Source organism: Leptodactylus fuscus, chromosome 9, assembly GCF_031893055.1.
Source record: "Leptodactylus fuscus isolate aLepFus1 chromosome 9, aLepFus1.hap2, whole genome shotgun sequence".
NCBI classification, from domain to species: Eukaryota; Metazoa; Chordata; class Amphibia; order Anura; family Leptodactylidae; genus Leptodactylus; species Leptodactylus fuscus.
The window spans coordinates 83,427,499-83,486,720 of record NC_134273.1 but is presented as its reverse complement, the minus strand read 5'-3'; the positions used below and the strand labels follow the sequence as shown (position 1 = coordinate 83,486,720).

At 45.0% G+C, this 59,222-nt stretch overlaps 1 protein-coding gene across 1 annotated transcript; it reads right to left on the bottom strand.

The window, feature by feature from the left end:
• Positions 1-21,367: 21,367 nt before the first annotated feature.
• LOC142218016 (serine/threonine-protein kinase pim-1-like) lies at positions 21,368-29,801 on the bottom strand. Its single transcript, XM_075286400.1, has 6 exons — positions 29,541-29,801; positions 24,830-24,930; positions 24,517-24,567; positions 24,062-24,422; positions 23,773-23,949; positions 21,368-23,513 (listed from the first exon to the last, which is right to left on the bottom strand). Exons 1-6 carry the CDS (start codon positions 29,623-29,625, stop codon positions 23,338-23,340), a joined length of 951 nt encoding a protein of 316 aa, XP_075142501.1. The 5' UTR covers positions 29,626-29,801; the 3' UTR covers positions 21,368-23,337.
• Positions 29,802-59,222: the final 29,421 nt, after the last annotated feature.

Here is a 59,222-nt window from a genome sequence, read left to right as displayed (position 1 = left end):
TGGGTTTATAATTACTGCTCAGGTTATAATTGTGTGTCTTATGGTTGTATAATCGAGGCCAGTTATGGTATTATACTTAAAGGGATTCTACCACTAAAACACATTTTTTTCTAGTTACCACGTCGGAATAGCCTTTAAAAAGGCTATTCGTCTCTTACCTGTGGAAGTGCTCTCCGCCGCGCCGTTCGTTCAAAATACCGGTTTGTACCGGTATGCTAATTAGTTCTCTCGCAGCGATGGGGGCGTCCCCATTGCAGCTCGAAAACCGACCGCAGCGCCGCCTCTCTGGTCTTCTGTATCCTCCCCTTGCTTCTTCAGCGTACTGTCGGACGCCTGCGCAGTACGCTCTGTTCGGCGAAGATTGCCGAACGTACTGCGCATGCGCGAAATTGCGGTCCCAGCCATAGTGCGGGCACCGCACTTTCGCACATGCGCAGTACGTTCGGCAAGCTTCGCCGAACAGAGAGCATACTGCGCAGGCGTCCGACAGACGCTGAAGAGGCAAGGGGAGGATACAGAAGACCAGAGAGGCGGCGCTGCGGTCGGTTTTCGAGCTGCAATGGGGACGCCCCCATCGCTGCGAGAGAACTAATTAGCATACCGGTACAAACCGGTATTTTGAACTAATGGCGTGGCGGAGAGCACTTCCACAGGTAAGAGACGAATAGCCTTTTTAAAGGCTATTCCGACGTGGTAACTAGAAAAAAAAAGTGTTTTAGTGGTAGAATCCCTTTAAGCCGGGTTTACATGATGCTTCTTTATTTAAGAGTCGCATGCAGTTTTTAATTGCAGTAATAAGGATCACAGTTGCGCTTGGGTTTCCGTTCTTTGGGTCCTGAAAAATGGGAACCCAATCCGTTTACATAGATTATAATGGGGTCAGACAGGTTTTCGGAGAGAAAAGTCCTGTGTGTGGATTCGAGGATGGAATCCCCTAATGGAATCCAAGCGCTGGTGTGAATTCAGCCTTACTATGAATTCTGCACATTAAAGAGGCTCTATCAGCAAAATCATGGTGATAGAGCCCCACATATGCGTGAATAGCCTTTAAAAAGGCTATTCAGGCACCGTAAATGTTATATTAAACTCATCTATACCAAAAACCTGGCATGCATTGGTTGATAAATTCCCCCACAGTGTGAGCGCGCTCTCCTGCAAACTGCAGCGGCAAAAAAAAACACCTGAGATCAAATAGTTTTGCTGCAGCCTAAACAGCAGGAATTGCTTCAGGCCTCGCACAGCTTTCCACCATGGCAGTGGAATTCATTGATATTCAGCAGCGTGTCCGTACTGTGCCGCCCCAAGCTAAGGGCATGTCCATAATGAAATTTCTCATGCTCATTTTGAGGCGAAAAACACATAAGAATCAGTGTTGAAAATACTTAAAATTCTTTAAATCTCCAGTTGACTTTAATGTGAGTCAGCATTGGACTCTTGTACTTTCAGGGTTCTGAAAATAGTAGCACCCTGCCCTACGGCAAGGAGCCGGCGCTGAAACGGCGATGGGTGGCCACGCACTTATTTATTAAATTGCTGTGTGTTTTTTGCTGTGTGAACATGCCCTAGAGCCTCTTTCACAGAACTGCAAAATATTGTGGAATCCCACAAGACCAGAAGAAGAAGAGGGAGCAGAGATAACCGATTAGAAGATCAGTCCCATAAACAGAGTGAGGCCTAAGGCCTTCTTCACACCTGAGACAAAACTAAGTGTGAGTCACAAACCGAACAAATGCCGACAACTGTTGAAAGTGTATAACCTTTAAGGTCCTAATTCACATTGGGGAAAAGTCATCTGAACACCCCCAATTTAAAGATTCCTTCTACCAACTATTTTCATCCTTTAATAGTTGCCCCTCCACTGATTCTGGCATAGTTGGAATTTTTTCTCTAGCCCCCACCATTCATGAGCAATCAGTTCTATTAGTTTTGGTTAGACACTCTAATGTCAAGTGAGTGGTGTATGAGCACTCCAGACTGAGAGGTCCAATAAACACAACATCAGAGCTCAGAATCCCACCCCTTACCTGCTCCTGCCTGACCTCACCTACCTGACTTTAGAGAGTTTGCTTAGGATATCAGTCACTAAAACTAACTGCACCCTTCACTCAGGAACGGCGTGGGCTAGAGAAAAGACGCGTCCAGCATCAGGACGTAATATGTGGTGACCCCCTGAAAGCCTAAGGAGGGGAGGGTTACATGAGTACTTACTGCATGGGGGGCCTGTAACAAGGGCACTTACTGTATGGGGGCTTGTATTTGTATGGGAGCCTGCAACACAACAATTACTGTATGGGGGCATATAGCAGGGAGCAGCTATTGTATGGGGGCCTGTAATGGGGACACTTATCATATGGGTGTCTGTAACATGAGCACTTACTGTATGGGGGCCTGTAATGGAGGCATTTACTGTATGGGGACCTGGAACAGGGATAGTATTCTGTATGAGGGCCTGTATTGGAGACAGTATATTGGGACCTATAAAGGGACACTATACCATATGGGGGGATCAGTAAAGGGGGTGTTATACCATGTAGGGATCAATAAAGAGGCAATATACTGTATGGAAGGGATCCGTAAAGAGGTTGTTATACCTTGTGGGAAGAGGGGCCCAGTCAAAAGCTTGCTATGGGCTCAGTTTTAGGCTAGGTTTACATCTGGGGGTTACCCGTGGACCCCATAAGTTATAATGGTGTCTGCTTGGTTTCTGTTTGGTCTCTGCCCAAAAAGGGGTGAAAAATGCAAAGAGAGAAGACCTACTTGCAGCACTTTTCTCTCTGCATTTTTCAAGCTGAGAGAGGAATGGAATCCCCGTATGGAGAGCCAACGCTGGTGTGAACACAGCCTTACCCAGATAGGCCCCTGCACACTGGAGTGTCAGCTTATCTGATCCTATAACAGAAAAATGGAAATCCCAACGGAGATCACATGATCAAAGCCTTTCCAATACGTTGGATATATTTATCTGACCGTCCAATAGTCCTGAATTTGCCGCTCTCAGGCTGTTTAGGGAATTTTACAGGATTCAGGACAGTGACGTTGGTTTAGCAGATGTCACGTGGAGCAATACATCTTTGCGCTGACATGTCTCTGGACATATTGAAGAATGCTCACCTGTGGGTATTGTGGTGTGAGAATCAATTGTCGCAATTTATCACAATGACAGACGACGACCAAATCGTATAATCAGATTAGCGCTTAATGGAAATCTATTATAGGAGCGCCGCTATCGTGTCGTAGAACATGAGAGGACGTATGGCGCTGTCCTGCACATCGCCTGCCGGGGATAGTAATTCTAGATGGTATATTGACCCGCGGCCATTGCTGTATCCTCATTCACATGATTGACTGGGGTCCCAAGTGGTCAGACCCCCATCAGTAAGCAGGTTACCCGCTATCCTGTGGACAGAGCATAACATGTCATCGGAACACCTGGAAACTTTAGAATGCAGCTCTGGATGTGACTGGAGTATAACATGAGCACGAGCTAAATGAAGCAATCTATTTGTAAAATGATTCAGTGTTATGTTGGTTGCGTTCTCATTCTCCCTGCCGCACGGAGGTTACGTTTAACCTGCCGTCCCGTAAGTTCAATGATCTGTAAAGTGTTGACAATTTAACTTGCTTGGAAAAATCCAACAGATGTGACCGTCTCCCTATAAAAGTTATGTCATTTATACAGAGGGGTAATGTGTAACACGGGTTTATGGGAGTTTGGCTACTGTTGTTCTTTAGTTTTTTTCCGGACCCTGACTAAAGTAGCCACGCCCCTCAATGGAGGAGTCAATAGGCCACGCCTCTATTACAGTTGAGCACAATTATTTACATGCTGGTCGTGCGTGTGTTAAATGTAAACCCTTTTACGTTTGTGCCCTTTAATTTCATAATATATGTTTGTGCCACGTTCACGTCACTGCCAGGACGTCCTTCTCATCCTTGGACGGAAAAAGGGACAATAATGGAGCCCAAAGAACCTCATTGACTATAGTGGGGTCTATCAGGTGTCCATTGCATGTTCTTTCCTTTTAAGTGAAATCGTTGGATGAAAAAAATTGAGATTTCTGACAGATCTGTGCCAAATATGAAGGTGGCTTTATAGTTTCTGAAACAGAGCTGCAAATCCTCTGCCTGGACATCCTATTAATATTATAAATGTGAAAGTTTGTGGGTTTGTGAGTTTGGATGTTCGGATGTTTGTTCCTCAATCACGGAAAAAACGCTCGACCAATTTGGCTGAAATTTTCCACAAACATAGTTAATACACCCGATTGCGCAATAGGCTACTTTTCGTCACAATAGCGCACATACGTTTGTGCCAGGACCCCCACAAAACCCAAACTCACATCACCATCTTTGCAATCTCACACACTTTGGACCATAGCAAGCCACAAAATTCATATTGCCCTCTTCAGCCTCGCCCCTAACCCCACACAATCACATATACATATACTTTACCACTTTGCCCCTCACCTTAACGATACTCCAGGAGGCGCTCTATAACGCTCCGGAGCAGCCATGTTTGCCGGCCCCCACCGCTCTGACAATCCACGACACCGCCCACCCATGTCAATACCCCTAGGCGGTCTAATAAATGCAAAAAAAAAAGTTTACAAAAAGTAAAAAAAAATATAAAAAAAATAAATAAAAAGGATTAAAAATTCAAATCACCCCCCTTTCCCTAGAACACATATAAAAGTAGTTAAATACTGTGAAACACATACACGTTAGGTATCTCCACGTCCGAAATCGCCCGCTCTACAAAGATATATAAATATTTTTCCTGTTTGGTAAACGCCGTAGCGGGAAAAATGGTCAAAAGTGCCAAACCGCCATTTTTTCACTGTTTTGATTCTGATAAAAAATTGAATAAAAAGTGATCAAAGCAATAACATTTCCCGAAAATGGTAGAACTACAAAGTACACCCGGTCCCGCAAAAAAAGATGCCCTATACATCCCCGTACACGCACGTATAAAAAAGTTACGGCTGTCAGAATATGGCGACTTTTCTAAAAATAATTTTTTAACACAGTTTGGGTTTTTTTAAGGGGTCAAAATGTGAATAAAACCATATAAATTTGGCATCCCCGGAGTCGTAACGAAACACAGAATACAGGGGACATGTCATTTTGGTTGCACAGTGAACGCCGTAAAACCAAAGCCCGTAAGAAAGTCGCAGAACTGCATTTTTTCTTCAAATCCACCCCATTCTGAATTTTTTCCCTGCTTCCCAGTACATTATATAGAATAAATAATGGTGGCATCATGAAGAAAAACTTGTCCCAGGAAAAATTAAGACCTCATATGACTCTGGGAGCGGAGAAATAAAAAAGTTATGGGGTTTAGACGGAGGGGAGTCAAAAACGAAAATCGAAAAATGCCATCGGCGGGAAAGGGTTAACTTCAAATACTTCTGTCCCAAAGTCACTATGTAAAGTTTCTCACAACACCGTATATATAGCAGCTCAAATACAAAGTAACTGCAACACAAAAGTCTCACGTATTCTCTGAATTACAGCAAAAACAAGATACAAACTTACATTTCATATCCCATCCCTTATACACAGTAGGAAAACCTTACCTGCGCCTGTATATACCCACTGCTACAATCACCGCAGACCAAGTCGTGGGTAACAGCTAGTAGAATATAATGATATAATTCCCTCTGCCTCTAGTCACCACTAGGGGGAGCTCATCTCATATTGTTTTATGAGTTCAATGTATAAACCGAATGCACTAAGCTCATAAGCTCCCTCTAGTGGTGTCTTCAGGAAGCAGAATTGTATGATTGGTATCTACACAGGGGCTTTGGAAATGGATCTCCTGCTAGTAAAACATATTAGGAAATTAATCAGGAGCTATTTCTGTATATGGTAATTATACGGTGCTCAGGGCTGGGCCTTGGTTGTACAAAACAAAGATATTGCTTGGAAAGTTAGTGGGAAAAAAGAACGAGCGGTAGATATAAATAGCCGGCAAGCAATACCAAAACAAGCCACAAGAAAGGCCGTGGAGCTTTGTGTTTTCCATAATTTCCCGGGCAGGATGTGTGGAATCATCACCTTTTATATCAATAATTAACCAGCAAACAACAGTTCTGAGAACACGAGCGCAAGAACAGCATCTCCTGGACATATGCATCAGTGCTCCGACATCAACAAGCTGGAAAATAACCGCGCGTGAGGCTCGCCGAGGGGATCACCATCTGTAGGATTATCACTGGATGGCATGTAGCGGAGACGACCTGGAAGTGATACCGCACCTTCATATCCCTTCCAGTTCTGTAACATCTTAAAGGAACACTCCAGGCAAAGCTGAGGCCTAAAGCAGGAGAGAGTGGAGCTTTACGTGGGGAGTTAAAGGGATTTTCTAGGAGTATAATATTGATGACTTGCAGCGTTGAAGTCCTGGGTTCGAATCCAGGCAAGAACATCTGTATAGAGTTTGTATGTTCTTCCCATTTTTTTTTTTTTATTTTTTTTTTTTGGAGGGGGGGGAGAATACGGGAAGTGAGAAGAAGACACTGCAGACAAAGGCAATGGGAAAACCCCTTTAATTTGTGGTATAGGGGAACATCCAGCTTTCCAGAGACCTGATATCTCAAACTGTGTTATTACAGAATAAAACTGACCAACAGAGTCTATAGAAAACTTGGTGACAACCCTTATAGACAGATTTATATAGGAGACCAAGCTAGATAAAGAGATTACTCAAGATAAAATACTCAATTTCATCACATCATTCCTATTTATATTTAGAAAACCCATCCAGGCCTAGAACTGCTGAGGGTTTGCTACAATATCATTTAGTGTATAGAATGGTCATTAGATAATTAAAGGGGTTCTCCAGGATCTCAAGGTCATTTATACTTAGGACCTATCTATGGTCATAGGGGCAGTGCTGCTCGTGGCCATATACTTGCATATACTGCCAATTTCGAGCGGAAACCCTGGCGGACCCCAATGAGCACCTAGTGTCAATCCATTGTAATTCTGACAACACGCAGAGAAAGGTGAGAGCATGTAAACCTCAATCTGCACCTGTATGTTCCAAAAAAACCCACTTTTTTGCATTAAACAACTCACCTGAAGACCCTGACCTGACCTCTCCTGCCATAGCCTTAAGGACCAGACACACTTCAAGAAACCAAAGAGATAATACTAGAATAGTGTAAACAGGGATGGCAATCTGAGTTTCTGGTAATTGGTTGCTAATGAATGACCTGCAGTAAATCTAAGGCCAAAATAAGAGTCATAAACACAGAGACAAAGATCTAGTGATGTCATCAGTGACATCAGAGGCCCTGAGCCAAGATAAGGGGCAGAAAAATCAAATATTGCTTGGGTGGGCAATAGGGTTGTGAGGTGTTGGGAGTCATGCTGGTCCACAAAATAAAGCCTTATTACTAGGTTCACACTAATAATAATAATAATAATAATACATTTTATTTCTATAGCGCCAACATATTCCGCAGCGCTGTACAATTTGTAGGGTTCAAATACAGACAGATACATAACAAGGAACGTCATTTCACACAATGGGACTGAGGGCCCTGCTCACAAGAGCTTACAATCTATGAGGTAGCAGGGGCGGCATTGCTTATTCAGGGGTCAGACAATTTTGTAATAGAGGTGACTGTCATTACACAAACATAAAACTTTATGAGCCGTCACCAGTCGTGTCCTGTAACATGTGGATGATGCTTGGAACTATAAAGTTAGCCTGAAATGGCCTCATATCATGTGGGGTAATGTGGGAGCGGGGACAGAGGAGGGTTAAATTTTGGGGATTCTGATTATAGCACGGAAGGGTTTACATTAGGAATTGTGATAGGCCTGTCTGATAAGATGTGTCTTTAGTTTGCGTTTGAAGCTGTAGAAATTAGGAGTTAATCTGATTGTCTGGGGTAGAGCATTCCAGAGAAGTGGTGCAGCTCGGGAGAAGTCTTGTATACGAGCGTGGGAGGTTCTGATTATAGAGGATCATTTCTCCATTGTTTGGATTCATTGGGGAAGAAGCGGACCACTGAAACAGAAGTTACATATAGATTTACAAAACCACCGCAGTTTTAGAAATTGCAGCATGTTATTTCTACCTACAGAAACGCCGGCAGTTTCACCTTAGGTATAATGGAAGCAGAAAGTCTACAGAGGAAAACTCTTCTGTGAAAAGCACTATGGGTATAAACCACGATGCTTTGCTGCCACAGTTCCAGCAGTGCATTTTTGGTATAGATTTTTTTTTTCTTGTTGTGGTGGCCCTTGATATAGGAAAGCACAGTCTATTGTCATATAGCAGAGGCTCTGTCAGGTGAATAGAGACCTATAGATACAGTTCTGTATATGCCGTATACATAGTGAACAGCTGTGTGCACTTCTCCCAGGTCCCGGCCGTGTCTATGGTCAGCACAAAGACTTTCTCAGGAGAGCCATTAGATAACTTTTCCACTGCGGCCTCATGTTGTTGCTTTTGGCAGACTTCACCAGTGTTATGTAACTGGCGGCCTATCGGTCAGCACAATAACAGGAGTGACATTGTACGGGGATCTAATAATAATATAATGGCTGCTCGGGTCACTATAGTGTCTGCCAAGATATGTGCCCAAGATATCAGGACACGATCGGCCTGTTCATTCTCCAAATAAAGAGTCAGAGGACGTATTACTATAGAATTTGCTATACAATGGAAAGAATATAGGCGGCCGTGTTGTATGAAATATTGGAATATGTCCGCCATGTGGGAGGAGCCACAGCGTCATCTTTAGCATGCTGTTTAGAATAGGACAACTGATCCAGTTCTTAAAGGGACGGTCTAGTTTAGAAAATGAATTATCATACTGCCTGATAATAGTGGGGGGTCCTTGGCCAGAGTGAAGAGAACTCACTGGAGGACCCGTCCTGTATTACACAGAAAGCCCATTGATGTGAATGGACACTATGTAATAATTCTTTTCTCCTGTGGTGGCGCTGCAGGGAAATTGTTCAGTTGCAATACCGAATATAGCCTGCGGAGGCTTTTCCTATCTCTGGACAGCCCATAGAAGGGACTCCCCTAACTAGGACCCCTCTGTTACAGCTTCTTCACACGACAGGGTTTGATGGCCATGTGCTAACCATTTTATTAACAGCCAGCACAACCCCTTTCTAAATATAGGATCTATTCACATGACCGTCTTGTGACTGATCCCTTGGTGAAAGGTAATTTTGCTAAACCATAAATATAGGTACATATCATGGGTTTATGCTTTAGATGGTCCTATTTCATTGTCCAGCCTGAGCCACTTGTTTTATGAATATAATGCCAGAACGCCGGTGGAAACTGACACAGAGACTGAAAGGAACATCTAGGATAATACTTAATGGAGGATAATAGTCCGGCATTGGATCTTCCATCTACAAACAATTTCTAAATATAATTACGGCACAAATAAAGTGTTGCGTATTCACCCCCGATACCCTCAATGACATCCCAGGTCAGAAACCTATTGACGTGGCCCCTCCTAACCTCCAATTGTGGTGGAGGTCTTACAAGGAGACAGATGGCTTGTGAAGGGGGACAGACATGAAAAGGAAATATCAGCAAGACAAAGGATCCATTAGGATCAATAATGTATCTTCAGACTCCATTTCCTGTGAGCCCCAGCTGGAGACGTCCCCCGGGAGGCAGAGACATAAAAATAAGCCCTGCGTAGAAAACAAATCTGACTATAAGGATGCTGAGAGCACGTGCATGGAGGATGGGCCCAGGGCACGTCAAAGACCCATAGCACCAATGCATATAGCAACCTTTAGGCAGAGCTTTGCATAAGGCTGGGTTCACACAGCAAGGGCGGCACGTTCGCATTCTTATATAGATGTATGATTTTTTTTTCTTAGAAACAGCGCCACACATGTTTACTGGCTGTGACTGGTATTGCAGCATAGCCTCATTGCAATTTATAGGGCTACGCTGCCATACCAGACACAACTTGTGGGGGGCATAGACAGTAAACGGAGCAATAACGTAGGGGAATAAGTGGCTTTTAGGCACCTCTTTGCTTTGGGGCATAGAAAAGGATCATATGGGATTTACATATGTTAGATTGAAGGTGGATCCCGCTTTAAGGAGAATGCTAGGACGATGACTGTCCTGGTTCCAGGTTATAGGAATGTTACCGTCTGTGTATATTCCAGGTGATACTATGATCTGGGAGATCAGGCGGCTACCGTGATTTTCCGGTTCGGTGACTCTCGTGAGTAGAACATGTAGACAACACCTGAATTGTTAGACCAGCCCCTACTCTTATATTAAAGAACATCAAAGTGTCCGACGTCAGGGAGATTCGTCATACATAGTAATGAAAATATGAAGAATATATGGGGAAAAAAGCAGGAAAACCACAGTGACTCAATAACCCTTCTCCCGGCTTTGGGATATAGAGGTTTATAGGATTGGGATCAGGATTTCTGGGTAAAAAGCAGAGTAAATCCTGACAGAACTCCTAGGAGAGACAGTAAGAGTCCTCGTGATTCCCGCCCATACAGTGATTGAGAGTCAGAATCCTGGTATCCAGCACACAGTCATAGATAGCCTTCTGTGTGCGCAGACTGATACAGGGAGAGCTGTCAATCATCCTGTGTGGGCGGAGTAAGCAGGACTCTCACTGTCTCTCCAAGGAGTCTTGGCAGTCTTGTTACTCTGCTTTTTACCCAGAAATCCTTCTCCTAATCATATAAACCTATACATCACAGAGCTCAGCTTCTCTCCGCTATCATATAATCTATATATCACAGAGCTCAGCTTCTCTCCTCTATCATATAATCTATATATCACAGAGCTCAGCTCCTCTCCTCTATCATATAATCTATATATCACAGAGCTCAGCTCCTCTCCTCTATCATATAATCTATATATCACAGAGCTCAGCTTCTCTCCTCTATCCTATAACCCTATATATCACAGAGCTCAGCTTCTCTCCTCTATCCTATAACCCTATATATCACACAGCTCAGCTTCTCTCCTCTATCCTATAACCCTATATATCACAGAGCTCAGCTTTTCTCCTCTATTACATAACCCTATATATCACACAGCTCAGCTTCTCTCCTCTATCCTATAACCCTATATATCACACAGCTCAGCTTCTCTCCTCTATCTTATAACCCTATATATCACACAGCTCAGCTTCTCTCCTCTATTACATAACCCTATATATCACAGGGCTCAGCTTCTCCCCTATATCATATAACCCTATATATCACAGAGCTCAGCTTCTCTCCTCTATTACATAACCCTATATATCACAGAGCTCAGCTTCTCTCCTCTATCCTATAACCCTATATATCACACAGCTCAGCTTCTCTCCTCTATTACATAACCCTATATATCACAGGGCTCAGCTTCTCCCCTATATCATATAACCCTATATATCACAGAGCTCAGCTTCTCTCCTCTATTACATAACCCTATATATCACAGAGCTCAGCTTCTCTCCTCTATCCTATAACCCTATATATCACACAGCTCAGCTTCTCTCCTCTATCCTATAACCCTATATATATCACAGAGCTCAGCTTCTCTCCTCTATCCTATAACCCTATATATCACAGAGCTCAGCTTCTCTCCTCTATCCTATAACCCTATATATCACAGAGCTCAGCTTCTCTCCTCTATCCTATAACCCTATATATCACAGAGCTCAGCTTCTCTCCTCTATTACATAACCCTATATATCACAGAGCTCAGCTTCTCTCCTCTATCCTATAACCCTATATATCACACAGCTCAGCTTCTCTCCTCTATCTTATAACCCTATATATCACAGAGCTCAGCTTCTCTCCTCTATTACATAACCCTATATATCACAGGGCTCAGCTTCTCCCCTATATCATATAACCCTATATATCACAGAGCTCAGCTTCTCTCCTCTATTACATAACCCTATATATCACAGAGCTCAGCTTCTCTCCTCTATCCTATAACCCTATATATCACACAGCTCAGCTTCTCTCCTCTATTACATAACCCTATATATCACAGGGCTCAGCTTCTCCCCTATATCATATAACCCTATATATCACAGAGCTCAGCTTCTCTCCTCTATTACATAACCCTATATATCACAGAGCTCAGCTTCTCTCCTCTATCCTATAACCCTATATATCACACAGCTCAGCTTCTCTCCTCTATCCTATAACCCTATATATATCACAGAGCTCAGCTTCTCTCCTCTATCCTATAACCCTATATATCACAGAGCTCAGCTTCCCAGTGATGTATCAGCGCAGAAGGGAGAAGTTGAACCCTCCCTATAAATGATTTCACCATTATTGCAGTTCACACACATATACAGTATATATATCCATCTGTGCATTATTTCTGTTCACACTGCGCAGTTTCCTTGCTATCTGGTATAATAGGATTCGGCGTTTACCCTTGAGGTGACCTTCTTTGCTTCAGACCAGTAAACAGTGGGTTGCAGATGTTGATGACAGGGCAGTTCTGTCTCCTTCTGCCCTCATCATTACAATATAGGAATGTTCTTGGAGTGACACAGATTTCTCATAAGGAATGAGTAACTGCGTGTTCAGACCCTCCTTCTCCTTCTGTATGTTATTATATCAGTTCCAGTCATGTCTGTACTGCATCATATGGAGGACGGAGACATCTGGAGTTTCTGGTGCTGCCTCCTGCTCTGTGTGGCCCCTTGGGCCCATTTGAGAAGTATAAGGCATACACAGATCACAGCCATGGCGCTGGCATCTGCCCGGGTTTGCCTGGTGCTGATGTTGGGCATGAGATGAGCTGATGAGCCTGCGGCGTGAGCTTTGCTTTGGCTTTCCACTGCAGGATTCACAGGGCTGGTATTTGGAGTGGAATCCAAGTCAGAAGACCGCATCAAATTCCTCTGCAAATTACAGAGTGAACCTAGTCTAAGATATGTGTGCCCTGATCTAAGGAGGGGAATAGAAGCAAATGCAAATGTCTGCTCACTGTTATTGGAAACTGTCAACATGCTTGTTATCAGACACTCCGCCACTAGGTCAGCCAGGGGGGAAAGGTAACGGTTAAGAGAGGTGAGTTGTAGGAATATGGCAAGTAACCTTCTTTGTGGCCCCCACACTGTATAAATATTACATTTATGGCCCACACATTATACCTATTCTTCATGTCCTTGTGGCCCCACATAGTATAGATGCCCCCTTTGTGGCTCCACGTATAATAATATCTGCTCCTCGTGGCCCCTATACGTTATAGATGTCCCCGTTGTGGTCCCACACGTTATAATACCCGCTCCTTATGGTCCCTATAGATTACAGATTTCCCCTTAGTGACCCTTATACAGTATAGATGTCCCCGTTGTGGCCCCACACGTTATAATACCCGCTCCTTATGGTCCCTATAGATTACAGATTTCCCCTTAGTGACCCTTATACAGTATAGATGTCCCCGTTGTGGCCCCACACGTTATAATACCCGTTCCTTATGGTCCCTATAGATTACAGATTTCCCCTTAGTGACCCCTATACATTATAGATGTCCCCGTTGTGGCCCCACAAATAAAAGTAATACTCACCTCGCCCCGGAGTCCACCCCAATCTCTTTGGCTTGGAAGCAGCTACTTCACCATCATACTTAACTCTACCTACACTTGAGGATACAAATAAAGTTGAGATCAGGACATACCGCCCACTGCCTGAACTAGCACCCAAAATTTGGGACTGTCCTGCTGAATCCAGGATGGTTGGTAGGTATGAAGCAGATCACCCGGTGACAACCCAAATAGACTCCCCTCTCTACGGCAGATCTGTGATGCCCATGATAAGAATGGGCAGTTCTCTTCACTGTCTGTGGTTGATCCATTTTTCACAACCATGAAAAAAGTAGGTTTTTTTTCTATGCTTTTCTGCATTTTTTTTCTCGGACTCATAGACTTGCATTGGTTTAACATATCTGTATCAGTGAAATAAAAAAGGATATACTTCTATTTTTCAGAATCCATGACAAATAAAGGAGATGTCTGAATAGGTCAATCGGTATGTCCTCGACAAAAAATGTGACCGACACGTATATGTGAAATAGGGCCTAAGCCAAGACTTTTTGTACCATCTATTTCTGTCCTGTCTCACCTTCCTGATCAAAGACCTTCCCCCCATGTCGCATATGAATGAAGAATACTGCTCCTCCTTATCAGCTAGGGTCTTACTATTTATGGCAGTCTGAGTTTATTTTTCATTTACACTTCACTGTGGTATGAGCCCCATTGTCCCCACTGCCAGTAACCTTCTGTAAGAGATACCTGAGGAACTCCCAGTCCTTTAAACAATAGATATTTAGCATATAGATGAGATACATTCCAAGGAGTAACCCCAACCCCTCCCCTGCGCCCACTAAGGCATCTAACGAAAATACCATGGTAAGCCCCATTCACGTCTCTGCCCCGCCTCCTTACGGGATTTCCATTCCCCTCTCCACATGAAAAAAAATTCAAATTTTTCGCCTACTTTGTGCAGAAACCGAACAGAAACCACACGGACCCTTTTATACTCTATGCCATCCGTGGGTTTCCTAAGATAACCTCTTCTTTATGGTTCAGCGGACCCCCTGAAACGGAAACCCATGCGCAGATGTGAATCGGGCTTTATACTATATATTACACGTATCATAAGGTTTTCATTGTTTAAAACCTGTATTTCTTACACCAGCAGTGAGTGCAGCTCTGAAGTATAAGGACCCGTTTACATGGGGCGCGGATGGCGGATTTTGGTCCTGATTCTGATGCAGGAAACCGCATCAGAATATGGCCAATATCCGCCTGGTAACCGCTTTGTTAGGACACAGTCTGGGGATGAATGGGTTAAATGACTCCATTCACCAAACACTCAGAGGAATTTTGAGGGGAGATCAGACCTTGAATGACTCACATCATCTCAGTTTACTTTAACACAAAGCAAATTCTGCTTCACCACAGATCTGAGATGTTTATCTGTCCTTATAGGAAAAGATCTCCAGTCCTTAAACACACAAACACATGTTCCTGTGCTTTACTGCAGCACTGTAATGAGGAAAACATTTGCTTCCAGGCCATGGGGAACTGAAGGTTTACAAACAAACAGAGGCTTTAATGGCCGTCACCCTATATATGTGTACTTTGTGTTATACTCCTCACCACCTTCAGACTAAAGCCCCACGTGCCGTCCCGCAGCAAGAAACGTTGCTGGGAAAACTGCAGCAGCAACGCATCACGGTGATCCCGTAGTACTTTTTACATTACACCTATAGGCTGGGGCCCCACGGGACGTAAACGCCGCAATTTGCCTGCAGCGGAGACGTTGCGGGAAAAATCATGGCGTTTTATAGTGCAAGCCAAGGGGATGGCGAATCCCATGCCCACTTAGTGGTAGAAATTGCATCGTGTACACGCTGCGATTTGCAAAGCCGTTGCGGCTTTGCAAATTGCAGCATGTCAATTATATCTTGGGAAACGCCGGCGGCTTTCCCGTAGATATAATGTTAAGAGAAAGTCCGCAGAGGAAAACACTGTGAACTTTCTCTTAAAAGCGCTGCGGAAAGAACCGCAATGCGTTCACGGACCGCGGGGCCTTAGCCATAGGGAAACCACTGGCGTCTCCATAGGGATAATTGACATGCTGCGATTTGCAAAACTGCAACGGTTTTGGAAATCTCTGTGTGTACACAGCTCGTAATTTAACGCAAAGTAGGAATGGGAGTCGCTAGAATCCCATACCCTCTTTGCTGTGACTGTAAAATGCTGTCGTTTTTTCCACTACGGGTGAACCGCAGCGTTTCCACCACGTAGGGCCTCGGCCTTAAGATCTCCGCTTGCTGAAAGCCTCCATTTCCATATGTAGTTTTTTTTTCAGAATCCATACCAAAAAATGTGTCATCTGTGTGCACGGGCTTATTCACACGTCAGTGTTTGCCGTCCCCTATGATTTCCATAACCATCATATGGACCCACTGGATTTCTATGGGGGTTATATGAGCCCCACATGGCGTAAAGGTCACAGTTTGGCACTGTATAATCATTGCAAAGTGGATTCTAGCGAATCCCATCCACACATTGCAGAAAAATCCCATTAAACACATTCTCAGCCCCAGAGAGTAGGATGGGTTCCCCGCCCTATAACATGTACTTGCCGTCCTTTACACATAGCCCTTGCAGCGGTTTGATGTTTCATCCCTGTGTGTCTTGTTCTCTTGTACTTTTGACTCCTGTCTGGGAGACTTTCTAAAGTTTTGTTGATCGATTCCCTGCCCTGTCTGGAATGTGCGGCTGCTATAGACGTATAAAAGTGCTGGATACTGACTAGAGCCAGAGACCTGACATAATTCACACATGACTGGATCTGATGACAGGAGGCTCTGTTTTGTTTGGGCAATTATTATGATCCCTAGGCCCCACATAGCGAGAAAAAAAAAAAAACACTTCAGAAAAAAACCACGGCAGAAACTCATCGCGGTATGTTCACCGGCGTTTCTCATTGCAGTTTCAGGGTGAGGCCTCACGTCGCAGAAACGCAGCTTTTTTTGTTGCTGATTTTTCTGATCTTTATGAAAAAAATCAGCTGGACGAAAAAACCAGTGTCTCTGTCTCCCATTGAAATCAACAGAGACTGGTTTCAGGCAGAAGTTGGAACTGGTTTTCAGAAGAAATCCACCTCAAATTCAGTGCCAAATTTTGGTGAGTGAGAATCTCCTAGAACTGCATGTATAACGTCACTTTTACTGAAGCCAAAATTGACCATGGAGCCCCAATCTAAGGCTGGACACAAGCGTTAGGACATGATGGCCGCCTGACTGAGGATGGATTGTTTGGAAGCAAAGTGAGTCTGTACAAGTTGGCTGAAGATTTACTAAAAGCTTCAGATCACAACAAACTGATTTGTCAAAAATTTCCAGCGTGGCTGACCTGTCAGAAGTCTACCCTTGGCCAGCCATTAACACACATTCACAACATGTCCGCGTTACATTTCCATCCATTCATCAACCAATATGGCTGAATTGGCCATTTCGGCCACAAATATCTATTATGCACGGCAGGCTCCATATAGACGACCATGTGCTCTGTATAGGTCCGTGAAAAACCGAACAGATGGCACACGGGTAGCTTCCATGTACCCCTGTGTTCTCCAAGGACCTATACACTTCATTGTATGAGCCTGGACAAGGATACAAGATGTCCTGAAGTCAGTGCCCATGAAAAACACGAGAGTGTGTAAAAAATTAGTCTGTATCCACTGACAGTAAGCAGAGATCTTGAAAATGGTGAAGACTTGAAGCAATATCTGTAAGACTGAAGAAAATGAAGAAGACGCAGTGTTAGTCAACATAATGTAAGGAACAGCTGGAGAGGAATCGCCCTTGTATAAGGTCCCCGCAGCATCACAGCACATGATTCACAATCTCGCCGGACCCCCACCCCCCTCCAAACCACTCTCCCCAGGCAATTTGTTTTTCTTCATTCTGTCTGCTCAGGAAGTGTTGACTAATTTTATCTGAATTATTGATTTGCTTCCCTCCTGGACCACTTAGCACTGGCTGTTCTCTCTAAAGGTTGCAGGATGTGTCAGCTTTCATTGCCGCAACAGAAACTTATATACTCGCTCACGTATAGATTATACAATAGGGTATCTATCCATATGTATTTCTCTCCTACCTATCGCATATCTATCTATCTATCTATCTATCTATCTATCTATCTATCTATCTATCTATCTGTCTGTCTGTCTGTCTGTCTGTCTGTCTGTCTGTCTGTCTGTCTGTCATCTATCTATCTATCTGTCTGTCATCTATCTATCTCTCTCTATCTCTCATACTGCACCCCCTATAGCTATACCTCTCCATCCATCCATCCATCCATCCATCCATCCATCCATCCAGTCCCATTCTGATCCAAAATCAATGCATATAAAGGCCTATTCACATGGCATAAATGAAGAAGCATTGAGTTGACTTCCACCTCAGATTCCTCTCCATTTTCCAGCCCTCCAGTCAAAGACAAAGCACATTTTCGTCTCTCTGCCGCAGCTTTCGCTCACGGATAAGCTCCAGATAAACGCCAAGTGTCTTTCTCTTTGGAAAGATCAAGCCGGGTCCTTTTTTTTCCCATCGTTCTGCATTGATCTCTGCCCCCATTGAATCCCACTGGGTGGAATTTGGTGCTAATTTTGAGGCGGAATCCGAAATTCCTCCATACAGACATACCCTAATGGAAGCTATTTATGTGTCCATAATCTTTTGGGTTCCCACAACCAACACTGAGGAATCTATTAGGACCTTAATGTGTTCTTATTATGGTCACAAATGTCATCCCTACTGGTGGTCAAACTACCCGACACATCCCGGTCTGAAGGAGGCCTAGGACCAATTTTCTCTTATGTAGTGGAGGGGTCTTTGGACCCCTCAAACATGAAGTCCCAGGTGTGACTACTGCCTCTGCACCTCTTATAGCTACACCCTTGTGTCTGTCTGTCTATCTATCTATCTCCTATCTATCTATCTATCTATCTATCTATCTATCTATCTATCTATCTCCTATCTATCTATCTATCTATCTATCTATCTATCTCCTACCTATCTATCTATCTATCTATCTATCTATCTATCTATCTATCTATCTATCTATCTATCTCCTACCTATCTATCTATCTATCTATCTATCTCCTATCTATCTATCTATCTATCTATCTATCTATCTATCTATCTATCTATCTATCTATCTATCTATCTATCTATCTCAAAATGTACAATACTGCCATAGTGCTAGGCTGATATTATGTAGAAATCTGTAATAAGGTTATATAGACCGGTATAATACTGACCACATGTCTTATGCTAGGTTTACTCTAGTGTACGAGTCTCCTTTCTTCAGCTTTGCTTGGAAACCTGAAAAACGGAAACCCTGTCTGCTTAAAAACCGGTTACCCATGGAAATCCACAGATCCTATAGACTATAATGGGGATGTCTGGGGTGGATTCTGCCGCTGAATTGGCTGTGGTGAGATCGCACAGGATGCTTCTTTATTTTCAACGTCCTCCAAACAAGAGGCGCCTGTCCCTGCCTCCCATTAAAAACAATAGTTGGCAGATTCCACCCGGAATCACGCCGTGTGAACTTGGCCTGTTTGTTTCTGCAGAACGGCGCTGCACGTGTCATGGCTATAATATGGTGCAAACCCAAAGAGCTCGGGGCTTCCCTACTGGCTCCTGACGTCAGGGCGCCTTGGCATACACGCAATGGAAAGTTCTTGATAGATTAACATATTCTTTTATAGAGGGTTGCACAACTGGAATGTAAACAATGCGGCGATTGTACACGCCGTTACCGGGACATATTTTACCAGTGGAATGTAATAAAAAGCTCGTCATGAGTCACATGAATGCCAGAAATAAATCAAACAATAATAAGAAGTTGTAACCAGGGAACGCTATTGTGTTTTTGTGCATGGTCATAGTACGGGCGGCCATTTTGTGGTTGGACTAATATTTATGGGCAGTACGGAGCCGACTGGGTGCCGCGCGCTACAACTGTAAACACAAATCAGGAACATCCCAAAATTGTCCTCGTTATCCATAGCAACCAATCACAGCAAAGCATTTATTACTGTTTTCTATGGGAAATAAAGCGGGATCTGAATCTAACACAAAAATTGAGGGCTCCCGACCCTCATCTGAATAGAGAGGGGCACAGCTCTCCCCATTCACCTTGAAGCCCCATTGGAAAAAAAAAAAATCAAGGCAAATGTTCCACTGATTTTGCAGTGTGAATTGAGTCTCAGGATAGGTTCACTCACCGAAACCTGCAACGTGGGGTCTCCGCCTAAAGGACACAGTGTGAACCCATCCTTATGGGAATGAAGAGAACATCTCAGGCCAAGTTCACATCTGCGTCAGTCATCTGAAATTGTGAATAACAAAGTCCTGCATGACTCTTGTGCGACAATAGGACGAAGAAAACAACAAATACCCGATAGACCCCAAAATATAGTCAATGGGGTGACTCGGGAACCATTGCTGCACAACATAGAACAAATCAGTCTATTGTTAATCTGTTTTTCTGGTCTTACAATAGACTAGAAGTACCGATTAAACAATCCAAATGTGAGTGCACCCCTGGCCTGACCTTCTCCATAGACTTGAATCACACATGCCAAGTCCTATCGTGATTCACTCTTTGCATCTCCAGTCTTCAAGGGGTTGTATTCGTGTGACACAGACGGGAGATGGACTCCTAGTATCATAGATAGGAGTCCTGCTCTCCCAGCAGGATATTCAGACCCATAAATATGGACTGACTTTCAAGGACGAAACTTGTCATGTGAATGGCCTCTTAGTCAATCCTGCTCAATGCAGATCTGGCTGTTTGACTTAGCAGATGTGAGCTGGTTATAGCCAAACATGTAATAGTTCTTGAAACGTAGTATTATATGCATAGGTGAATGTGCAGGTTCTGACTGGACCTCCTTCTAGGAAATCCACATGGTGTATATAGGTGTATCCTCCTTGGGAACATAGGTTTATTTCCAATAGAACAGATACTAATCTTTAAAGGGATTCTACCACTAAAACGCTGTTTCTGCTTTAGACGTCGGAATAGCCTTTAGAAAGGCTATTCATCTCTTACCTTTAGACGTGGTCTCCGCCGCGCCGTTCCTTAGAAATACAGTTTTTTACCGGTATGCTAATGAGTTCTCCGCAGCAATGAGGACGGGCCCCAGCGCTCAAACGGCAATAGGGGCGTCCCCACTGCTGCCCGAGACCCTCTACAGTGACGCCTTCTTCACCTGCATCCTCCCCTTCTGTCTTCCTTCATCAGCTCTGACGCCTGCGCAGTCGGCTCTGCCAGCGAGACCCTGGTAGAGCAGACTGCGTATGCCGGCCGGCGGCCATATTTTCGAGGCCGCAAGGCAAGACTGCGCAAGCGTCAGAGCTGACGAAGAAGGAAGACGACAGAGAAGGGGAGGATGCAGGTGAAGAAGAAGGCGTTGCAGGAGAGAGGGTCTTGGGCAGCAGTTGCAGTTTGAGCGCTGGGGCCCGCCGTCATTGCTGCGGAGAACTCATAGAATATCGGTAAAAAAACGGTATTTCTAAGGAACTGCGTGGCGTTGACCACATCTAAAGGTAAGAGACAAATAGTCTTTCTAAAGGCTATTCCGACGTCTTAAGCAGAAAAAAAACTGTGTTTCAGTGGTAGAATCCCTTTAAAAATGTATTTCGTGTCAAGATATGGAAAATTGTAAGATAATATATATAAATATATATATATTTCATAAGAAACAAGACCACAAAAAAATTTTCACATTGTAAAAAATTTTTTATTAAAAAGAAAAAATAGTTACAATTGAACACATAAATAAAACAGACAAAAAAAAATTTCTGAAATCCAGAACGTAACAAAAAAACCTTTATAAATACCGTTCATATGCCAAAGAAAACAAAAAAAGAAGTCTCATTATAAATAAGATTAACCTCTCCGAAAAAGTCGAACGAGGCCAGCGATACATAGATTAAATAAAATAAATTAGGACATGACCAGTGAACACTGTGTGGGGTACTGTACGCACCCAATATAAACCTCTTCGATGCAAATGTTGCCACAAGGCCTAGTTCATTTATTTATTTGTTTTGTTCAGTGTGGGAATGATTCGGCTTGGTGTAAGGACTTAAGACACAACCAACCCACGGGATCATCAAATCTATCTCGAAAAAAAAATCCAAAAAAAATTCCCATGTGTTCAAGTGTGCTAGATGGGTATGCAAGTCTGCATTAGAATTCGTAGCGAGCCATTTCTAGATAGCAAGCTACGATTTTATTTATTGATTTTTGGAGGTCCGACAACTGTAAACTCATCTCGCCCCAGGTGACGAGAATCGACAGAAGATCATAAAAGCAGCAGCAAACTGATCCCTCTCCATATCGCCTCCTGTTTCGGGTAAAGGGTGCGATATTGAGAGGGAATATAATGCAATGACTTACATACCTAACTGGCTACTATTTTATATGGAGCATCGTATATGAACTATGCCATATAGGAGGGGCAAACCTTAGATAGGCTTAGCATAGGCGATAGATTCGAGCACATCCATCCTTACATTCAGGCTCAAGTGTTAAAACAGTACAAGGTTCTGGACCAAGATGGAGTACAGACCTGGATCAGAACTACACGAAGGAAATAAAAAAAATAAAAATCACATGTATAATATTTGTGACATGGATGTGTTTGGAAAAAAAAAAGAAAAAAGTTAAGGCTCTGAAATAGTTAAAAAAAAAAAAAAGTTGCAATTATACCGTCACTGTGAACCAGTTGGCGGTTTTGCAGTCACTGCTATGTAATAGACCAATATTGTCCGGGTTTTTTACGGGGACTACAGGTGTGACAAGTAGTCCTAGACAGCGTAAGCTCAGCTAGGATAGGGCTTCCTGAGCGGGCCTTTAAGTTAACCCCCTCACTGCCATATATACGGCGCCGGTCCCCTTTAACAGCAGCAAGATTGCGATTTGCGCTAGTGTAAAAATAAAAAAATATATTGGTTTTTAAGACAACTCCTGGCCCCCCGGAAACAAAATGTGTTGCTATTCAACAAAAGTGAAAATTCACCCAAAAAAAACAAAAAATTCATTTTTGCAGGGTACTTGGCTTGGCTTACATGCAGCCAAAATGGCATTCACTCCCTACAAGATGCTCGTATGCACTCTCTGCAGCCTTAACCCTATTCTGGCCGGGTTTTCAGAAAAAAACTTCCACTTAACCTTATGATCTCTCTTGCAATGTACTTGGCTCTTAGAGATGGAAGCCACAACAGGAACCGGTCTGGTGGTCGCCGATATCAACTATTGCTTGGTCCATGTATAAAACTTTAGTGTCAGTACAGGAAAACTGGTTCCAGTTGGATGCACACTCAAAACAAGACACATTTAAGAAGATGTCAAGTGTAAACTGCAGCTAAAAATCAACCTCAATACAGCGGATAACTAGAGAAGCAAGATGCAGTATAGTCTTGCTAGTGAAACCCCCGCACTACAGCGTCTCCACCCACTGCGCTTGCTCACATACTTCCCATTAAGTCCATTGGGAAAGTGAGAGGTCTCTGGAATAAGTCCACAGTCTGAGGTCACCACATTTTCTAGGTACGAAAAGGAAAAAAAAAAAATAAAAAAATAAAAAAGTCCCTTCTTAAGACCCCCAACGAGGTATGTCACACTCTGGTGGGACAGCTCCTTCCATCCCACCGGGAATCCAAGCTTGTAAGCTGGACGCACAAGCCCACGCCAGCCCATTCACAACCGGGACTGCGACAGATCCTTCCCCATCTCGCTCATCGAGCGTCTCTGTGTGAGATTAGAGGCTCTCCTGACTTGTGCTGGTTGACTCTTGGTCCACTTTCCAAGACACTTTATTGTCCTTTTGGTCTAGAAGAGTCTCCGGAGACAGCCAGGGATGGGACAGGATCTGCTCAAGGGTTGGTCTCTCGGAGGGTCTCTTGGACAAACACCACTCGATCAAATGCTGGCATTCTGTGGAGGAACCAGAAAGACAAATTTTAATGCACGGAAGCTACAAAAAGTCATCAAAAATATACAAATGTTTTGCTCCCCGTTGAAACCTTATAGGATTTAACCCATTATCGATATGATGGATCAAAGAGAGGTGACCTGATGGACAAGGCTATGACCCACTGAAACTGGATAGCACTGAGTGAATCCTACATTATAAGGGTTTGGAGAGGTCTGGCGGGCTACTGCAGCAATGAAGGTATCCAAGGACGAACCTTACCTCTAGACACCCTGCAACGATACTGGATCTTCCCCTTGAGAATTTCATCGTCGTGTTCAAAGGGGATGTCGCCACAGACCATATCGTACAGTAAGATGCCAAGGGACCACACTGTGGCAGAACGTCCGTGGTATCTGTGGAATCGGATCCATTCTGGTGGACTATAGACGCGAGTACCTAAAGGAGACATATAGGAACAAAACATTAGTATATATGCAAGACTTCAAACCACCGCAGGAACTTTAAGCCGAGGACCGGTCATTTTTAAGAGAACTGGATAGACACTTACCGTCAAAGTCAGTGTAAACAGCATCTCGCAGCAAGGCACCGGAGCCGAAATCGATCAGCTTCAGCTCTGCAGTCCTGAGGTCTACAAGAATGTTCTCGTCTTTGATATCTCGGTGAACCACGTCGCAGGCGTGGCAGTGGCGCACTGCTTCCACCACCTGACGGAAGAAATTGGCGGCGAGGTCTTCACTCAGGGCACCGCGTTCTGTGATAAAGTCAAACAGATCCTGGACGGGCTCCGGTCTCTCCATGATTATTATAAAGCCGTCCGGTCTCTCGTACCAGTCCAGGAGTCGGATCACTCCCTTGCCAGAGGAAACTTTCTTCAGAAGGTAAATCTCCAAGGGAACTAAGGTCCCATTCTGAAAAAGAAGAAGGTGACCATGAATACACAAGTCTGAGGGTTACGTTACCATCCACATGTTACACTGCGGTGTTTCTATAGGCGGTGCTTACCATGTGCTTCATTTCTCCGATCCTGTCCCTTGACACATGCTTGATTGCAACCTGCAAAAAAAGAAGAAGAAAGCCATTAACCCTATATCCCGTGGCAATATACTACACCTAAATCCTACACGCTCTACATCTGCATGCAGTCTATTGCTCCCTCTTATCAGCCACCATGGTCAGCTAGATCACCTTGAATATATTCAGAGCCTCTAATACTACAGCTTCTAGCGTTGCCCTGAGACCCTCTCAGCCATGTTTACTAGGGCGTATTCTAGAAAATGCTAATATTTAAGTGTTAATACTATAGAAGGAAACTTACAGGTAACTTGTCTGCCAGCCGGACTCCAGAGTAGACTGTGCCAAAGCCACCGGTGCCAATCACAGGGCCCACTTGGTAACTGCTCTCGAATGATCCTTTGACTGTGGAGAGAAGGAGAGAGGACATTAGTTAACCCTTCCTGGTACACAACAGAGAAGACATTCATAGTACAGTATATACCTGCAAATATTGTAAACATCGCCCTATCTAGTGGTGGCGGCAGCTCCATCAGGGCGTGAGGTCTGCAAACCACCATCATCCCTTATCATCTAGCACAATGATGTGTTAGTCATCACCGTATATGAATGTACACAGCAGGTGAGTCACCAGGCAGGAGGCGATGTGTCCGCCTCATCCCCAGCAGCCTCTCCTAGAAAGCAGCAGGATCTGGGAGACTCCCTGCGGATAAGGCAACCCCCCCACCTCCACCTTCCTAAGCATAGCTCTGCGGGTATCCCGGGGAAACCCCTCCCTCAGGAGGAGACCACCCCCACCCTCTCTCTCCATGCAGCACCAGCTCTCATCTGCAAAGCACCCCCACCCCTGGGCAGATCAATAGCTGCAGCGAGAGGTACCACATCTAATCTAGGCGCAGAGCTGTGCACAGAAGAAGAGCCATCACCTACCCCCAGATCAATGATGGCCGCTCAAACAGCATTCTACAGGGCCTGATCTGATCACAGACCGCAAGCCATAACTGGGCACATCCATGTGGGGGGGACGGCAGATTGACAGCTCTGATAATAGAACCGCTGGGGTATAGTATAAATAGGTCTAATACCAATACATAGAAGAGTTACCATATGTTACATTATATGCAATATCATAACAAATATACAGTATAATAAGTTATGTTTTATTCTCCAATGTCATCTGACCCTGCCCTAAGACAACTGCAGCATGTAATACCGAGCCTATATAACCTATAGATCCAGCACATGTAACAATGCACATGCAAAAATCTGCAACACATACACTGGATCCCGGTGTAGCAGAGCCGAGTTTATGTATCCAGGCATACTGCCATCATATGTTAGCAGGTGACACATTCAGGATCACTACATGAAACAGCAGTCAATGACACATCCAGCACTGCTACATCAATAGACCCCGCTGCATCACCGCATGCCAGTGATTCTAGGACCTTTCAGCACTGCTACAGGAGACAGCAGCAAGTCACTACAAACCAGTGCAAGTATTCATTTTATTACACACGAGAAATAATCTACATCAACGTAGCAGAGCTGAGCTAGTAATGTGTCTCCATCCCAGTGATCAGCACCAGGTTATATCCTGCAGAAAACACTAAAATGAAGGTGTAGCGTCCCCAAGTGACCCATCAGATAGCACTGAGTAACCAATCGGCTCTGCTACATCAGCACCACTACACCAGATAACATCTGCTCACAGTATACACATCCCCAGGCTATATCCTCTCTGTATACCTGGTGCCAGGTGCCCCTGCTGATCAGCCCCGGAGCTGGAGGCAGAAGAGGTAGTGGTGTGGCCCTTGGGGGTGGCATGGACCTTGCCGGTGGCATGGACCTTGGCGGCGGCGTGCACTTTGCCAGCACCATGCTTCCTATAGTAGCACGGTATAGAAGCCGCGTGGTGATGATGATGATGGTCCATGAAGAGTCCCTGTGTAGCCAGTAACATGATGACGACTCTGCCCCTTGCACTGCACCGTCTGCACACACAGCACGCTGCTAGCCAGCCGGTAGAACAACGAACTCCACGTGTGGCCCGTGCGCTTACAATATTGTATATTATGTCCAAGGTGTAAGAACTGACCAATCAGCGCCCAGGGTGTCTCCCACTCTAGCCAATCGGCGTCTAGATTTTTACCCCAGAGAGGAGCGGCACCGACCAATCACCTCGCCTCCCGAGAGTCCTATTCCCGCGTTTGGAGTGGGGCAGGGCAGCCAATCAGCGCGCGGAGAGGACAAAGCTTTTGAATGCAAACGAGTAGGAGGGGGGCGTGGCTTGCGGGTGACTACAAATGGCGGCAACTGTCCCCTCCTCCCTAATCCGCTGCCGCCAATTTTTTTTTTTCTTTTCTCTTAAACAATGTGAGTTAGTTTGTATTGAAGCACATGGGGCTGAGGAGAGGGCGGGACAGCCCAGCCCGGAGCATAATGTGAGGCGTTATGGAGGGGAGTTTACCTCAGCACAACAATGGCCGCTAATGAGGAGGGCCACGGGCACCTTTGTCTCTCCCTCCCCCTCCCCACATTCCTATAGGATGAGAGTGTGGCTTGGTTATGGCGCCAAATCTGAGAGCACATGAGGTGAATCCCCCCTCTCCCCCCCCCGTACACAGGGTGAGAGGCAGGCAGGGGGTCTGCAAGGCTGGGTGGTCTCCAGTATGTACAATGGAGGCAGCTTACACCTAGTGCAGCAACGACTACAACTCCTAGCATCCTCCAATACAATATATAACATGGATGCTGAGGGTTATAGTTGTGCAGGGTCACTAATGTGTGTGAACTACAACTCCCAGCATCCTCCCATGGTGGGGAATACAATATATAACATGGATGCTGAGGGTTGTAGTTGTGCAGGGTTACTAACTGAATGAACTACAACTCCCAGCATCCTCCCATGGTGGGGAATACAATATATAACATGGATGCTGAGAGTTGTAGTTGTTATAACTGCTTCATAATCTTTAGGGTAGAACACCTACCCCTGAGAGGGGAAATAAGACTTCAAAGCTGCCCCAAGATGAATTGTAGCAATGACGACTGCCTATTGATTACAGAGCGGGTATATTACACTTGTTAGCGACCATTACGCTAAGGGTATGTTCACACATGAAGGTTTTTTTTGAAGTCCAAGCAGGTAAAGATCATAAAAGGCGAGAAAGTATCAGGCCAGATCCTATTTCTCCTGCTTTCGCCTTCCCAAACTGTACCAAAATACCTGCACGTGTGAATATACCCAAAGGGGCTGAAGCGACAAGGATCCGATGTCAAAGAAAACTTTTGTAAACTTTTTTTTTTTCTTGTTATCCGTCTAATATAAAGTTTATTTTCTTTGTCGTCTTTTTGCTTTGGTTATATCCGGCCGTGATGTTATCGCCTTCTAATAGATGTGTATTTGTATATTATTATATAGGTCACGTGGATGGAGGATTTCCTCAGAAGGCTACCTTCTCTAAGTTTAGAAACATCGGCATCATCGAAACTCTCTCGGTGAACACCCAACCCATCAAAGAGCCCAATTAAGAGGTAGGCAAATATTCTAAGCATCATTGTGTGAGATGCCTGTGTGTGTAATGTGGCAGGGCGACATAATAAGCATTCTTATTATAGCGCACTGCCATTACACCAGTGGCCACTAGGGGTCAGCCGCTAGCTCACTGTTGACATTTTCCTTGCCAGATATGTCAGTGAAATTCTGTTCACCTCACTGATGCCCTGTAATACCGCCCAAACCCTTCTGCGCACTTAAAATACCGGTTAGATCTTTCACCCATATTACCCTTGGAATGCCGGGCATTTGCACCGTAGTATCACACGATGCCCTGTTTTATAACCACCCCCTATAATTTACTGCCTATATGATGCACTTGAGAAGCCATTTTATTTTACAACGTCCTTCTATAAACCGGTATAAATGTCACCGCGTGTCACCATTCACAACACCGACAATCAAACACCGTGACAACCACATCACCGAATAATCCCTATCTAGGGGATACATTTCCATCTCTGGGGGTTTGTTTACATGGCATTCCCACCTCCCTAATACTCTTATGTAATCTTGCATCTTCCAAGATAAGGGCTGGTGTAAATAGCGAACCCCAGTGGGGAATATGCAGGTTCACTCATCTGCCATGTTGGTTTTAAATAGGCAAATGTGACATGTCAAGCAAAAAAAAAAAATCTACAGTGGTCGCAATAAAAATCAGCTCAGAAAGGGTTAACACACGCAGCATGCTATATATAGATTTGCACAGGTCTACCCTCCCTTGCGATTTTTAAAGGCAGGAGGTCGGTGTCCTTCAACCTGGTTAATAATGGTATAATATTATCAGATTCTGTATAGTTGCACCATCCTGCAGCTTTGATTGCAAGCTCTGGAGTTTAATAGACGCACAGATGAGTATTGGGATAACACCAGCTGCAAACACGACACGTCATCCATCTTATCTGCCTGCTTTAATGTTACACCAAACCCAGGGACCCCCCAGCCCCCCATGTCATCAGGGTATTTATATATCCTATTAAATGCACTGGACCAGCCCCGGTCCTGTAGACCTTATAAAATACGGCGGCGTTATAATATCATATCGCACAGATGGCGTGGTTCCCTTTGCACAGATAGGCTTCCCCGGTGGTTACCTAACATCCCCCCTCTCTCTCTGTACACATCTCATAGATGTTCCACCGCCGCCACTGTGGCAGATCACATGATATTTCAGTATAATATTGAGTTTAGAGCTGTCATAATCTATTCTGTACAATTACCCCCTCAGTGCATATGATGCAGAAACCTTGTGTTATGAATCACGCTCATGCATTAATATTTATAGCCTATCGAGACATCATGTGCTTCGTCAGCCCAGCTCTAAACCTCCACAACATATATACATTTGCAAAAAAAAAAATAAAAAAAATAAAAAAAATCGAAAAATTTTCAATTATTGCAACATAATATCTTCTAAACACAGGTCACTGATACATTGTAGCAAAATGTCACTCACCAGCTGGAAGATCATCTTTGGGGAATACAGAATTCAGGAGGTAATTGTGGATTTTCTGGTGATAGATGACTTGTACCGATGACATGGTGGCAGTATCAGCAGGGCACGATCCGGTTGAAGGGTGACGGTCTTGCCGTTAAGCTTTCTCCAGGCTCACCGCCTTCCCTGCTGACACTTAGAAGTCAGTGTCGGTGCTAGTATAGTCCCAGGAATGATCAGTCCTCTAAGATAGCGGCGTTCACATTGACTGAGGCTCAAGGACTCTGCAACATGACACTGCTGACAGCGAGGTAGGGGGAGGGTCTGGGGGAGGGTAAAGTTACACGCCTACCCACCCATCAGTGACTAAGTATGGAGCTGCATGCTTCTATACAACTACAGCATTCTTTTTTATTTGAAACCTCTTATTGTTCCAGCTGCTGGGGCGCCTGTGCGCTTACCTCTACACCAGTCCCTCTACGCCCGGCCCTGTGTATTTTTTTTTTTTTGGCTGTAACATTACGACAGTTCTTACTACACTGGGTCTTTTACATGATCAGCTAACGCCGGCTGCAGACATTGCAGAAACTTTTACATTTTATGTCTACAATATGACTACTTTTAATAGGTGACTATTGGCTGGTAATGTTCTTTAGGACTCCATGTGATTTATTGCATGAAACCATAACGTGCAATAGTGTTGTAAATTTATTTGCACTTGCCGTAATTAATTACTACACGTGATTTTAACAACTGTGTTGCATAATGCTGCGTATGTAGGTATACATATGTATGTGTTTCTGGCAACTTGGGTATCACTTCTAATATAAGTCTAGGGCTACGTGACGACTTTGTCTGCAACTCTGGTCGTGTAACCAAAGATCGCCATGTTACCCTGCGACTCCTTCACTAATATAGGTGAATGGACTGGCATTGCAGCCGCTAGAGTGTTGAAACTGCAACTAATAGTTGCAAAAAAAAAATAAAAAAAAATTGAGCAGTCCTGCAGCCTCAGGGTCATAATGTGACTTGATTCACGTGTATTAATGCAGGGAAACATGGCGATCTTTGGTCATAGAACAAGTGTTCTGGCCATAGTTGTCTTACCCTGTTGGTCATTCACATGACTGTGTTCACTCAGTGTAACACGGTCCGTGTGCTGTCTGGAGCTGTCAGTTCAGTATAGCCGTGCTTCTGTCATTTGGCAGACTATGATGCAGTACGGTCCATTCACATGGACAATCCAGTAAATTCTCTGGTGCACGGTTGCAGCACACTTGTGTGGATGACCCCTCAGATTCTGTTCACATTTCTGTTCCATCATAGAAGTAGAGCAGCAAAAATGATGGTCACTTGATGGAAACCACCAGCATCCGACAGTCACTATTGGCTAAGATGGGGTCCGTTGGGTTTATTACCAAGGTGTCTGTTACTTTATACAACGATGTCCAGTAACTTTTATGGAATTTAAAATGGAACAAAAAAATGCTACAATTTTATTTCTATTTTATTTCCGTATAGGTAAAATAGGGGCTGAAAGTCCGCAGAGGTAAAGTCTGCAGAGTCTCTGTGAAAAACGCTGCAGAAAAAAACCGCAATGCGTCTCTGCCGCACGCAGTCTTTTCCAATTTTTGCCAGTAATTTGCAGTGTTGGGCCTTAGCCTTAAAGGGATTCTATCACTCACACACAATTTTTTGTCGGTACCACGTCGGAATAGCCTTAAGAAAGGCTATTTGTCTCCTTACCTTTCGTCATCTTCTCCACGCCGCCGTTCGCCTACAATCCTGGTTTCTCTCGATATGTAAATTAGCTCTTTTGCAGCATTGGGGGCGTTCCCAATGCTGCGAGAGAACTCTCTCTGGCGCCGCCTCCATCTTCATCAGCAGCGTCCTCTTCAGCCTCTTCTTCCGGCGGTGGCTTGTAACTTCTGGGCCTTGGGCAGAGTAGACTGCGAATGCCCACAGGCCACGAGAAAATGGCTGCTTACAATACTGTGGAAGCGGCCATTTTCTCGTGGCCTGTGGGCATGTGCAATCTGCACTGCCTGAAGAAGAGGCTGAAGATGACGCTGCTGAAGAAGCAGAGGGGGCGCTGGAGAGAGTTCTCTTGCAGCATTGGGGACGCCCCCAGTGCTGTCTAAGTGTTGGGGTCCACCCTCAGTGCTGCGAGAGAGATAATTTGCATTCCAACAAGCACCGGGATTGTAGGCGAATGGCGGCGCGGTGAAGATGACGAAAGGTAGGAGACGAATAGCCTTTCTTAAGGCTATTCCGACATGGTACCTACAAAAAATTGTGTGTGACTGATAGGATCCCTTTATAGGGGCTTTCTCACCTCTGTAACTTATCCCTTATCCACAGCATAGTTGCAGATCGGTGGGGTTCTCTATTTTTAGTAGAAACATAATTTTGTCCAATTTTTTCGAAGCTTATCAGTAATTTGGCAGACTTCCATATCTGTGACCATCTTAAAGGGGCACCATGACTAAGTTCTCGTCGTCTGTAACCTTTTACTCCCTATTCAGCAAAAACATGACATTTGCCCATTATTTTTAACATGTCTAGCGGGAGAATCCATCTTGGTTGCTTGTCTTACATTGTGAATGGCTTTGTTGTGCAGTCTGTATGTGTAAGATCATGTCTAGTTTTTGGAATATTTTCATATTTTGTAAGGCCTGACGGTGATGCAAGTGAAATGGAGACTGTGAATCACGCCTCTCCCGAGAGCACATTCACACTTAGTGAATCAACAATTGGGGGAGAGGTGACTCGGGCCTATTCATGCCTCTGCCCTAGGATTGGGACATGATTGACCTTCTCCCTAATGGCTCGGCAGAGGAAAGGAACTGGCACAATTAGAGAATCCAATTTTAATTTTATTATACAGTAAGTTAATGAATTTGGTTAATCCTTTTTAACTTTGGTAGCTCCCATCGATACTGTTGACCTGGTATAAATGCTGAGGAATGTGACAGGTACACGTTCTCGTGCTGCAGGCCGGAGGACATTGGTGTTCTCCACAATTATCACGCACACGTCTCGTGTTTGTCACAAACGAGAGGAAATTCAAGAATGTTACAGAACAACCAGCATCACTTTCCCCTCATTGTAGAACAAAAGATGAAAGTCTAGTACTTATTGTTGACTTTGAGAGTTTAAAGGGGTTCTCTGCTTTTGGCAACTCCTAAATGTTAAAGGGTTTCCTTGACAATAAAATGCCCCTGAGACCCCCAGTGATCACCTGTAATTTGTGAGGGGAGCCTAGCAGTAAGTGCAGTAGTAAGCAGTTTCCCACCACAGGGAAAAATAAAGCATTACACAGCATCCGTTCTCATCAGATCCTCCAGAGGATGAGACTGTCACTGTGGCCAGAGGATTCCCTTCTATTAAAGGGATTTTCCACGATGCTAGGATAGGTCATTGGTATCTGATCTTTGAGGACCCCCTGTTCAAAGTGGAAGTGGAACTTCTTAGGCCAATGATGTTAAGTTCATTCATTACAAGGTCCCATTCAAGTGAATGGGGCTGATCTGCGATTAAAACACCTGTAATGTCCGGTGCTGTGAGGAGGCTGCAGCGCTCACCGAATTATCTTTGTACATCTGATTCAGGGTGTCTGACTGCTACCAATCTGATATTGATTAGTAGAGATGAGCGAACAGTGTTCTATCGAACACATGTTCGATCGGATATCAGGGTGTTCGCCATGTTCGAATCGAATCGAACACCACGTGGTAAAGTGCGCCAAAATTCGATTCCCCTCCCACCTTCCCTGGCGCCTTTTTTGCACCAATAACAGCGCAGGGGAGGTGGGACAGGAACTACGACACTGGGGGCATTGAAAAAAATTGGAAAAAGTCATTGGCTGCCGAAATCAGGTGACCTCCATTTTAGACGAATAGTGGATTTCAAATCCGGGTCATATGAGAATGTGAACTTTGTGACTATGAGACAGGGATAGCTGTACAGGCAGGGATAGCTAGGGATAACCTTTATTTAGGGGGGAATGTTATTAAAAATAACTTTTTGGGGCTCTATCGGGTGTGTAATTGTGATTTTTGTGAGATAAACTTTTTCCCATAGGGATGCATTGGCCAGCGCTGATTGGCCGAATTCCGTACTCTGGCCAATCAGCGCTGGCCAATGCATTCTATTAGCTTGATGAAGCAGAGTGTGCACAAGGGTTCAAGCGCACCCTCGGCTCTGATGTAGCAGAGCCGAGGCTGCACAAGGGTTCAAGCGCACCCTCGGCTCTGATGTAGGAGAGCCGAGGGTGCACTTGAACCCTTGTGCACCCTCAGCTCTGCTACATCAGAGCCGAGGGTGCGCTTGAACCCTTGTGCACACTCTGCTTCATCAAGCTAATAGAATGCATTGGCCAGCGCTGATTGGCCAGAGTACGGAACTCGACCAATCAGCGCTGGCTCTGCTGGAGGAGGCGGAGTCTAAGATCGCTCCACACCAGTCTCCATTCAGGTCCGACCTTAGACTCCGCCTCCTCCGGCAGAGCCAGCGCTGATTGGCCGAAGGCTGGCCAATGCATTCCTATGCGAATGCAGAGACTTAGCAGTGCTGAGTCAGTTTTGCTCAACTACACATCTGATGCACACTCGGCACTGCTACATCAGATGTAGCAATCTGATGTAGCAGAGCCGAGGGTGCACTAGAACCCCTGTGCAAACTCAGTTCACGCTAATAGAATGCATTGGCCAGCGCTGATTGGCCAATGCATTCTATTAGCCCGATGAAGTAGAGCTGAATGTGTGTGCTAAGCACACACATTCAGCACTGCTTCATCACGCCAATACAATGCATTAGCCAGTGCTGATTGGCCAGAGTACGGAATTCGGCCAATCAGCGCTGGCTCTGCTGGAGGAGGCGGAGTCTAAGGTCGGACCTGAATGGAGACTGGTGTGGAGCGATCTTAGACTCCGCCTCCTCCAGCAGAGCCAGCGCTGATTGGTCGAGTTCCGTACTCTGGCCAATCAGCGCTGGCCAATGCATTCTATTAGCCCGATGAAGTAGAGCTGAATGTGTGTGCTTAGCACACACATTCAGCTCTACTTCATCAGGCTAATAGAATACATTGGCCAATCAGCGCTGGCCAATGCATTCTATTAGCTTGATGAAGCAGAGTGTGCACAAGGGTTCAAGCGCACCCTCGGCTCTGATGTAGCAGAGCTGAGGGTGCACAAGGGTTCAAGTGCACCCTCGGCTCTCCTACATCAGAGCCGAGGGTGCGCTTGAACCCTTGTGCAGCCTCGGCTCTGCTACATCAGAGCCGAGGGTGCGCTTGAACCCTTGTGCACACTCTGCTTCATCAAGCTAATAGAATGCATTGGCCAGCACTGATTGGCCAGAGTACGGAATTCGGCCAATCAGCGCTGGCCAATGCATTCTATTAGCCCGATGAAGTAGAGCTGAATGTGTGTGCTTAGCACACACATTCAGCTCTACTTCATCAGGCTAATAGAATACATTGGCCAATCAGCGCTGGCCAATGCATTCTATTAGCTTGATGAAGCAGAGTGTGCACAAGGGTTCAAGCGCACCCTCGGCTCTGATGTAGCAGAGCTGAGGGTGCACAAGGGTTCAAGTGCACCCTCGGCTCTCCTACATCAGAGCCGAGGGTGCGCTTGAACCCTTGTGCAGCCTCGGCTCTGCTACATCAGAGCCGAGGGTGCGCTTGAACCCTTGTGCACACTCTGCTTCATCAAGCTAATAGAATGCATTGGCCAGCACTGATTGGCCAGAGTACGGAATTCGGCCAATCAGCGCTGGCCAATGCATTCTATTAGCCCGATGAAGTAGAGCTGAATGTGTGTGCTAAGCACACACATTCAGCACTGCTTCATCACGCCAATACAATGCATTAGCCAGTGCTGATTGGCCAGAGTACGGAATTCGGCCAATCAGCGCTGGCTCTGCTGGAGGAGGCGGAGTCTAAGATCGCTCCACACCAGTCTCCATTCAGGTCCGACCTTAGACTCCGCCTCCTCCAGCAGAGCCAGCGCTGATTGGCCGAATTCCGTACTCTGGCCAATCAGCACTGGCTAATGCATTGTATTGGCTTGATGAAGCAGTGCTGAATGTGTGTGCTTAGCACACACATTCAGCTCTACTTCATCGGGCTAATAGAATGCATTGGCCAATCAGCGCTGGCCAATGCATTCTATTAGCGTGAACTGAGTTTGCACAGGGGTTCTAGTGCACCCTCGGCTCTGCTACATCAGATTGCTACATCTGATGTAGCAGTGCCGAGTGTGCATCAGATGTGTAGTTGAGCAAAACTGACTCAGCACTGCTAAGTCTGCATTCGCATAGGAATGCATTGGCCAGCCTTCGGCCAATCAGCGCTGGCTCTGCCGGAGGAGGCGGAGTCTAAGGTCGGACCTGAATGGAGACTGGTGTGGAGCGATCTTAGACTCCGCCTCCTCCAGCAGAGCCAGCGCTGATTGGCCGAATTCCGTACTCTGGCCAATCAGCACTGGCTAATGCATTGTATTGGCTTGATGAAGCAGTGCTGAATGTGTGTGCTTAGCACACACATTCAGCTCTACTTCATCGGGCTAATAGAATGCATTGGCCAATCAGCGCTGGCCAATGCATTCTATTAGCGTGAACTGAGTTTGCACAGGGGTTCTAGTGCACCCTCGGCTCTGCTACATCAGATTGCTACATCTGATGTAGCAGTGCCGAGTGTGCATCAGATGTGTAGTTGAGCAAAACTGACTCAGCACTGCTAAGTCTGCATTCGCATAGGAATGCATTGGCCAGCCTTCGGCCAATCAGCGCTGGCTCTGCCGGAGGAGGCGGAGTCTAAGGTCGGACCTGAATGGAGACTGGTGTGGAGCTATCTTAGACTCCGCCTCCTCCAGCAGAGCCAGCGCTGATTGGTCGAGTTCCGTACTCTGGCCAATCAGCACTGGCCAATGCATTTCTATGGGGAAAAGTTAGCTTGCGAAAATCGCAAACTGACAGGGATTTCCATGAAATAAAGTGACTTTTATGCCCCCAGACATGCTTCCCCTGCTGTCCCAGTGTCATTCCAGGGTGTTGGTATCATTTCCTGGGGTGTCATAGTGGACTTGGTGACCCTCCAGACACGAATTTGGGTTTCCCCCTTAACGAGTTTATGTTCCCCATAGACTATAATGGGGTTCGAAACCCATTCGAACACTCGAACAGTGAGCGGCTGTTCGAATCGAATTTCGAACCTCGAACATTTTAGTGTTCGCTCATCTCTATTGATTAGTTATCCCAAATATCCTTGATATGTAAACCCCCTTTTACACACAATTACATATTATGGGTTTTATGAACTGGGCAGTCCTTAGTTCACAGGTCACTTGGGTCATGGTGAGAACATCCCTGTGGTTGACTTACATTGCCCACCATGGTGATTTTTGCTATTAGCACCGCCAGTGATCTGCGATCAGCAATAGGTGTTTGATTTCCCTGTAGCGCCACCACAGGATAGATGAAGCATTACATTGAAATCAATGGACATGCTGAGTCCAATAACTACTATGAACTCCCACCATCCTCTTCTAGGCTCTCAGGTAAACTCCTATGTATTCTGTCTATAGTTTTCAGTCTGTGACTGTAGGGCACATTCGGGGTTGTCACTGATCTATATAGATGAGAATTGCAAATAATATAATTCCTAGGTTTAGTATATGATGACATCCCGAGCGGAGCATCTTGTGTACGTTGTCATTACTTATCTATAGTGTGTCGCTCTCTCCATGGCGTTCTGTTTCTCTCCCCCTTTGTTTTCCACTTGTGTTGTTGCACATGACATTGTTTATTTGTGTTGCTCGGGGTGTGACGTTGTTTTGCAATGCTCTGTGTCTTACTACGTGTGTATCCAGGCGGCAGCTTTGTGTTATATCCCAAGGCAACAACTTGACACATCTCTGATGTTACCAAGATGAGGAAGCAATAATGTCAAGTGATTAGTAGTAAATGACCTCCTGCATGGAGTGAGTATTACTATGACACCCCGGGCTTGTATAAGGACATGTATCCTGCTGTATTGGGTGCCAGGGCAAACACATCTTTTTGGTAGCCATTATAATGTATGCAGATTTGTTAATTGTATTGAAGATGAAGGGGATCAGACAATTCTGGTGGTAGGAGGATGGGGTGGGAATATCAACCTTTGACTCTACAATTAACTTACTTTAGCTCCCACTGAGTGCAATCTAGTACAAGGGTCGGCAACCTGCCACACTCCAGAGTGAACCTACAACTACAGTTGCAACTTTCCTGCACGTTGGGAGTTGTAGTTTGACGACAGGTGGTGCACATCAGGATGCTGACTCCTTATCTAGTGTCTTATGAGGACTGGAGGATAAGTTGAAATCTGAAGGATTGGTAGACATACCTTAACATACTATAATGGCAGTCGGATGGGGCACCCCATGGTGCGAAACGGGGATGAAACGTTTTGGGTTGTTACCTCTGCCATCTTTGTTAACTCCTCAGACTGAAGCTGGAGGAATCCAACAGCTGTATACTCCTTTACAGGAACGGTATATACTGTTTTCAAGATCTCTACTTGCTGTCAGTGACAAAAAAGTCGCTAGGTATATCCGAAGGCTAAAAAAAAACTTGTCCCGATCGTTTCCATCTTACACAAGGTCATGATTTGAATCATGAATCCGCCCCCATCACACGTGGATAAGACAAAATATAGACCCCTTAGAGTATGGACCCCAACCTGATACTTATGTGCACATTGATGAATATTTGTTGCAATGGGACTGATTTTACAGGTGGAAAAAAATTTGCGGCGAATGTGACTTGTCCAACATCGGTGCCATTAGATCATGGGGACCTGAAGGGTTAATGGTCCCTCCTGCCTCATCTGCTTCTTCCTAGAATCTCAGGTCGGCTGCTGATGAACTTATCCATCTTCCAAGGGGTTAACAGACTCGTAATAACTATTTATATCCAGCGAGACGCCGAGATGCTTTATCGTTTTTGATATATATTTTTTTCAATAACCCGTACTGGACGCGTTCGCTGCTGCCACTGTGTAAACAGCTTATTCTAATGACCGCAGCGGCCTCACTACATGAGTGATATGACCGCAAGGGGTCAGTGGGGACAATGAGGACAGGGCCGGTTCAGTCTCCATGGTAAGTTTACCACTTCTTCCTCTGCTAACAATCGCTCTGTCTGTTCCTGGCTGTAGGTTCTTGCGGAGGATGTGAAGTCCAGAGGTCTCCAGGCAGCTCGCATTGATTAAAAAGGAGAATGGGCCGGCGGAGAGCAGCTGCAACCATATGGCATACTAAATTTTAATGTATATGCTTATTGATATAGGCTACCTGTATGCTCGCACAGAAAGCAATTTATACATGTCAGAAAGATCTATGACTGCGCTTAAAGCCGGCTCTGAGATTTCTATGTAATCTTGATGAACTCTACTTTCCTCTCTGCTGCCGACTCCGTGCTATAGAATTGAGGGCAACTACATTAAAACTGAGGAGGGGGGTAAATCAGAATTAGTCCCCGCTCTGGTGCAGCTACTGAGTTTCCCATAATAGAGGAGAGTTCCATACCTTACCTTGTGAACCGCAGACCCTCTAATATCTACCCCCTTGATAAAGCTACCCACTCCCTGGAGTATTGATGGGGTGACAATGTGCTTCCTTAAAGCACCAATTTTAGCGTTTACTTGAAGGATGTCCACTGAATCTCTCAGGTCCTACCATGGTCTCCTCCTCTATATTAGATGTTTAGGTTCACACGTTGAATTTCTGTTGCTTGGGTCCATTGGAGGCCTGAAAAACATAGGGCGGGCTGCTAAAACAGCAGTTACACATGGAGCCTGGTGGACACCATTGACTACAATGGGGTCCGTTGGGTCTCCGTCGTCCTCCATGCAGGACTTTCCATTGTCGGAAATCAGCCGTTTTTCACTGGCAAGGGGTTGTTTATCTCAATTTAGGGCCAATTCAGATACCCATAATGCAGCCGTATTATACAGTCCATATCACGTCCACAAATGCGGTCCCGTTCTGAGGTCTAATGACCTTAGATGCTTCTAGTTTAGGCCATTAGACCTGCGGTCAAGATGGTTTTTCGATCTACATTATGCCCGCCGGAATTGGCCCTTATGTTCCCTAATTATTACTTAAAGGGATATTCCTATAAATTGGCCATAACTGGATATTCTGTCAGCTTGTGTGGAGAGGTTTGTGATCCTCTCCAAGTACTTCGTGTATATAGAATACGGGAATTGGCTAAGAAAGGTCACCTGGTGACTCAAAGTTGTATTGGTCCCATCAGGGGTGGTAAGTGTCTGATCAGTGAGAGTCCTACTGCTGATCCTCAGAGGTCCCATGCCCCCAATCTGCATGGGGTGAGGTTCATGTCGGTCCTCTCTTAGCTTTTCCAGCGCACCCCTGTGGATGCTCCATCAGGAGTCCTATAGGTCACACCCAGCTTTCCTAGAAACTGATATAAGTAGAACTGACAACCATGGGACTGACTCACGGGCTTATTGGTGATTGTTGTTTGGGGGGTGTAAACCTTTGCAAATGAGTATTGCTTTAACTTTTAGCTAATTGCGGGGATCCTGGGGGTGCGGTGTGTACTGAGCATTAACATGTCGGCATTCTGCTTGGAAAGTATCACCTTCTTCAGCTGTGAGTACAGTGGGCTGGCGATGTGTGATTATGGTAATAAAGAGCAGCCAGAAACGGAGAGCAAGCACGACGCCTGTGACTGAGCTGTGTGTTCACGTTATCACCTTTCCCAAACCATACGGTCACGTTTAGTCACACGGAACACGTGTCTTTTTTTTTTTATGTGGTTGACATTAAGTGCGGCGATCCTTTGTCCTTCCCATATGTTATCAGATTGGGAATTGTGGAGACATGCGGTAGTTTGTTCCTCATGGTTTCAGGTACATAAACATAATATACTGGGGCAGATTTAGCATGGCCTTCCGACATAAAAAGTTGGGTTCTTCCCTATTTTTTGTTGTTGTTTCACCGCCCTTGCCGTTTTCTCAATCCCCTCACCAGATTTATTATCATCTGGCTTCACTGGTGCAGGAAACCTACGCCACTTTCCCGGGTGAACCCCATTTCTGAGGAGGCGTGCGCCTCATATCAACTCATCCGTCAGCAATGGGGTTCTGAAGACCGGCATTGGAGACCCCCATCTAGCCTGGGTGGGTGATATTGTTGTGCAAGGCACTTTCTTACACCAAATGTGCACCGCCTCCCCGATTCTGCACCTCATTTGTCACTTTCCACAAATGTGGGTGGACTAAGGCACTGAGCAGATTGGGGTGGGGATGCTGGTAATATTTATTATAGCTTTAGGCCCCAGTCTATTATTGGCATAGATGTACATTATGGAGCCCGGGTCTGCATCTGACCTATTAGGGTGCACAAAAAGCCAGAGTTGAGTGTTATCCATAAATCTAACGGTCAAGACGCACGCCATACAGTAATCTCTGGCAATGAAGTCTGCGTTCCCATCCTATAAACTAGTAGTGTGACATAGGTGACATTTAACTCCCCGGCTAAGCAGGTGTATCATTCACATGTCCCCCCCCCCTTCCCCCCCATATTTCCGGTTCTTATGTAGTCAGCCCAGTACAATGCGGCCTCGTTGTCAGCGCTCCTTTATCAGACTTCATATACGTAATTCCTTGACCAGATTGCTTATACTCTTTCCAAACAATGCCCTATTTTCTGAGTGGCTCAGCGCTCTGGTTTAATACGCCGCTCTTGTAAACGACTAATCTGACGGATGCCCGGGTACAATTGTCTGACCTTTCTGCGGTCCTGGAACTGTGTCAAATCCGACCCCCCTGTAAGATGTGTTCCCCATCAGCACTGCGTGTTCTCTTATGTAGGGTATCGCGTAACCTAATTTAGAACAGTGCTGCCATATCTCTATATATATCTTTTATACGACCGCGGAGCGTGCAGGAATATGGGGAGAAAAAATAATATTTACAACCGCTCCCAAGATGGTGGCACATGTGGCAAAAAAAAAAGAAAACCGGAGCCCTAATTTTGACAGGAGTGGTTTTCCATAAGTGTCCATTGGTCCTTATTTCCAAAAAAAAGTCTTACTGAAAATGTGGTGGCGGCGTTACCCAAAGTAACCAATCACATGGCAGCTTTTATTTCTCTAGGCCTATAAAGGGGTCTGTTGTGGTTCTGCCATTTCGCCATCCATACTTTGCCTTTCTGAAGGGTTACCTTGCTCTCGTCCTAAAAGGGGCTCTAGAAAAACATCCCTATGTTGTACCAAAATCAACGCCATACCTCTCCGCAGGTTATTTCTGGTACTGCATTTTAGCAAGATGTGCTCAGTTGCAGTACCATATATGTTCTGTGGATGAGTGTGGTGCTAGTTTTGGAAGAAGCTGTACCCAAACAAATTAGATGGAATCCACCATTTATCCTGCATCTATGGGGGACCCCCAGCCTTTTATTGATAGGAAAGGAATTGAAAAGAACTGTTGAATTTTATTGTCCCAACTATTTTGTTGTCAGATAAGCTGCTGACAGAGTTGTTACTCCCTTCTCAGAAAACATGCATACTCGGCTGAGATGAAAGCACGCGTATGGGGAAAGGACAGGAATGAAAGTGTATGAATGTCTAGATTAAGTTGCCCAATCTTCGGAGGGGATTCTGCCCTAACCTCCCATTGAAGCGACTGGGGTAGAAAACTTTTCTGCAGCAGATTTTGCGTGGTGGGTTCTTGTGTGTCAACTTACGCTTAGGCTCCCTTCAACAGCTGCGTGGCTTCTTTGGGGAGACCTAGCTATCTGTCCCACCCAAAGCTGCTCTTTGTACAATGGAAAGGCAGCGACCTATAAATGGCCGGGTTATTTTGTTTAAAGAAGAGAAGAGCGAAACATGGCATGGAAAGATGACTTTGTTTACATGTGACGTCGTTCCACGGCAGCAGCGGAAACTTGTTCCATTGAGCTCCGCGTCGGAAAGAATTCTCAATGACAATTCAGCAATGCCTAATTGTAGCATTCCAGGCGTCACTTATTAGGGCCAAGTGCTAATGGGGCTTTTGAGAAAAGGCAGGGCGCCTCTTGCCAAATATATCGGAGCACTTATCTCCAGTCCCTCACAAGACGTTCCTTTTAAGTCCTCTTAATCCTGAATGTCTCCATTTTCCCACAGTGAAATCCAACATCCTCTTTTATTTCCTGGTCTTTTAAAGACTAACTCCACTTAAGACCTGAAAATTCGCATAGGACTGGAGTTAATCTCAGCATCCTACTCCCCCCGCAACACCACAGTCATAAGACGCTGAGATATAGGGCGCTGTTTGTTGGGGTCCTTGGATTTAGCTTGTGCACTGATATGGAGGGGACTTTGACAACATTTTTAGAACTTCTTTTAGTCCTGGGACAAAATTCCTTGTGACAGGCAGCACAAAAACAGCTAAAAAGTGTGATGGCTCTTCAGTCAACTCCCTATACTTAAGGTTCCTGGATCCCTCCTATGAGCAAGACCTAGAGATCCCCTGACATGTCTGTTAAAGGGTTTGTCCAGAATTTGGAGCAACCTGTGAGACTGTCGGAGTGGGCCCTCACCTGCGCCTAGTTGTTCTCTACCAGGGCCGTGTTGCCAGAAGCTCTGAGGCTCACGTGACCTCAGCGACCAGTCAGTGGCCTCATCCTCTTGTTACCGGTCACTCTACATCAACTACTGAGGACATTCATTGGTCACAGGATTCCTCCAAACCCTGGACAAACCCCTTTAAGTAAACGCTTGTATTCTTTATGGAGTGAGGGGGCATTCACACGGGGTAACGCAGCGCTAATTCTGGCACGATAACTCACGTAAGAATCAGCGCTGCAATACAGAATCCCATTGATTTTAAAGTGTTACGGCCGTTAAACGGAACCCATTGAAGTCAGTGGGATTCTGTTTTGCAGCGATGATTCTTGCGCGAGTTAACGTGCCAGAATCAGCACCGCGTTACCCCGTGTGAATGCCCCCTAAGAGTGTTGCGGCTATTGTTCTTAGAATTCTACATGTGGCCGTTCCTCCGTATTTCTTCCTGGAAATGTATGAATAAATTCACACCTGTGTCACCATGTTCATTGTCCGTTCCGTTACGGCTTCTTTTCCAGCTTTGCGTTTGTTCACAGTTCTCAGACACAGATTTTTTTTTTTTTTTTAATTTCCTATTCAACCACATGGTTTCTGGTTTCTCATTTCAAAGGGAAACTTGGTGTGAACAAACTCCTTGAATCCTAATCTGCCTATTAATGCCTCGGTATGGCTATGAGCAATACTTGTGCAGGAATTTAGGAAAGCTGTGTGAGCCGGGCTAGCAGGTGTATTGTATTCACCCAGCTTTTCCACTCTACTATATGTCTGACTTCCGTTTTGGAAACAGAACTTGTAAGTTTTTGTTTACAGCAATAAATTTTAATAAGATCTCACAGAGGGGGGGAAGAAAACAAAACCGGGGTGGACTGATTCCCATTATGTGGTGGTTTCCCGGCTGGTTATTGCAGCGGATGTAACACATTCCTATGTGACATGTTCCTCATTTCTATCAGATCGTCTTCTGGCTGTCAGCACAGAACAGACAGAATATTCCATAGCATTGTTTTTGTCACTATCTGAACTGCACAATGTACGGGCACGTGGGGCATCCTTGTGAGGGTGATTGGTTCGGAAAGCAGCGATTGGACCCCTATAAGTGAATCCCCCCCCACCGGTCTTTCAAAGGCAATCCAAGTAATATCATACAAATAGGAAAACCCCTTAAAATGAGCCCCCCCAACATTCACAAGATGTGAGACCTTCTATCCATTTAGGGTCTGAAAAGTCCATCCTGGCTGTGTCCGCGGTGCGCTGCCATTGATGGACTGTAGTAAGTTTTGCACCTATTTGTCATGGTCTGGTTTTCAGCTTCTAGAGTCTTCCATTTACCAACGGCAAGACATTATCTCACAAATAGCATGTATATAGACATGGGGGATATGTCAGACCTTCTAGATGGGTGATCATTTGGTGCCTATTTGGTGCTTTCTTGCACCAATTTTGTGCCACCTCATTCTTTCTGCGCCTTGCTCACCATTTCTGTGACTGTAGGTTGGGCAGGGACTCGGCCTGACCTATTCATTATAACTCGCGCCAGTTATAGGAGAACTACCTGCACCAGTCAGGGGCTTCTGTTCTGACGCATGGCCGTATGCCTCTTGGTAATTCATTCATACCTTGTACAAGTCAGGGCCATATATAAGACTTCTGTATTCTGTAAACAGCGCCCCACCTGTCCACAGACTGTGTGCGGTATTGCATCTCCGTCCATTCACTTCAGTGGCGTCTAGCCGCAGCCTATAGATAGGTGTGGCGTTGTTTTTGGAAGAAAGCGGCCATGTTTTTGTAATCATAGACAACCCTTTAGGTTAATTTTTTTTAAATATTATTATTCTATAAATCTGGACCCCCACCATGACCGATCCTGCAGTCCCCAAAGCCTCTCCTCTTCAAAGAAGATTGGTCCGCCACTATCCGTCGTGCGCCCTGCCGTCACTCGTTGCCCCCATGTTTACAGCTAAGAGTTTACAAGTGATGAAACGGCTTCATGCCATCACTGCGAAACAAAACAGATCTGTGTTTTTACAGCGGGGAGATTTCCTAAGAACTGATCCCTCACTGTGTAGTCATGAATGGCAGTCATTTGTTTTTCCGCTCTTATCACAACACAGGCCTTGTGTTACCGCAGGGGCAACTGGTCGGGAGGAAGTTGGGGGGGGAGTTGTAGTATCTATTGTGTTTTGGGCTAATTTAGGCTATAGGTTAAAAAAAAACATGTTTCAACTGGGGGGGGGGGTGTTGTTGTACTTCTTCCTCTTTTGATTTTTTTTTTTTTTTTTTATTTCTGGTGTTTTTTTTTTATTATTAGGTCATTTACTTGAAGAATTTCGCCAGAAATTGAATGTTATCCTATATCTACAGAATAGGGAGTAACATGAAGATCATTAGTGGTCACATTGTTGGGGACCTCACCAATTTTCACGAGTATCGGGTTCCTGTTCTACCGTCTAAATGGAACAGCAGGCCGAGCATGTGCACAGCCACTCCATTCATTCTCTGTCCCATAGACAGCGTGCATACTTGGCCTGACATTTCATTTGGATGAGGAGAAGGGACCCCTGTTCTTGCGGTTCCAGCAGTCAGAGAACCATTGATCAGTATTTGTTTCCCTATCTTAAAACTTAGGCCATCCCCTTTAAGGGCATTATTGGAAAGGAGAGAACCTGTGGCTTTCAAGTACTGGTGAAACTACAACTCCCAGCATCTCCTGAAAGCCAAAGAAGTTGAAGAATCACAGGCTGCCAATTGCTGCGCTAGTAGGGACCTGGCTATACGGGGGGCAGAGGTAGCAATTGCTACCAGGGCTGTGACCCTAAAGGTAACAGTCAGGACTGATATTGTCGCCCTTCAATGTCAAACCTATCCTGTTACGTTCCCATGGTTTCTCTAGGTGTGTTAGTATTCAAGAAAACTTGTATAAGTTGCTCATCAGATGGTACAGAACCCCGGTGTTCCTCCATAGAATTAACTCCTCCATCTTTGATCGATGTTGGCACGGCGATCTTTCCAAGGGATCTCTCTCCCACATATGGGTCACATGCCCTAAAATTAGTCCATTCTGGGAGGTGATCGAGAAGGAGATTAAGTCCATTTGTCATGTTGAATAGAAGCTATAGCCCGAAACCATTTTGTTTTTCCCCTGATTTTTCTCCCAGGCGGTCGTGCCTAATCACCTGGACAATCCAAGCAGCCAACCTACTGATCCCTCTTCAAGGGCGTGAGACCGACCTACCGTCGCCCAGTGGAGGGGAATGGTTCATCAGCTGTACAGTTTTGGGGAGCTCTGCAGTTGGGGACTCCTGGTTCGTTCTGGTTTTCTATCCTCCAGGGACATTTGGTACCAATTCACTTGTAGAGACACCTAATCCTCCAACACAGTTACTTTTTCCGCTTCCATAGGCCTAATGTCTCCGCCCTCCCCTTTGGTTTCCTACATACATTCACTTGTTTCAAGTCCATATGGTCTTATCTGGGTCATCTCCAGCCTACCAATCACCCTTCCCCTTCTGTTGTTGGTTGAGTTTTATCTGTTTTTGCAGTGTTTATGTAACTGGTTGTCGTAGTATTTCGTTTCACTACAGTGCCTCTATCTCGGCCACGCCTCTTTGTCACTTTAAACACAGCACACAGAGACCCCACCCACATAAAAACTACATTGTTACCACCCATTTGGCTTGTAGACCGTAATCTTTCTCAACATTAACAGGGCTTATATCTATGGAATAGCAGAACGGATTTGGATAAACAAAATGCTGCAATGCTCAGGGTGACAGCGGCCGTCAGATGAGATGTCATTGTGCTCTTCACACCCGGCGACATATCCCCTTTAAGATCTTGCTCAATCTCTGGTTACTTTTCCAGGATGTAACATTTACAAATCTGCCACGGGAATTACCTGCTGCATAAATGTACACACGTGAGAAATTCTGTGCAAGGTACCAGAACAACGCCACGGGAGGGAAACAGCCGGGATCCCTCTTCATTTATGCAAGAATTGATGAAGGTTGTGGACGTGAAACGCGTCGAGATTGCTGGAGATGTTGAGATGTCAGTTTTTCTGGACTGCCAAGCAGAAAATGTGCAAATAAATCTTCCTTGTAAAACACTCCATGCAGGGTGCATACAATATATTATACTCTGCATGGGTGTATGAATTATTATTCCAGAATGTGCCATTCACAGGGCTGTCACAATGTGATGTCAGGTGCAGAGGATTCTGTGAAAATCATACATAACATCATTCCTGGTACTGTGTATTACTTGTCATGAAAAATTAACTTGATTTCTGGTAGGATTTATCCAACTATACTACCATGCACAATTTTTGGCCAAGACCTGTTAATACTGAGCTGTTAACTATTGGAATATAATCCATAAAGTACTGTAAAGACTGGTACACTTGTAGAGTAAAAAGTTAGACGTCATAGGTGACCAGTAATTCTGTATAGTCAAAATTTGCAAATATTTTGCAAATACATTTAACTTATTTTTCCATACTAATCCTGAGTTACATACATTTGAAGGTCGGTCAGCATTTTCCAAAACTAATCAGTTTATTTTTGCAAAAGACCATGCAAACTCCATACAGACAGATACAATCCTATCGTGCTCTGGTGCCAGCAGACGCCGTAGCTCTTGACAACAAGTCCTTTCTGACCATGTAGGGGTTAATGCTCACAGGCTCCCTCAGTATTAATAGGCTGGAATCTGTAATTATAGAAAAATATTGGGAACGTTTCTGGCAAGTGTCAGCCGTTCTCTGCAAAACAGAGTTTTTCTGCCTGTTCTCTGCATGAATCATCTGCGCTGACTGATGATAAACCCTACAGATCGTCCCCGTGTTTTCTCGGCCTGGAATCAAAAAGAAAAATAAGCGGCGGAGAAGAAAAACATCTTTTGCAATCGAGCTTTGAAGTACGCAGTAATGCAAAACAAATGATAGGTATCTGCTCCTGCGCCCCTGACCTCATTCTCTGCCCGGTTAGAAACCTCTCACAATAGACTGTCAGACTAATACACAGCGCGGCGGAGAGGCGATAGCGTGTCACTGGAGGGAGAGATAATCCACCCTAATAATGGAAGGACCCAAATAGGATCAAGACAATTAGCAACTAAGGATGTGTGACGTCTGGGCCGCGTCATACAGGTGTAGATTAGGAGACGTGTAGGTAAACTGGAACAGAGAGCGGCTACAAGGGGCGTCTCATGACCCAGAGGCCTTGTCAATGCATTTCACTAGCAGTTTGAGGTGCCCTTTAAGGGATTTGCTACAAACTGGGGCAGAATTGGCCGTAAAACAACCCAAGCAAATGCATGGGGCCCCAAAAATTGAGGGGCACGGTGGTGGGCTGTTACGGCATTACCTATTAGATTATCCGACAGGTAACAGATAATACCATCTGATCCCCGCCGCTGTCCAGGTCCAGCTCTGACTGTTCCTCCATGGGATGTGTTATCTGCTGCCGCCTGGACAGGGGCCGGGTGAGTAGTAAATATTGTGTCACTTGTTGGAATAATCCAGTAGTAATGGCCAATTGTGCAACTACATAGGGGCCAAAGAAGAGGCGAATATACTGTGTGGGGGGCCAGTGAAGGGGACAATTCACTACATAGGGACCAGAAAGGGGCACAATCTACTGCATGGGGCGAATATACTGTGTGGGGCCAGTAAAGGGGATACGGTGCTGAATGCTGTGCTCTTTTGAAACAGCTGATTGTTCGGCTCCCGGGTGGGGGAGACCCCCATGATCTTCTCTTGAAACCCCCTTAAGAGACAATCCATCAGTGTTGCAAAACTACTACTCCCGTCCTGCCTCAACCACTGCAATCTGGGGGTTGTAGTATTGCAGCAGCTTGCGAGGCGCAGGTTAGAGACCACTGCTCCAGACTGTCAATTATGCAACAAGAAAAGTTCATTTGGGCAGAGTGCAGCTCTCTGTAGGACAAAAGGGAGCCCCAGCGCCATAATTTAGTCTACGGCACAATGCAGAGGTCATGTCTGGGTGACTGCTGCCCTTTTACCTATATTTCTGCTCGCTCCTTTATCTGGAGTCTACCTCCTATTTTAATATTTCTACAGGCGCTGCCGCGGCCGATTCCGCCTTACAGTAGAGATTGCTTCTTATCTGGCATGATGCAAAGTATTGGGTAAAAAAAAATTAAAAAAAAATTGAGTCTTGAGACAATTACTGCAGTCTGGAAAAAGACACAAGGCTGATGTATCCGCATAGCGATGAAATGCTGATCTGGTTTCCATATGGCATAAGGTCAAATGAGCAAAAAGAGGAAAGTGCTGTGCGAAGTCTTCATCTGTGGCAAATCTCATAGTCTTTACCAAGTCCTGAGGATGGGCAAAGGCCCAATGGCTAGTGGTGGTTAGATCTCAATGTAAGGATGCACAGAAGAGGACATGGAATAGAATCGAGCCCGAGTGGTGGATTCTGATCGAGTGATTGCAAATTTTTGGGGTGGAAAAGATCAGATTCTGTCCAGTTGTCCTTCTTTCCCTTAACCGAGAAGGTCCTAGACCTTGCACACATGGCATCGTAGAAATGCATCCAAGGGGCAAATACCCACTTAGTCGTAGGTACCCGCATGTGATAAGGAACAAGCGCAATCTCCTTTAAAAAGAACCGTCAAACCAAAGCACCACCATGTTCTGTTGGAAAATATCTATATATAACGCCGACCTAAAAATAACCGCCTTGCCTCATTTATTGTGTTCCGCAATCAAGAGAAATATGATTACTAAATGAATAGTTATCACTCCCGTCTGGAAGATCTCTCCAGCCGACAGGCCAGAAAGCACGCCTGCAATTAGCAAAAACAGCTGTGCAGACGTCTTAGGCGAGCGCGCTGCTAACTTTTTGTTCCCAATCGGTCACATCACTTATTTATCCATCGCTCTGTATATTGGGATTTGTGTGTTATACACAGGGCGTACACACTGCGAGGGCCTCAATATCTGCAAGGCTACATGCTGACCTCCAGCTTCAAATGAAAAATTGAGCCAACAATTCTCATGAAAAATCTCCTATTGTTTAGTGTATACAGTAACTGTGCAGACTTATGTGTCTCTATGGTAACAGAGTATAATACAGGATAAGTAATGTAATGTATGTACACAGTGACTGCACCAGCAGAATAGTGAGCACAGCTCTGGAGTATAATGCAGGATAAATAATGTAATGTATGTACACAGTGACTGTACCAGCAGAATAGTGAGCGCAGCTCTGGTGTATAATACAGGATAAGTAATGTAATGTATGTACACAGTGACTGTACCAGCAGAATAGTGAGTGCAGCTCTGGAGTATAATACAGGATAAGTAATGTAATGTATGTACATAGTGACTGCACCAGCAGAATAGTGAGCGCAGCTCTGGAGTATAATACAGGATAAGTAATGTAATGTATGTACACAGTGACTGCACCAGCAGAATAGTGAGCACAGCTCTGGAGTATAATACAGGATAAATAATGTAATGTATGTACACAGTGACTGTACCAGCAGAATAGTGAGCACAGCTCTGGAGTATAATACAGGATAAATAATGTAATGTATGTACACAGTGACTGCACCAGCAGAATAGTGAGCGCAGCTCTGGAGTATAATACAGGATAAGTAATGTAATGTATGTACACAGTGACTGTACCAGCAGAATAGTGAGCGCAGCTCTGGAGTATAATACAGGATAAATAATGTATTGTATGTACACAGTGTCTGTACCAGCAGAATAGCGAGTGCAGCTCTGGAGTATAATACAGGATGTAGCTGATCAGTACAGGATTAGTAATGTAATTGGCTTATGTTATGTCCTATGATAAGATATCTCACTGGAGCAGTTGAACTAATTGCAGAAGGTCGGGTTTACTCTGCTACATCTGGTTATAGACACAAGTCAGTCTTGAGTATCCTACAGTTCTTGCCAGTCTTCCACTACCTATGTACATATTCGTCCTAAGGGCTTATACATTCTGGAAACAGGACCTCTCGCCCCGTTATCCCGGACCCTTCACCACAGAAACAAGCCCCTGCAGCGTTTGTCATTCATTGCTAGGAGCTTGTGACTCAGTGACTTCATTAAGATGTCAGCACACACAACTCTGCTATCTCCTGTGTAATCCTCGCAGAGTCCAGGAGAGCCGTGACGCAGGCACAACACGACCGCTCATAATGAATTTGGCTAATATAATATAATACTTATCTATAGAGACGAGGTGTAAGCCCATAATTATAGGGAGACGGGAGGCCACTTAGGACGGGGCCTTTACCTTTGTTCTGCCATGGTCAGTGATGTCAGTGCTTTACGTAGGTTGAAGAAAAGTGAATAATAGTGAAGAAAAGACAATAATAACATTGTCCGGCCGAGGGTGAAAGAAATCAGGATGCTAAATAGGCATAATACGGCATAGTAAAGCCGTGTTCACACATCAGCTTAACCTCTAACCCTTATATTTCTGACGTGGATGTGCTGCAGTGTATCTGTGCCAAATATATTATGTGTGAACGAGGTCTATAGACCATTTACCACGAAACGAAACTCAAAAATGTCAAATCCTTCATTCATCCTCATTGGATATCTATCTATCTATCTATCTATCTATCTATCTATCTATCTATCTATCTATCTATCTATCTATCTATCTATCTATCTATCTATCTATCATCTATGTATCAATGTCTCTCATTGTCTATTTCTTTACCTATATCATTCGAGCAGGTGCTTTATGGCGGTCGGCCTACTCCTAAAGTTAGAGAAGGTTTTATCTAGACATCTATCATAGCAGAGAATTGGATGAAGAGATTTTTTTAACCCCCTTTGGACCATTTATATCGAATGCTGTGCTATAACCTAAACCTGTTCTGGAGTCTGAGACAGAAGAATACAACTCCAGACCTCAGATCACTTCTGCCAAGATGGAAGCCTGACACCTCACACAGGGGCAGTTGTCTGGGTTTGTCCCCCTGAGTGTTGGGTAATGCTGTTTTTCCGGACATTATCCTAAACCTTCTGTTATTTCTATGATTCTCTGTGATAACGTTTACCGTCTGTTATTAATTTCGGCTCCCATAGAAGCCCGTCTGGTGGTCCCGGCTGAGGTCATCTGGGTAGACAGGAGAACCTTGCAATCCCCCCTCACATACTTTTCTTATAAGTCATCCTTAGGTTGTTTGGGATTCCTGTGTGTCCTCATCTCATCTCAAATCCCCTTTTCTCAGCAGAAATTTTGGAGTCTGAAGGCGAATTGTGTTTAGGTCGGAGATTCCTAAGTAACTACCAAAAACTTCAGGTTCGGAGTCCGCGGTGATGAACTCAATGCAGGGGAAAAGTCACAGATTATGTCTCATTAGAATCGCGACAATGTAAAAATTTTTTGCAATAGTTGCACAACTTTTATCCACGGCATTGATGTTGCAATTTCATTACTTCCTTGGAGATTATTGTACTTGCATATAGCATCCCTTGGCTTCAGTGTCCTTATGACAACACTTCCTGTCCTTTGCTCCTATAGCCATAGGAGTATCACTATCCACATACTACTGCCAAAAGTCAAACTAGGTGGACGGCCATATGGATCCCTTCCTTGTCCCTTTGGTTCCAGCAGATTAACCCCTCACATGCTGCGAATATTAGTGATCATGGCATCTCGGTAGTAATGGGGAGAAAGCGCCCCCAACTGAGATATTACAGGGTCTCAGGGGTCCTAGCTGGCTTACCCTAATTCACAAAGGCAGGTAATGTACATTATATTGCAGTCTATGGGATAAAGTGATGCCACGTCCTCATGTCTGAGTTAAAGATAAAGTAAAATAAAAAGTTATAAAACTTTTCCCTTATTAAAAAAACGATGTAAACAGAAAATTAAACAGACCTATTTGGTATTGCCGTGTGCGTATATTGTCCAATGTGGTGAACGTTGAAAAAAAAAAAAATACCGTAACGCTCAAATGAATTTGTTTTGGTCACCACCCCTCCCCAAAAAGCAATAAAAAGCCAACCAAAAGTCATACATCCCAGAAAATGGAACCCATAAAATCCCCAACAATAGAGCCCTCACATCGCTCTGTCAACAGAACAAGTCATGGACGTCAGAACGCACTTCCCCCTCGATATAATAAAACGGATATAATCCATCCCCTGTATAGTCGCCTGATATTGCCGGACCCTATAGAACAGGGGTAGGGAACCTTTGGCTCTCCAGCTGCTGTGAAACTACAACTCCCACCATGCTCCATTCACTTCCAAGGGAGTTCCAAGAACAACAGAGCAAGTATGCATGCTGGGAATTGTAGTTTTGCAACAGCTGGAGAGCCGTACGTTCCCTACCCCTGCTATAGAGGGAGTGAAGGTTTTTTGCTTCTGGCTGTGTATTGTGTATAGGACGGGTGCTCAACGCAGCTCTGTATAGCCCCTGTCGGACTCACCTAGAGTGTTTATGGCCTATCTTAATCCTGGACAACCACAATACTCTGCGTCCGTCAAGGGTTAAACACTGCCCTATGACCAGGTCGAACCACCTTGCACAGGACAAGAAGGGTTGTCGTAGGGGCCGCCCTATCTGTTTTGTTGATAAATGGCATCTATGATTGTGAAATGGAACAGAGGGAATTTTTTCATCTTCCGAGATATCAATGAATAACAAACGCCAAGTGCCATGCGCGCCGCGTGCCGCCTACGTGACTGCTAGACCACGAGGTACATGGGCACCTGGCGCACACTATGTAACAAATACATGAATAAGCCAGCTTGTTAGCTTCTGTTGTGTTGAGCTTGGCATTTTCAGAAATCCCTTCTGTGGGAGGGTGGGTGTATTTGGCACTTAGCTTGGCACCGGCTAGACACTGGTATCCCCAGAACACGGTGACTACATAGTCATTGAAGGAACTCCATGTCCTGACTCATTTAGTCGTGATGTGCTGTTCTCGGTGAGCCAGGCGCCTCATATAGCTTGGTAAATACTCCAGCCTGTGCTCAACAAGTAAAGATTCTGTTCAGCATCATGCCGCCTCGATGACTGGCCTGGAAAAAACATTTTGGAAAATTCTCCAAGCTGAATATTTTCGGAGCGATAATTTAAAGGTCCAGACTTCGCATAGACGGCCGTCCTTATTGATGTGTATCACAGGTGACGGGATCGAAAAACGCAAACCCTAAGGACTTCAGGTGTCTAATGGCCCAAGGGACGCTAATGGTTCCCAATTGTCAAGTTCCATAGTCCCTTCTGTATCCTGTCTAATGTTGTCAGTCAAGTGGGCGCCTCTGGGCAGGTGTATTTTTAGACAGATCTATCTATCTCATCTATCTATCTATCTATCTATCTATCTATCTATCTATCTATCTATCTATCTATCTATCTCCTATCTATTAGAGATGAGCGAGTACTGTTCGGATCAGCTGATCCGAACAGCACGCTCCATAGAAATGAATGGATGCACCTGGTACTTCCGCTTTGACGGCGGCCGGCCGCTTAACCCCCCGCGTGCCAGCTACGTCCATTCATTTCTATGCGAGCGTGGCTGATCCGATCAGTACTCGCTCATCTCTACTATCTATCTATCTATCTATCTATCTATCTATCTATCTATCTATCTATCTATCTATCCCATATCTATCTATCTCCTATCTATCTATCTATCTATCTATCTATCTATCTATCTATCTATCTATCTATCTATCCCTCCATCTATCATCTCTATCAATCACATGGACCGCTCCCGTCATGTGATGTTTCAGACACGTTGCGAATCCCACGCCGCCTTGAAACAAAACATGTGACACGACGTATTCCTGATGTGCGTCTAACCCTCTGAGCTCCTGTACACCCCCCACCCCCACCCTCCAGATGTGTAAGTCGCACTCTTTACGTACGACTCTCCTGCTCCGCAGCCCCCCCTTTTCAGTATTTATAATTTTATACTCAGACGTCTGTCTCCACTTTGGCAGAGAAGCAAATGAGACATAATATTTTGGGTTTTAGGGGGTGGGGGGAAAGTGTTAGAAAACCCTTTTCCCGGCACAGAGTGAAAACACTCCAGCGGGACTCACAGACATCATTAAGTAATCAGTGCGGACTGCGGCCTGACTCACCGCGCCGCCAATATTTTGATAGATCACAAAAAGTTACTGTGTGTGATGTGCGCTGCGAGGAGGACGGATTGCATAGTGGAAAGAATCTGACAAGTGGAGTCAGACTGTGCCCGGGTAATTCCACCCCAATTTACTCATATACATATATATATTTTTATTATTTTTTTTCAGCTAGTGAGACGAATGACAACAATTACTCAGTCACATGGTTCCTGACACATAACTTACAGCTCCCCATCAGCGGTGGTAGCAGTAACAGAACCGTATTATCATCATCATCATCTGCGAGTGCGTGCGTCACCCCCTTCCCCCTCGCTTCATGTGATGTCAGCAAAATGGCCCTCTTGGTTGATGGTTGCCTTGAGAACGGCCTGTGGGATGGAGATGGGATAAGGCAGTGATTAATGGATGTAGCCATGGGCAAAGCGAAAACACAAACATACGCACAAAAACCAGAGCCGTCATTTCTCTGTGCAGTAAAGTGACACTTATATCCAGCGCCCAAGCATTCAATAGGCCGGTAAAATTCTTAGTGTTGTCAAACAGAGCTGAATGAGATGGACCGTGCATGAGTCAGGGGGTGCGAGGGCCGTAAACCCTGGTAGTAGGTGCAATGCTGGTTGTATAAGACGCAGGTTTTTATTAGCCCCAAAACCTGAAGGTAAGCGATAGACGACCCCATAGGAGTGTCTGCCAATCTGTGCCACCTATAAACACTGAGTTCCCCATATAGAACCTTAGTCTTATGTTTCTATATAGTGTCACAACCCAGAGGACAATTCATAGTATCAGCCATAGGCACCCTATATTGTCCATAAGTTCCCCCAATAGTGCCTCAGTCGTATCTATACCCATATAGTGCTTTAACCATAGCCACAACCTTAGATGTCAATCTATAGTATCCTAACCATAGGCACTTTCTATCGTTCCTCAACTATTGCTGTCCTCTATAGTGCCCCAATCGTAGGCACCTCCTGTAGTGCCTATGTCATAGTGCGCCACTGGAAGTTTCTACCTTTACAGTTTCGATTATAGGCTTCGTTCCTATGGTGCCTCACCTCTAAGTGTCCTCCTATGGTTCTTCAGCCATAGGGATCATTGCCAGGGCCTCAGCCATAGGGATCACTGCCAGGGCCTGTGCCATAGGAATCACTGCCAGGGCCTCAGCCATAGGGATCATTGCCAGGGCCTCAGCCATAGGGATCACTGCCAGGGCCTCAGCCATAGGGATCACTGCCAGGGCCTCAGCCATAGGGATCACTGCCAGGGCCTCAGCCATAGGGATCATTGCCAGAGCCTCAGCCGTAGGGATCACTGCCAGGGCCTCAGCCATAGGGATCATTGCCAGGGCCTCAGCCATAGGCTCCCTCTGTAGTGACCCAGCTAGAGATGCCCCTTATAGTGCCTCAGTTATAGGCGCCCCTGTGTTCCCTTTGCTACATGTGCTGCCATAATAATCCCTCATAAATCCTTCAATGTTCAGCTATCATTTCATTGTGATTATTTGCAATTATTTTATGTCCCTGGGATTTTTGGGTCTTAATGGAAATCCCCAGTAACGGTTCCTCATTGTAATTCTATATCGGGGAGTTTTACAGAGTTGTTATTCTCACGTGTAGGACACATCGATCTGCTGTAACGTGAAAACCACCAACAGGTGACGTGAATGACATGGGTTATCTGGTGGCAATGGCGCCTCTCGGGGGTGAGAGATATTAGGCAGCAAGTGTACAATCTGATCTTAAAGCTGAGGTGTTGGCAGCTCGAAAAATGGGCAAGCGTGAGGATCCGAGTATGCAGGTATGATGACGCACGTGAACTGAGGCTTACATACACGCTGGTACATGAAAGCGTTGGTTTCAACGTTGGTCTCCCTGCTGCTCTATATAGACAACGCAAGAGGAATGCATGTCTCCAACATGGATGCCCAAATGGATTAAAAAAATAAAATAAAAATAAGAGAAAATAAAAAAAAAAATATTTCCTACAAGGTACAACACTAAAGAGTGCCAGTACATTCACAGAAAATGAAGCGGAGGGCTCAGGTAAAGCTGTTGCATCAGCTGTCACGCCTCAGGAGCCTCAAGGTAGCGCTCGGCTCTCATGTGACATTATCAGTTATTAATAACCAAAAATAAATACCCTTGAGAGCTGCGGAGCTTTCATGTGCACGCAGAGCCAACAAAGGCCATGAATGGGATTCTTTCATGTGTAATTCCAAACTTTCTGCAGGGTCTCGCTGGGAGATCATTAGGATTGAGACTGCATGGAAGACTCTATTGTTAGAACTTTAGGAGGCCAAGGGGTGGGCTCCACGGAGGGCAGAGGAGGCCAGTGGTTGCCGAGATGTGGGTGACTGCCTCCAATAAAACAGTGTTACCAAAACCCTAGAGTTGAGTTGACAGCCCCTCTCCACACTCAAGTGTGTTCCCTACAGGAAGTAGCCTCTGATCTTGACCCCCTGACCCGGACTATAGTGATTGTTTCCTATGTTTAACATCTTCAGTCCTCAAATTCCACCTCCAAAGACCTGCTTCAATGGAGGCCTGGGAAAGGCTTTACGGGTCTGAAGAGGTCAAAGTATTTAAGACTAGTAACTAGATTTGAGGAGACCAAAGCATCCATGTAAATTCCTGCGTGTCTACCAGAAGACCCCTGACGGCGGGAATCTTTGGGTGGGATTACGTCCCAGTTTATAAAAGATGACAAAAACATTAGGGGGGCTCGAGCCAAAGAAAATGGAGCCGTAATTATCCAACTTTTTTTTTCCAAAAAGAGAACTGATTTCTTTTTTTTTGTTTCCACTTAAAATCAAAAAGTTTGCCAAGTTATTAAAAAGTGACTACTTCGATATAATATTCATGCTTGAGAATTCGGTTTGCGTGTCATCAAGGGAACCGTCATGTTACAAAATTTCTGAGGATACAATAGGTCATTTTCTGGGTGCCCCAGTCATCCTAAAAGTGGTTTTTGCTGAACCAAAGAAACGCCCCCTGTGGTCCCAAACCTGAGTTTAGATAGGCTTTATGTAAATGGGTCTCCTCGATCCTTCCCCTCCTGTACCACTAAGATAGAGTTTTGGGCACTTTGTAGGTTTGTTTCATGGTCGCACCAGCACCGATTGGGTTGTATGAAGCAGATGGGGATACAGTCACTGGGGTGTGGGGGAGGGGACAAGCAAACACTCTGACGCAGCAGAGTCAAACAATGTCGGGGTTTTAAGAGCGTTTTCTAGAATTAACAATTGATGACCTATCCTTAGGACAGGCCATTAATTGGAGACTGGTGGGAGTCCCGACACCTGACCCCCTGCCGATCAGCTGCTTGTTGCGGCCTGTTCACTACTTACCAAGCACAGCGCCGTACATTGGCTGCATTTGGTTTTGCAGTTCAGCCCATTTTCTTAAAGGGATTCTACCATTAAAACACTTTTTTTTTTTCTGGTTGACACATAGGAATAGCCTTAAGAAAGGCTATTCTTCTCCTACCTTTAGATGTCTTCTCCGCACCGCCGTTCCGTAGAAATCCAGGTTTTCGTCGGTATGCAAATGAGTTCTCTCGCAGCACTGGGGGTGTCCCCAATACTGCGAGAGAACTCTCCAGCGCCGCCTCCAACTTCTTCAGCAACATCCTCTTCACGCATCTTCTTCCGGCGCAGGCGGTCAAACTTGTAGGCCTCAGGCAGAGCTGACTGCGCATGCCCACAGGCTACAAGAAAATGGCCACTTACTTACTGTATAAGTGGCCATTTTTCAACCAGAAAAAAAAGTGTTTTAATGGTACAATCCCTTTAAAAGGGACTGAACTCCATCAATTAATAAATCCTGGAAAACCACTATAACGACACTGTCGTCCCTCTTTCCCTTGGATTGTAGTGACTTCCTTTTTTATGGCTCCTTTCCCATAATGGTTCTTGCATGATGGCTGTTTTTTTGGGCTAACTGCAGTGATCTTGTATCGCCTCCCCATGTTTGGGTATCATCCTCATCGTC

Excerpts from the sequence above, each read along its gene's own strand:
- LOC142218016 (XM_075286400.1), bottom strand. The coding sequence starts at position 29,625 with ATGTCATCGGTACAAGTCATCTATCACCAGAAAATCCACAATTACCTC. Across the intron at positions 24,931-29,540 it reads CAAAGATGATCTTCCAGCTG|TCAAAGGATCATTCGAGAGC; the intron begins GTGAGTGACATT and ends TTCTCTCCACAG. Across the intron at positions 23,514-23,772 it reads TCGTTGCAGGGTGTCTAGAG|AATGCCAGCATTTGATCGAG; the intron begins GTAAGGTTCGTC and ends GTTCCTCCACAG.